The sequence below is a fragment of the Liolophura sinensis genome, chromosome 1, assembly GCF_032854445.1.
Source record: "Liolophura sinensis isolate JHLJ2023 chromosome 1, CUHK_Ljap_v2, whole genome shotgun sequence".
Classification (NCBI taxonomy): domain Eukaryota; kingdom Metazoa; phylum Mollusca; class Polyplacophora; order Chitonida; family Chitonidae; genus Liolophura; species Liolophura sinensis.
In genome coordinates this window covers 73,684,822-73,745,769 of record NC_088295.1, presented here as the reverse complement: position 1 = coordinate 73,745,769, position 60,948 = coordinate 73,684,822, and the positions used below count along the sequence as shown (strand labels likewise).

The window sequence follows — 60,948 nt, the reverse complement described above, 5'->3', positions numbered from 1 at the left end:
ACTAAATCTTTTGTATTGTACATAAATGGAGGATGAATCCTTTCTCTCGACGGATACTGATCTTCTCTGGCTCTGTGGATGGAAATCCAATCATGGAATACTAGTATGCTAATATGCACGGGATAAGAAGCCAAGTCCTGCTTACAGCCAATATATATATATATATATATATATATATATATATATATATATATATATATATGAATAATGGTTGGGCGTGTAAGTTGTATATAATCATATATACATCTTTGAAGATTCGTAATAATTGCTTATTACGTGCTGTTAGGATGAGAAGTGGCTTATAAAAACTTCTAAATGTAAAATTACTAATAAAAAGTTTTCGGCTTTAAAAAACATATATGAAGAGGATGCTAAAAAATATAGTTTTATTGTTTATTTTTTTTTTTATTGTTTGCTTATTCTAAAGTTGTTGATGTGATGTGTAACTTGTCTAGTATGTATAGTACTTCAATCAAGTTTTGAAAAGATATGTATTTGTCCTGGCTACTTTGATATCGTCATTATTAAAGTCTGGCCTGCATTCGACTGTTGACACATTTCAGTTCCTATCCGCCCTCGCCACGCCCCGTCTCGCACGGCATAAAGTACAAAGGACGTTACAACACTTTTATAACTTTCAGATAAATTGCTAGAAAATTAGCCGAATGCGTTCCATGTCGTACAATGAGGCTGATAGGTGACATTCACATGACAAGTGTTTGTTCGCCTTTTTTATGTTGCACAAACAAACAGTTAGGTAAGTGGTGACCACTTATACAGTCCCCATTACTTACCCAAGGTGTCCGTAGCAACACCGCCTGTGTTTGCACAAAGGCACTTTATGGTCATATTGTGGCCATTTCGGCAAGAGACACATAATGACCGTAGGTCGAGACAAAACACGGTAGGATTTGGTCGTGGTGGTAGGTTCACAAAAGACGGTCAAAACCTTAAACACGCCGCTCCGAATGAAATGTGCCGTGAAAACAATTAGTCAGTTGTAAATATACCATTAAACGGCAGTCCGTCCCGAAACGCTTGGGGTAACTCAAAACTTGCACATACGAGGTCTTTCTTTGGAACCCCCGTCTTATTGCATTGTGTTTTACCGACGCGCATCTACAAGACAATTGCAGAAAACGTCGGCCGTTGATAAAAACATTCCTTGTTGAGCGGTTTTATGATTTTAATTTGTGAAAGAACGTTGACCAAGAGCTCATGGGTTAGAGGGTGGACAGGACGGGGGTCGCTCGGCTGTCGGGCCGGCCTTACTCCCGCACCTCACGTCGCTCGTTTCATGGTAGATTTTATGGTTTTTCGAGAGATGACGAATCATTAACTGGACAATACTTAAGCTATGAAATTCGGGCACGTGGGGAAACTTAATTGTCGGTTTTCAGATGCGTCCATTCAGATTTACTATAGAAAGCTAGGTTCTCTGCAATATCGTTAAAAGGAACAATAAGTTAGAAGCAACCGGCAAAGTAAAGCAAGTAGCTTGTCGTTCAAAGCGAACCAAAGTCACAGTGGTCGTAAACTCGGGCTTAAAAGGCGCTTTTGGAAACATCTAAAGCAGGCCGACCAAGTTTTATACCACTTTTATTTCTTCATTCCGCAAAATCTGTCGTCAGTAGGGAATAGCGTGTATCAGAACTGATACCACTCTAAGCTCAGGCCGGATATGTTTGGACTAACAAACGAGTAAAAGCTAAGTGCAACGTTTTGAGTCACCGTCGTCTGTTTGGAGAATTCATTTTGCAAGTGCATGTGTGAAATAAAGACAGAACTGCCTTACTCCCGATTTTATATTCGTTTCCCATGTGATTTAATTTGTCCTATTTACTCTTAAGAGATGGAGCGCTCAAGGTATAGTATTAAAATGTGTCATGTGCGATTAGCGTGTGTTGACGTCATCATTATTTCAGGTGAGACATACACGGTTATTTCTTTCATCTTCAAACGACGACTTATATGAGAAGATATGGCAATGTTCAAGTAAATATCCCGAATACACCCAGCTCGTTTATCCTGCCCTGACAAAATACAAATAGAAAATGGACTTGTATTGAAGGCAATCTAGATCGTGTGTTTGGACCTCTGCTAAAACTACACCACGCGCATCACAACTGTTTCATTAAATAGTTAATGCACACAGAGTAAATGACACGAAGTGGAAAATAATAAAATATAATTATCTAATATTACCGTAAAGTAATGTTTTGCAGTTGCTTTTGTGGTATGTACTTTTAATTCACCTTGAAGTCGGGTCTGTTCCATTGAACAGGCGTATTATGTGCCCCAATCTGTCGCCACATGGCTTTGTTTCTTTTCCAATAAGTATTTATGACAGTAACACAACGAATTAGACTTGACAACACAGAAGGTGTGTTCTGTACGATGGTACCAAATTTTAGTTCCTTTTTATATGACTCATATCTGTATCTATTTATGGAATGTGAAAGAGCAGTCCACCACAATGCTCTACTCTTGAGTACGGCGTAAAACACCAATCAAATAAAAAAACATAAATCGAATGGATATGCATCTATGAACTTATTTTGAAAGTGTGAAGATTTTAGGTTTAGGTGAAAAAATTAGGAATACTGAACACCTTTAAATGGTGGCGGGTCCTACTCTAGGCTGGACACAGTTGTCAGGTATACACACCGAAGGTGTAGGTATAGGCACTAAATATATATCAGCGAAAGGTGTCTAAAAGAGAGACAAATTTTATTTTCCATTACATACTAGGCCGATGCCACAAAGCTTTTATTGACCAAATTCAAACTTAAAACCTTAACATTATTCACACTTTTTAGCCCCAAAACTCCATTTTCCGACGGGACTGTCTTTACACTTTTCAAGTATACTTAATTTTCAACGACCCAAAACGTTGAGATTCCAAAACGTTGAATTTCATTTATTTCGAATTGTTTATACATAAATGAACATATAAGACTATGCTGAAATAGTTCATGATCCACTGACAATATAGTAATTGATCGCTCATACATATCTGAATACAACACGCACAAATTAAACGCGAATAATTTCTTTTCTGGGCAGGAGGAGGGGATAGGGTCTCGCCAAGTGGTAATGTTGACTTCTATACACTGAAAATTGAGATAATATACAACACAGAAATATATTCTTCCTACATCAAGTGAGTGCATCCCAATGTCATTGTTTTAGGAAGACATAAAATGACATATGGTACATGCTGCTTTTTCTTTAATGTGATGAAAATTATCCTTAATTGCGAGTTATACGTTTCTGGCCAAATAAAGCAAGAAAGCTAATAATAAAGTGGCTTTGCTGTTTTGTGAAGATGTCCCGCTACACATTATGGGGCGAATGTCAGCGACCTCATGGGGCGAAATCGCTAAAAGTGGACAGTAAAACGTCTTCCGTTATATCTGGTTTATGACACACACACGGAGTCTTTATAGATCATTTATGCGAGTTAACTCTGCTTAACTCTGGTCATAATTGTAAAAGTCACATCATGCCATTGTTAAGCCGCCATCTTCTGTCTGCGGTCCATTGTATGAGGTAGTGAATATGGTTGAGTTAGAGGAAAACTTCTATGTGTGGAGAGTAAAATAAATGTGATGTTAAAACTGTGTTAACTTAAATGACAATTAGAATTTTACTCCCGTCATAGTGCTAAACGCCTCCTCTTAAAGGTTGCACTTGTCATACAAACGAAATGAAAGATGAAAACGCTGTCTTCAGAGGGAGTTATAATGAGAGCCGAAGGCCTGCCGTATAATGCGGAAGAAACGTATTGAATGCAACAGGATGGTCTTCGTAATGTTGCGTGTACTGATGTTCCAATATGAGCCCTTTAAATATGGAAATATTCGTCACAGCCACACACAACGCATCCAAAAACCGCCCAAACTTTGACTTTTACAAGTTAGTTGAGTTATCTTTCCGGCAATGCTATTCTAACAAATATATCTCTCAACAAAGTTGTTTAATGGCTTGGTTCATTTGACCAGATGAGATTCCAAAGCGGGGTAATTTGAGTGGCCGGCTGGCATGTGGTGACAAGCTCCGAACCTTGAGAACACTTAGATCAAAGGTGTGTCAACCGGAACACGGTCATATCCCCACACTGTTTTCTTGATAGACGGGAAAAACATAAATTTGCCGGGTAGCTCGTAAATACGCCTTCAGGAAGGCAAATAAAAGACGCTCGTCGAGGGCTTGATTAGGGGAAGTCGTAGAAATAGTGAGATTCCTGCTGCCCATTGTGCGATTTCATGTGCAGTTTCATTTGACACCAAGGGTCAGAAAAAAACGCTTCCAAGCATTTTGTCGCAGATTAAATTTCTCCCCTTAATTTAAAGGACCGTTAATAAGGATGAGCGGTTTGGTTAGATGGCCAGGCGAGGGAAGTATGAAGTCATGTAACTCAGGGGCAGAGGGCGCCTACGGTCCACTAGTCGCAATTTGACTCGTACACTGCCAGACTTTGACCTGACTTCCCCTAGTGGTGCAATTCCTGTTATAGATAGTTGTTATCAAAACCCAGCATTACGTTTTGCCAAAACGTGACATATGGATCTATACTATTAAATCATTTCATTTATGTCTTAAGAATTGTATAATGGTAATTTTTACTTGCTGCTTATTTGAAAAAGTGACTGTTATCCTTTTGTTCAGAAACGATGTACGTATCTTATCTTGGCCAGTATCGTCGTTCATTGCTTCTCCCGATAATCTCTTCTGTAAAGTCTGATACACTTTATTGAATCGATTTTCATTTAATCCATAGGTTGAAGGAAATGCATCGTTAGTAAGTACCACATATAAAATTGATGCACCAAAATAAATAAGCCAATTACAAATGTACCCATACAATGGATTTGTGTATTTTATCAAATTCTCGCTTCCAATTGTTTCCAAAATTAACATTGCGAGGCACAAAGCATTACTTTAAATTAACATTGTGAGGTGCACACGCAATCAGATTGTACACTCTGCAAACCACCAGGTAAAATAGTTATCTGTTTACCCTTTGCCAAAAAGGGAAGATGCAATATCGCTCACAATATTACGCCGACAGCATTTTTCTCAGGTTTTCAGATAAACATATAAGCAAGCATTATTTACTATGACCCCACAGTAAGCATCTGTTCCCGACATAAAGTGATTTTTCAAAGAACTGAAGCATATTTCACGTATATATATGGCGTCGATCAGTTTGTAGATCCTCTTGTCAAGCGCATGTAAACCAGCGAGCACTGGGGTTACCGGTTTGAAATAACCGAACGAAATTTACGCCGCTTGACCAGCCTGACTTTTGTTCTAGTGTTATCTCTACTTACCTTCCTCCTCTGTCGCCCGCACCTACGTTCAGATGACCATTTGCTGTCAGTTGAGACACCTATTTCACAAGTACGGACCGCCCATTTCACACCACTTTGATCGTGGTCAGTGAATGCATTCAGGTATTTTATTGACCCGTTCAGTTTAGTCAAACAAAGACTTTTCAACGTAAATAAACGCCTCAGAGTTATTTTAAGCGAATTTGTTTCACACTGCTCCTTTCTTTATACCTCACCCTGCACGCTTTCCGGATTCACTTGTGAATTTTGTCACGACAGCATCTACCCAGTTACATAATACGTTTATATTGCGACCAAACATAATGCGTGTACCGCAAATAAATCATTTTGTTTCAAACGTTGCGTGACAATTCATACAAATTTACTGGCCTTCAATTTTCAGTAGCGCATTTCACGCATTAACAAGCAGGTATAGAAGAAATACTTCATAATTTCGAGTTGATGCTGTAATACAGATAAGTACGTGTGTCCTACCAAGACATTTTCAATGGTCTCACAAAACAGTAAAAATGTCAATTTTGATGTATTTCAAGATAGGCCTACATCTTTCTATATGGTTTCTGCGAGTAGACCGCCAACAGCGCCAATTTGCATACAGCGTGTTTAGAGTTAAGAAGTCAATGGATTTTACGCGTGTGTTTGTATATAAACATTTTCGTGGGAAGCGGAATACCGCTGAACGTACGATCTGTAGTTTCGCACCGAATGACCCCATTTTTCACGGCTATAACGCGATGCGGAGATATGACCTACGTTTGAGTTTCGTTTGAAGTGAAGCTATAAGCGTGAAATATAACCTGAGGCCATAGAGAGCAGAAGGCTGGGTTCTGTACTTGGTTTAGCCACATAGGTTATTTATGCCAGGTTGTCCATTAACAGGCGTTACCAACTGGACGTCGGAACTTCAAACAGATCTTCTACGATTCTGCCTCTCGCCACTCGAATAAGTACTACTTTAGCTCACACGCTTAGTGGCGTTCTTGTCCTAGCATTGTACAGGATGGGATGCTACCAATTGATAATATAGCTAGCAAATGTACGCGGAAGTCAAAATTTTATAAATGTTGTATATATGTTTAACTGAAACATCCGTCTTTATCATGGACATTTATCCGTTCAATATGTTGATTATGGAATCTTACATTATTTGATTAGATTTGAATTATATACATTATTTTCTCTATTTTGTCTTCATATTACATTCCTTACAGCGTCAATTACAACAGTTATTGACATGCATTTTGAGGGAACCATTTGGCAATGAGAAATGCAATATTGTTGGAAAAGTCTCCTAACTTTGTACGGATGACTACTTTCTCTCGGTGATGTCTCTTATCCCAGCCGATAGCACCTGATATCTCAAAAAATCATGATAATCTTAATTTTCTCTTGATAATGTTTACTTACAACCACTCTTTCCTTGTAAATGTCTAGTGTCCTCCACCACTGCATAATACCATTGAATGGTACGTTCCAAGCAGTACGTGGTTTCTTTTGAATGTTGTATGGTGTCCACCTGTTACTGACTAGTTACCGCCGCAATTGTTTTTCCCAGATGGTACCCTCGTAACCCTCGTTAATGTACTACGAGGCTTCATTCAAATTATGTATAGTTTCCTCTTGATAATGTCTACTTACATCCAACATTGTAACCCGCGGGCAGAGCGCTCCAGGTAGGTTTTGGTAAAACTTATTTTCAGCACGCAAGTAACAAAGAAAAACAGAACTTTAGTCGTTGAACGATATGTAGGAATAAATGCGTATCTTTCCAATCATCCATAATGTTAGCTAAAGTATTCTACAACTAGCGAAACTTCGTTTTTGCCCTGATTCGCAGCAGTGACAATTCCATTTGGTTTTAATAAAGATTCAATCAGGTGGAAAATGTCAAAAATATTAAATCTCCCACCACGGATATTTTGGAACATTCTGGATTCAGATCTACCAGTTAGACTGTCAAAACCATTTAGTAAAACGCTGATAATAAATGAAACCCAATCGTGAAATAAGTGTTTTCTGTGTTCAAGCCATTGGCTTTCAGCCATGGAGAATCTGTGTTTTGATGATAAAGTATGGTCAATGCTTTTTATGAGACAGTCCATAGGAAGAGGTCAATGACTCCAACACAGAGTCATGCAGCTCCTTTTGGTGATGGTATTGTGACAAATTTAACATTTAACATACATGCACCTGTTGATACAGAGAGAGAAGGAACATCAAGACAGTAAGACTTAAATTATACTCGTTATTTCAGGAACATTTTTATTGACAGTAAACAGAACACTGAACTTTCACCGATATATTTAAATATCTCGGTGATTGATAAAATCACTGGATTTGACTTTTGGTCAATATTGGACTCGTTATAGCAGAGTTTAACTCAGGAGACAGGTATATTTCATTCATTCTAGTTGCCTATTGCCCACCCCTTTTGTGTATAGATGGGTGTAGCCCCATGGTAGATTGATTCATAATGTCAGTATATTATTTGACATTTAATAGTTGTTACTACATTTACAAGAGATCTGGTGTCTTTTAAATACTATCTTTCGCTATGAATGTATATTATTACAGTCACTTGCTATGTAAAAGATAATAACTGGTGACGTTTTAAACAGTAATATTAGCAGAGTTTTTATTAGGTCGCTCCTCTAGAACTAGATTTTGTTGCTAGTTCCCATTCGGCCTTTCTTGACGTTTAGGACTGTAAGTAACCAAAGTTTTATCCTTGGGATCATTTTGAGACGGCTAGAAAGTAGTGAGTGGTGATTCTCGCATAGTAACAAACATGGAAATCAGTTTAGAGTAGGATTTGTGTGGTTATAACAACGACATTGGTAGAAGATTTTATCATTACGTTGTAGATATTTTGCGGTTGTAAACTTTGTTTTTGGCAAAGCTTTCCTTAAAATTTAAGCGTTACATTTGATGAAATATGGTTGAGTGTTTGAGAGTTTGATAACAGTATTTACTCATGATGGCATCGTTTTAATGTTCATTTTTCGTGAAGTCTACTCTTGAAAATTAGGTCCTACCCTTTTCTTGAGGGGGACATTTTGCGCGTAAGCATATCATCCATATGGTCATTTTTGTGCATACATCGACTCTTGCAGATAAACTTTTTAATTAACGTCATAGATAAATGGAATTTTTACGTCTTTTGGTGATTTTAATTGTTCATTTTAAGTCTGACTTTACTTGAAAAGTTTTAAACGTTTGTAGAGAAAAACTTATTTTCCACGTCCATGATAGTGATAGGATTTAAGCAGGTTTGTGATTGACGTGCACCTATTTTGTTGGTTAGCCAATCACACAGCTGGATTCCGTACTTAAGTTCCGCCTACTTCGTTGAAATTCTATAAAAGGAGCGTCAGAATGAATATTGATGAGATGTCAATAAACATCGTACATATCGGTGTTAAAAAATATAATAAAAATCAAAATATCATAAATAATCTCATAACTCAGTAAATGCCTACCATAAACTGTTGAACAACATTAGCTGTAGTCCTTGACCGATGCTGAGCAGAACGGTTCTGTCGTCTGTGACAGCTACAGTTCCCGAGGTCAGATGCACTAGGATTCACAGATGACACGTTGATGGAATCAGCCGGTGTAGAATCTCTAGTGAGCTGTGGTCAACGTTATTGTTAATAGAGCCTCTGTAGATATTAGATGAATGATCAGAGTGCAGAAGCACTAGGATCCACGGAGTTCCAGCACTCTTTTATCTAGTGCTGCTTCACTGAGACGACTTACCGAAGGCAAGTAAGGCGCCCCACACGAGCCAATATATTGAGATGGGTCAACCAGTCGTTGCACTATCCCCTTAAAGTCTTAAGTGTGACCCGACCCAGGACTGACCCTGCATCTACCGCCCCCACGAAGCGGACTACCAACTGTTCTATCGGGACCGGCGTACAAAAAAGACACATTCTTCTGGACTATTTTGTACTTAAGCTAAGTAATTATGTTGGCAGGTAGAGCCTCGAGCTCTCATCACTTGTGTTTAATTTAGCTGAAAAACGTAACAGTCTTAAATGCGACATAGGAGATGTAGTAGTAGGTTATCCAGTCAACTTGTCAAGTCATCCCGACAATCATCCAAATTATCAAAATCCATATAACAGGAAACTACAGATCGAGTATTTGTGCTAGATGTATAAGTCTATTCGCCTGTAACTTTATTCTCATGTATTTGGTTATAATTCTCACTACGTAAGATTGTATAATACAGAGTTCCCATGCTCTGGCTGCTTGTGAAGATTTCCTGACAATAGGCGGCCAACAACACTAAACTGACCGTTTGCGCACTTTCGACGTTTGTTGGAGACCACTTGTCTTCCATCAGTATGGTGCGAACATCAATACGTCGCATGTGAGAAAGTTGGTCGGTGGTTTGGCACAGGTCGATGTTCTCCAGATTGCATAAATCTGAATGGCATTATATAAGTGAAAAATTCCTGAGCAAAGCGTTAAACAAAAATCATGAATAAATAAATAAAATAGATCTTTTAGAAAGATTTTTATTTTTTTTCGTGGATATATTGTTGTAAATTTCAAATCGCAATGAACGTCAAAATTGCACATAGCGCTTTTTTAGACTTGGATTAACACCATGAATGGTGGAATTATTTCAAGGTGACAGGTCACGAAGAGTTATCCCTCTATGCTGCGCCTCACCGTCAAAACCAGAAAAACTCCAAAAATAAAACAACTGACGAAGCAGTGCTTCTTCTAGATTCGGATACAAAATATATTTTGGAGAGAAATGGTACTACCACAGGAAAGCTTGCTGAGGCCACCACAACATCGACTCACTGTTCAGAGGTAAAGCCGCTTCACCAGTCAGGTTGTGCAGCATGGTCTGCATTCCTGTAAACAGCGGGTGTAGGAACTTTATTAGGTATACTGTGAAAAGCAATCGGTTCAACTGGCTAATAAGAATAGATTATGTTACTGCCGAACTATAATGTTATGTATTAAATACTTGTTCTGTTATTACAATAGAATACTTTTATTGGTGTAACAGGGGTTATATTTTGTTTGTAACGTAATATTTTGATGAGTAATGGCAGAATGCATTATGTTACTTCTAAACTGCATTATGTTAAAAATGACAGGCTTGTTCTTTTATTCAAACAGAATACCTTTTTTGGTGTAAGGAAGGTTTGTCAGTAATATTATGTGGAAGTGAGATGTTCTTGTCTACATCATTCAGAAAACAATTATTGTCTTAAATTTAGAGTGTATACCTCTAGCGAAGTGCGCTTGTTGAGCCTCTTCATACATGGTGTCAGTAATGTTCTAGAGTACGAAGTAAAATGTCAATCGAAGAAAATAAATTCTTCCATGAGGAAACCGTCTACCTGAAAGGGAGCCTTTTTAATCAGTGCCCAGACATGCGCTTCGTATTAAACAGTCTTTCCCAGACATACAAATAATTGCGTAGATTTTTTTCAGTGCGAGTAGAAAATATATGTATGTATGTATGTATGTATGTGTGTATGTATGTATGTATGTATGCTTGGGGTTTATTCGTCGTACTTAACAATTTTTAGCCATATGACGACGAGGAGTCATGATGTCTTTGTACATACATTGTGGCAGAGCGAGTCAATGCCGCCAAAATTTTGCCGCCACTGAAACATCATGCTAAAGACATCAGACATGACCCTCACCCAATAACATTGTACTGACAGCAGGGCAACCAGTCCTGTTTTCTTGCTTTAACTTCTCAGGGCTGAGCGCCAAGCAAGAATGCAGCAAGTACCATTTTTGAAGTCTTTGGTATGACCCGACTCGGGTTTGATCCCGAGTTCTGAAGAAAATGTAGAAATATTTCATGTCACATGCCTCGGAAATAGCAATCTCAAGATTCCAATATGAACTTCTATTCTTCTTTTTTTAACAACTCACAAAATCTTTAAAAATATGTATTTTATTAAATGTGTTCTTCATTGTCTAGTTGACTGGTTAGTTGATTGTTGAATGTCATAATTAAGAATTTTTCACTTTTACTATTGTGATCAGTTCTATGAGTGGAAACGGAGGGTTCCGGCCTAAACCACTCACCTTTGGCAAGTTACTGACAACATTCCCCACGTTACACACACGTGCTTAGATATGGCTTAGATGATTTTTTGACTAGATACCGTAGCTATAATTCGATGGCAACATCAGGTTTTACTCTGCCTAGCTTCATTGTTTTTGTCGAAGGATGTTGATGACCTTATGTACTATCAGACCATTCAATATGCCCACTATGGTCACTCATGCATGTACGTGGACAACAAATGCAGAACTGAGGTCTTCATAATACATTCTTCGGCATAAGTCTATACCTGTTCAAAGGTCGTGTTCACACACGACTCCCCTTGTCATGAATAGCCAGCCGATGAATACAGTCATATCTATGAATACACAGCCACCTTGCAATCTGGAGATATGCAGTCACGTCGGTATTTATAAACTCCTTCCTTGTGCATATTTCAGATTAAAATAGTTTTAGTTAATCATTCATTGATACGCATATATGAAGTGTATATAATGAATAGGAAAACTGACAATAATATACTGATATGTCACAAATTCATTTATTCTTGGACTGCCACTTTTTACAAGACATCTATGGACGTGCATACATTATGCAACATTAGTACAATAATGAGCTGTCTCTTTGAGAAATATTGAAATAATCGTATCGAACTAGATTTGGTCGACATTACACATGTACAGCTTTAAGTTTTCGCGACAGTATATTTGTACCAAAGGTTGAGTCAGCACTAAGTTTGTACACATGTACATTGGTAAGGACAGATTAATTCAACAACAACCACTACAGTATTTATTATCACTTTGTCGTTTCAACCCCTCCCTCATGCTACAATTACGTGGAATCAAATCGAGTTACAGAAAATCGAAGAAATTCTTTTCCCTGGCAGTTATCAGGAAGCTTCAGAAATCATCTGAAACTTGCTGAAAGATTGTTTTTCTTTTTTTTGTCTTACACGTGTCGTTGTGCAAGCTATCAGAGATCAGTAACATGTATGATGTCTATTCATTGTAACAAGTAAGCACTGCTGATTTAGCGTATGTGTATAAGTAGGGCGGGCCAAGAGCTACCTTATGACGTTGGCGGTCATTTTGTGTTAACAGCTAATGAAACTTCCCATACAATGAAACTTCCTATACAATGAAACTTTAAACTTTTGATCTGTAGCTTTGATTTGTAGTATTCTTGTAGGATATTGGAGTTAACAAATGTCACTCTTAGTGATAAGATCAAACGTCAGGACACGGTTAATATGCACTGGGCAAAAATAAAAACAAATAAAAACAAATAAGAACGAGACAGCAACATTTCATGTGCCATTGTAAATTGTTGATACTGCCATTTTGTCTTGAACCTGTTGCTCTAGCATGCACGGAGGTAGAAAATTAACTATCTGTCACACAAATACAAACATCACATCACAAATACAGTTTGTCGGGAAATGATGTCATTGGCTTTGGACAAAAATAATCAACAGTCCACGACAAGCACGGTTTTTGTCGAGACTATAAAATATACACCGAATACGAACAAGTAGAAAATAACAACCACCGTTGTAATACAATCGGATAACCACTTACATGGAGACAAACCGTTCAACAAACATTGTGGTTTGGCCAAATTATAATGAGGCAAAGAATCGTCCGTATAAGCAGAGATATGTCCCCACAGTCTGTAAGTTTTCTCCCAGCGTTCGGTATTACTGTATCGGATCGTCTTTACAGGTAATGCCGATAGCTGCCTGATACGTAATCAAGGAACGTATTTAGCTGTCCTCTCTACTGTTGCCACAGCACTCAGATCACTAGCACACATACTTCCGGTCATTCCCCACGCATGCGCACCGACTAACCACGTCGTAGGTCCATGTACAATATATAAGCACTGTTAGAACAAACACAAATACAACATAGCCCATCTCGGCTCTGTGACATCACAAGAGTCTCCGCTGCGGGTGGTCAGCGCGTGCTCGTTCACTAGGTATCCACAGCTTTCGGGAGCTCAGCGCACACTCCATATTTCATAATATACCATCTACAGTCAGTTTCTGTCAATCAAGAACCATTGTTTAGTGAAGAGGGCTCTTTGTTCTCCTCCTCCTTAATCCGCGCCTTTGCTCTTTCGTTTAATTTCTTCCTCTTCATCCGCCGATTTTGAAACCACACTTTCACTTGTCTTTCAGTCAACTGAAGTTTGCAAGAAATTTCCCAGCGTTTTTGACGGGTGATGTAGGAGTTATTTAGAAATTCATTTTCCAACACCATAGTCTGATACCTTGTGTATGGTTTCCGCTTCTTTCTTCCCTTTGGTTCTGAAAAAATATAACCGATCCAATGTAAGATAACAGAAAGACAATTTCAGTAAACAATTCCAAGACAACTTTCAAGAATTATATCAATTTTTTTTACAAATTTCCCAGGTAAGCTAATCCTTGCCACATGGGACGCATATCTAGCCAAATGCAAAAGCAACAGATAGCAGTTACAGGAAAATTGCTATACCAAATCTCGAAGGAGAAAACAGCAATAAATGAGAAAGTCAAAGCTTTTATCTGATTTGTCAGATTCAATTTTGAAAAGGCAACGCTGTAAACTGCCTGATGTAATATTTTAAGGACTGCGGATAATTATCGCCTGGATATTATGGACTTTATTGCTGCATCACCCTGATTGAAACATTTGTTTATAATTACAAATGCTTACTAATAAACTATCTTCTTTATTATAATGTATTATATACATTTGTATTCTAACTGTTGGTGAATAAACATTGAAAACATTGTAACATGCAAACAGTTTCTGGACTGAATGCGCTGCTGGTTGCACCAGTAATGCACGTGATATGCTATTAGCCCTTCCCATCCCACACTTTCCTCCCTCAACCCTCCGTTCTCAACCCGGTCTGTAGCTCATTAGTTGAGTCAATAGGTCAGTCCGTCTGATATCCAAGACCTTCAATACCAAGGACAGTGCAACACTAAAGTACAAACGCTTATGAAATATTAATAAGTATCTGACAAGGATGTTGCGGACAACACGTGATGCTTGTGGAAGTTTGCTGGATTACCCTAAGTCCAAAGGGAATGGAGAAGTACTTCTTCCAAAAACAAACATGAAAATGGAAGTTAATTAAGGATTTTTAATAGCAATATCCATAAAGACGTTATCGGTGCAGTATCAGTAGCTGAAGTGAAGTCGGTCCAGACGCTAATTATCCACAGTTATATCAGTCTCTATATGTTCGGTATATCATCTTCTTTAATACACTGTCATTAGTTTTAGGATAGTGGGCGCCTCATAAAATGATGGCCTTTTCATTTTGTTTCGTTTTTTCACAAAAGCTTCTAAGAAAATGGTGGCCAAAAATTATTCAAGAAAGCGGCAATCAATTTTAATATGATTTTCCGTCGAGATTCTATCCAAGCACAATTGGCGTCGAAGAAGATTATTGCATGCCAAAAACTATGGCCATTGATTGTATTGCACTGTGTGTGTGCCAGTGTTGGTCAACGGCATCCCACCGATCACGGCAAAGTACGAGGACGTCAGAATGAACGGTTCCGACGAGTGATTCATGCAAATGTGAAAAATGAGAAATTTCATTGCTGATCCTCGGGCTATCAGCGGTTAATTCTCCTAGTCTTTGATGCCAAACTTCTGAATATGATTTCACTTGAAGCAACCGTGCTTTAGCCGACGCTGCACAGCTCTTATATAGTTTTCATTGTCTAAGGTTAATTCACACTCTATGGGTGTTCTCGGCTATATATCCACTCCTGTGCAAGCTACAGAGATAATACTAGGATATACGATCATAAAATACAACAGTGTCAACGGTTACGCCCCATTGTATTTCAAACCATCGCCAAAACAGCACTTCATATACTCGTAAAGAGCAAAGAGGGTGTTATGTACAACTGGTTGCAGCGCTTTACACTTCTGGGTGTTTTACTATAACTGGCACTTTATCCTGTTGGTCACGTCTTATCTCACGTAGCCATGACAATGTTTCAGCAAGTGATATTAATATAGTTCTGACCAAACCTTTTGCGTTTTGCCTCGGGGTATTTATGAGTGAACCGTAAATTAGCAAGAAAACTCGGAGATCAGTATTCTCCCTGGTCTCAGGAGGAGGGAAGATGCGCAGCTTTAAACGGGTGTGCGGTGGAGAACACCAAAGAGATCGATGTGGAATGAAATTACGGGTTCTGATGAAAAGTGGTAGAAAATATGTCCTAGATTATGATGTGGTTAGCAGACTACCGTTTCTAAGGACTGCTCCAAGTGTGCGTCAGCCATGTCCAAATCACTTTCTGGTATAGTTTCAAAGTCAAACGATATTTCTGGTGTTGCTCATAAACAACTCCTTGGTAGCCACTATCATTTGCGCAGTCAAGTGCCACTGAGAGTCCGGTGCCATAATATATCAAGCAGATATGCAAAAAAACTATACTCTCTTCAATATATTTCCCAGCAGACATCGATTCAAATTGCATTCGAAATAATCCAGCTGGGGGAATTTTACGAAAACATCAAACAACCATTGTGGATAAAATGTTCTCAGTTTATCAGAATGGGTTAATAAAAAGGCACATGGAAAACCATTCATACATTAAATTACAGCAGTGTCAAATACAGTTTCGTTTTGTTGTACAGGCAATGTATGTAAAGTGAGGTTTATGTAATAAGAAGGGGGAGATAAGTATAATTATAATGAGAAAGTTTTAAGTCACCTTTCCGAGACACATGTTCACACGGAGTCGGCTTAACACCCAGCACTGATAACAAAATTAAACAGAAGGGGGAATGTTAGCATGAAATTAACCTTCAAGAGTTTTAACGTGAAATAAGCTACTTGCTTCTTCTCAAAATCCAATCAACTGAACATAACGTTACTTTCTTCATCTTTAATATACAAATGTAGTTGTGTTTTCTTAAATTAGGTCATTAATGTCCGGAAAAACTTGCGAAGATAATCATGAGCAGAATTAATATATGTTTATTAGGAAATATAAATGAATGCGAAATCACTCCGACACTGACAGATGCTTGTATGTAAGATATATTCCTGGAGTTCGAAAATAGTTACAGCGTGTTTGCTAATTAAATCAGCAGAGATGATCTTTGCTAATATGAAACACATGTATACATATGTACATGATATGCTGAAGTGCATGTTAAGCTGAAGTACATGATATGAAGTGCAAGAATTGTCTCTGGGTATACTCCAAGACAAGTCTGACCTTTCGGATACATGTCATAGAGAGTTCCACAGAATTAAAACCCGGATCATCAGTGAATTACGTTCATAAAATTATAATTTACTTGGCCAAATGATATTTTATTATTTTAAATGAATAAAGATGTGTTACATTGTGTTCAAGATGACATCCAGCTGTTTTTACACCATAAAATACATGCTGCGGTGGGATGCGGAATTAGTGAACCAAGCCCCGGGCTATGTAACATATATTTAAGCGCATTTTTCAGAATATCACATTACCATCTAAATAATTTAAAAAAAAACATGACGTGAGTGAGTGAGTGCTTGGGATTTAACGTCGTACTAAACAATTTTTCAGTCATATGACGACGAAGAAATCCTTACACTGCATGTAATGTGCCTCCTTGTTACAGGATGGATTTCCACCAAAAAAACCACAAAAACACTGTAAGCGTAAAAACGTTGCATACTTAACGTAAACATGAATTCAAACAACATACAATAGATGTAAAGGTGTTATGTCTTTTAATTATGCACGTTAAAAACACATACGAGGTGCAGAAATAGTGAGCAAATTGACCATCAGGTTATACTGAAAATGCTGAAAATCAACCTTTAATTGTTTCAGACTGCGAGCTGCGACATATATATGTCATTTGCTGCGAGCTGCGACATCTTAAGGCGACATCTCAAGCCTCATTAACAATGCGTAGATTTATCAGTTGGGAAAGAATAATTAAATTGAGTTTGTGAAACCGTCGTGTTGTATAACACTGCTGAAAATCAGTTGAACGCAAAATACATGCATGTACAGCGTACATGTACATCAGACATTTGCACTCTGCAATATGAATAGCAGTATACAAGTTTCTTATTGGGATGGTGTTAGGACAGTGAAATGTCTTCACATTTGTTTGAAAACTGGTTCCAGATTCCCCACCTAAAATACTCTACCATAATTATGTGTGACAGGATTCCTAGATTTGAACAGTAGGACACGCCCACTTCACAAATTCATATCCGTGATAACACCCGTATGAGTATTTAAAGGCGGTTCCTTTGATGACAACCTATCAATAAATCGCATCAATGTTGTTTCGATTTGATTGATTGTTGAGTGTTGTTTAACAACATACTCAATAATTCTCCATCCATACGTCGGTTGTCTCTTTCACGCGTGGAGGAAACCAGCAAGTTTCAAGAGTAAACATCGACTTCCATATTTTACTGATCACGTTTTCTTGGGAATACATGGATAGCCTATTAGTTTAGAATATGCTTGTCCCCAATGCATGGCTGAGATGAACAATGCCCTATACACATAAATTCAAGATTAGAAATCGAGCTTTTTTACATAGCAAATATCCAAATGTAACGAATTAAACATTGAAAAAAATACGTTTATAAATGAATGCCCATTACAAGAAGAGCAAAGAAAAGAGCTTGGATTTTATGAATTTGAGGAGGCAGGAAATTAAGCGTTCAGACAGCGATACAAACTCAGCCCTCGGGGCATTTGATCATTCAACATTGCAATTACATTGGCTTTCAAATGTAATTCCGTACCCTCAGCTAGAGTAAAACATCAGCGTTATAAGACTTATCTCAATGCCAACCATTTTTTTTTCTATATACCACGACATCATATAATTCAGACGTGCAGCACAGGGGGAACAAATGCGCATAAATCTGGACACCAATGCATGCAATGCAAGCCATGTCCCGAATGTCAGAAGGTCTAATAATACTTTCTTTAAACTTGAAACTTCAAAAAGAGAATTGCCTATCGAGGTTGTAACCATCAAATAACAGCTTCCTTATTTCATATATATGGACAAAATATAACGACAAAGGTTATACGTTTCTACCTTTCTATTCTTCATTAATTTAGCAGCAGCGTGTAGCGTGTTTAATGTCTTCACTGCTATAGTGTGAGCTAAACAACCAACTGTTTTGTGAATGTAAGTCAGAACACTGACTTAATCTTTTCAGGCTCATCCGAAGTTATTCCTAGTTTTAACAATCATTATTGTTGAGTGTTGTTTAACAACATAGTAATTTTCCACCCATATCTCGGTTGTCTCACGCGTGGAGGAAACCAGCAAGTTTCAAGAGTAAACATCGACTTCCATATTTTACTGATCACGTTTTCTTGGGAATACATGGATAGCTTATTAGTTTAGAATATGCTTGTCCCCAATGCATGGCTGAGATGAACAATGCCCTATATACATAAATTCAAGATTGGAAATCGAGCTTTTTTTACATAGCAAATATCCAAATGTAACGAATTAAACATTGAAAAAAAAAGTCTGCATAAATCTTGCAAAAACAATTTCCTGTCAGAGTGTCAAACAATACATTGTCTCAGTTTGAAACTTTAGAAGATAAATTTCATATTAAGGTTATAACTGTTAACAATCAATCTTATAACTATAAATAATCTCTCTGAATTCATATGGATAATACTACTACAAATGTTATGCGTTTTTATTTGTAGTTTATTTTTTCCTCAAAATACCAGTGACATATTACAGCATTGAATGTAATAGCTGTGATGTTTCCTTGAAAGCTAAAGTCGTACTCGGTTGTTTCGTTAAACTTTCCGGAATGTTTAGCAGTTGCAATTGGATTGCATCGGTGTAACAGCTGTGTGTAGGCTAATACTCTGGTTGTAACTTGGCGTGTTCACCTTTACAGATTGATGGGCTTTCCGAGGGCGTCCAGTACACGAGTCCCCAGATCGTGAATAAGTTAACAATATATGTACCTTATATAGTAACATTGAACCTATAGGGCAGGTGTGAAAACTGCATACCAATTATAACACTAACAAAAAATTGACCCAAAGATATGAAACATCACAACTATATTTACTTGTCTCCAATATGTCGTATGGGTTTTTTTTTTTTTTTTTTGCTTTTTTTTTTGTAACTAGAGAACATTTCTGTAAACATAAACATTTTTAGAAAAATGGACCTAGAGCACAAGACTTGAAAAATCCCAAGTAAATTATCTTCACTCGAATATGTTTTACTTTTTCATAATATAGTAGAACATGTCTGTAAAGATTAACACATGATGTGGAAAAATTTACCAATACAAAAGTGAAAAATCACAAGTAACTTATCTTACCTTCAGTATATATTTGACATTTTCATTAGCTGTTAGAGAATGTCTGTCAGCTCTTCATAATAAACATATTCATTATTTAACTTATATAATATTAACTACATACAGGTATAGGAAATTTTTATTCTTCTCATTTAGGAAATTAGGAAGCGAGGGAAACAAATATGAAAGCAACATGCAGTTTCTTTTCATTTCAGCCTATTGGCTGTTGAATAAAATGAAACAAAATAAAATGCTGGGTGTACCACTGCAGTCTACTACTTAATTTTCAAGTATTGTTATAAATATTATGCGGATAATAAATATTCATTATTCATGTAATATCTTTATAATTGCAAGCTGTAACATATACTGCTGAGGAGAAAATTTATCCCTTTACTCTGTCCCAAATGTAACAGTAGAAAGAGGTATACACCGGACTGGCACCTGCCATGTAAGACAAGCATTTCGCCACTGCAGACTCTCAACAATGTAACTGTGTTTTTTTCTCGGTAAAAATTATAATATTGTCTTTTCATTTATAAACCGACGAGATTTACACCTTCTTGACACTAAATTACCTGAGCTTGCACAGATGAAAGTCACAATATTTTAAAGCGTTTAGCACAAAATATAAGTTAGACACGAAATATTCAATCCTATTGTTTTTGCTCTTTTCAAAATAATTCTTATCGAAAAACTAACACTTTTAGACTAATATATCACCAGTAATTTCGAAGGCTTAAATAAAATGTAATTAAGATATTAGGAGCATACCGCAAAGTCTTAAAAAGAATATCATATCGTGCCTTCAGCAGACCAAGGAATTTTACTACAAAGTCAAGAATAGACCTTAATGAATATCGTGCATCAGTTAAAAAATTCTGATAGCAGATTAGTGTGTAAATAATAATTTCTTAACAAAGTTTACGTTTCGCATTTTAAATATAAAACTATCTGTATTTTAGCATTGTAGCTTCATTTTCAGGTTACGAAGGATACAAGATAAACTATTTCATTGTTTTGAAAAAAATCAAATATTAACGTTATTGGTTTTTTTAATCTGATACGATATAGTAATAGTTTTAAAAGTGAAATAAGATTTCACAATTTCACATATTTCAACTGTATATTAACTGACATATTGCTCAGGTGCCAATATGAGCAAAAGCATTTGCCTAAAATACAGTCCCCACTTCTGACTCCGTCCCAGACGTGTTGGAACACCCATTTGACATGCAACGCCACGACCGTCACAAAACCGGTATCGCGATGGAACGTAATATAGAACAATGGTACCCTAGTCAATTTGAAGTTTAATACTTTGCCCTATTATCGACACGTAAGTTCAAAGCATGGCTATGAGACGCTCAACATCATTACCTAAGACAGGCGTTTGTTGTCGAAATGAAATATGAGCCGCACCGTGGGACCTTTTCTACAGGTGGCTCCCTCTAGCGGTTAACTCATAAACTTGTAAAATTGTGAACGCCCGCATAAATCGAGCTAGTTTTAGACACACAATGGGCGGCTTATCAAACATATCTTATATAATAATGTATCTTCGGCACCGCGGTCATGCTGAGATGAGGAGAAAATTTCCACAGATGTGTCATTTTCGAGAAAACAGCCGGCAAATCAGTGGAATAAGCTGACTGTGCGTCTGTCACTAACGCCATCAATCTTAGCAGAATGAGGGACGGCCATTTTAACACGAAGGGCAGCCGCTAGTTAATCACAGCAGCCTTAAGCCAGGCTAGAGAGCTATAGATATATTTAGAGCCTGTCTAAACAATTGATTAAATAACAGTAGGTACAGGGTAGAATAGTAGGGACGGTAGTAGCAGCAGTAAAGTAGCACATGTGATTCTAAATTATTAAGCAGAAGTGAACACGTTGACTGTCGTGAGAGGCATTTTGAGGATTTTTAGTAGAAATAAAAGGGATTAGCTGAATACAGATATTCCTTTTACTCATTAGAAATATTTAATAAATACTGCCGAAAGTTTATATAATTATGGCCAATATAACATACCGCATGTTATTATACGCCACCTTTTACTGAGATATTTTGTTTAATTATGATAAATTCATCAGCTATTAAGAATCAGTCACAACATAGTTTGTAAAGCCAATAAATGGCGGTATTTTTCCTTGTATTACCATGTTGCCCAGATAGTAAGTAAGTGAGTAAGTAAAAATAAACGAAAAGTGCTGTACCTTGCACACTTCCTTCGACTTGTCCGTTCCTGCAGTCCATATCCCGAGAAGCCATAGGAGGGAGATGGCCGCCTGTCATATCGGGGTAAAAACTGCCGTTAGAATACGTGGCCCCATGTCCCGGTTGATAAACATCTCCATAGAGTGGGTGATAGCGGGGTACAGTATTTAGGGAACTAAACTGGTTTATTTGCATTTGTCTGCAATTTGCTATATAGTCTGATCCCGATCCGAAGGAATTGTATGGAGATTTGTTGTTCATGGTAGCAAGGGTGGCCCCCAGCTGTAGGTTGGAGTAGGAAGACATAGCGCACGAGTTGTGGTGAGGGACGATGGCCGGGGATTCCGTGGCGTAGTTCCCCCAGTGATGAGCCGCCGTTTGGCCGGATATGCTGGAGCGGGCACTCACACTGTCCTGGGAAGGAGACGACTGCAATATGCCTGTGACTGACGAAGTGACGACCGGATAAAAATGTGGTAAACCAGAATGAGCGGCTAGGATATTATTGGCAGCTTCCATGGCTGTGGTTCATGCCAGCTGAAAAATACAAAAAGAGAAAAAAATTATAATTGTTAATTAAAACGAAAATGCAATGCTTTTAAAAATGGCCCTGGAAGTAAATGAATATAAGGCTCAATACGTACAAAAACATGCTGTAACTCACCCCTCAGTTAGAATATACGTTCAAGTGAGGCTGTTCACAAACAAGAGTTTCAACTTTACAGTGACCGCTCCAAGCTGAGAACAAATAAATGTAATATCTTCTGCATCCAAGATAGTGTCACATGGTTACCATGGAAATGTAGGGATGATCCGGGTATTGTGACGAGTCCTGTCAGAGTTTGAGAACCGTTCATTGGACAACTGATCAAGCGCAAGCGAGTGGAACACATTGTCTGTGGATCGATTCACAAGTAACAACATAGATCTTTTCTTCTGTCTATTCCCTCGTCGAACATTTTCCCCCAGTCATGTAAACATTGCAGTTTTATCCGTTATGAAATTTTGCAATTTTACGATGAATCTGGCAAACTGAAAACAGTTTTCTCGCATGAAAACAGATAGTCCTTGAATGGAGGCTGGTTTGGGTATGGTATGATGTTAAATCTTCCCGTGTAAAATGTACACCGAGAAGTCAGAAGTAAGACATGCATTAGTCTTTGTTGTCAACACAGCTCAATCCCTTCGTCAAATCAAATATGGCCGCTCTCTACAAATTCCGTGGTAAAAAACATGTATGGCCTACAGCCCAGGGCCATACATCTATAGCCTGTTTCTGCTTGGTCGTTACAGCTTTGGGTCAGCTGTAGGCATATTTATGTTCATGTGAGCTGGCTAAAGCCTGATTTACAAACGTAGACAAAAGTACCATTCGCAATTGTCACTGTTGAAGGATCTTCAAACACGGGTTAGAGACCGACAAGTCTCCAGAAAAAGTACAAGACAGCTCACGTCGTCCATGGAAAAGCCAATTACTAGAGAAGGTGTAATTTGGGGCTAATGGTAGAATGCCATTGCAAATGCTGTCACGGTCGGGGAATCAAAGGGCCCCGAGAAAATCTGTTATGGAGATAGGTGTCACTGATTTAATGGCTATGCATCCAAACAACAACCAGCAATGCAGTTCGGTAGGCAACGAAAATAAAAGTCAAACGATCGTCTTTATGGGCGTAGGGTAAAAGCCGCGAACGAAAGATATCGGTGCTGGCCGGCATCATCGTTCCGCTGGCAATGCCCTAGCACGTAGGTGATAATTGCCTATTTACTACAGCACAGAATAAGATGGGTAAAAAAAAACCTTGTTCCGAAAGTCAGTGACACTAGGGGTCATTCGCAGCTTGGTGCAGTGCAGGCCTATCAGTGGCTATTAAAAATACCTACCATTCCAAAGTTAACACGCCATGAAACAGATTAGACCCGTATCGTCCGAGGAAGATCCCATAAGCAAACTTTACTGTCCACTCTTATCACATCCATCCTACAACTGACCACACCGCGGTCCAACCTTCTGACCCCAATTCACACACCGCGATGCAAGTTCTGCTTGAAAGGGGCGGGGCGAAGCCCGTAAACTGTCACTCAACTGGGATTGGCCACGGCTGGGAATGGTGATTGGTCGGCGTTAATTTTAACGAAATATGTTATTTGAGTATAGAAACGCAAACCCATTTGACTAAAGAATGAAAAGGGTAAGTTTTGTAAATTATATATGGAGAAATTAAAAACTGATAAATGTTTTATTCTCTAAGCAAAATAATTTTTATAGCTGGTAGCCGGACTACTTTTATGCATATTCATGAAAGTGTTGGCGCGGGGCCTATTGACGCTTGGGGAAAGGCTTAGAAGTGTGATGACCACGTATACGGCTGACATTGACAAACTAGCTGTTCCTGATGGGAAAACTCAACAACGAAATCCGTTTCTAACGAGATTCGCCCATTCTTCGAAAGTGTCTGTAATAGAGATGGGTCATACCGTGTAAAGGTAACTAAGCACCTATAACAAACATGTTCGCCGAATTGCCAGTCAGTCAGCCAGCCATTCCGCGCTACACTGGTTCGACAGGGCCGCCGGCAAGTGATACAGTTCGGCAAATAGCTACATTATTATAACATCCTTGTTATTAAGCCTGCAGTAAATGGCCCTTTTCACGGGAGATACAAAGAATCTTACAAACCATCCTGGGCAAGATTATCGTATTACTCGGCAATCCCTCCTGAATACAACAAATAAACTGCATGATATCTCACAAACATCTAGGTATTCGACTTATAGATGCGAGAGGGTATCTGCCCAACCATTGAAGGGCAAACAAAAACAAAACTAATTTGGGACAATAACAAACGACTATACGATATAAGATGTATGAAACACTTTAAATGTAATATTGTAAACATTTTATACAATCACAGTGCAAAGCAGTAAGTTTTCTTTTGTGTCTTATCACATAGGGATCAATTTTGTCAGCTTATTTTTGCACGCAAGTCGGTTGTAAATGTTACAGGTAATCCAGAGACTATCTAAACGGCACAAATTCCCGCCCCACAATTTGAAATGAATGTTGTATCGAAGCACGTTGTTATGACAAGTGACGTGTTAAATCCTCCAAATGCAAAACATCAAATGATGAAATATGTTGACAATTTTTCTCCACGATACACCACAAATATATTGAAGTTAAATGTACAACTTTAACTAGGACAAGATAAATTGATTTTTCTCAGGATGTAAACAATTGGATTCGAAAGGCCTATGGTAAGAAATATTACTGGGGAAAAATGAAAGCCTATTTATGTTTAGACTCTATATCTGGTCGCCGCTTTAGGCATCGGTAGATTAACACAGTGAAACGACAATATTATTTTATTCATCACCGGCAAATTGGCGACATGGTCTTTACCCGGGGGCCCATACACGACTATGGCTAGAGCGTAGACACCGCAACGACACCGTTATAAAATACACATATATCATACAAAAGACTAAACCTCCGTTCGTTTCTTGAACAAGTTCAATATTTAACGTTTACCCAACGACATTTGCACGGATACCCGTAACACGCAACTGATTCTTTAAGACATTTCACGAAAACTCATCAAGAAATTTTCGTGAGTATTTTCAACGGATAAAATTTTTAAAAATTTTTAAAAAATTTTATCTACATTTAATCAAGACATGACTTGAAGTCCCGTTATTTGTGTTTAATGTTGGACACTGAAGGCTTTTGGGGAAAAGTCCTTTGCAAGATCAAACAATTTGTCGGTTCAATTTTATTACGTACTAATGCACAGTAAACTTGGTATAAAATAAAACAAAACACAAACAGTACAGAGGAAAAATCAAAACGAAGACACTATATGCCCTCATCCTGATATTAAAACATGAATTTAAAAGTATTAATTTATCCAGTAAAGAACACGTTCGATTTACATATGCTACTAGTTAATAAAAATTTTTGCTGTAAAATATAGTCATCTGTTGAAGGAAATTTTTAGGCAAACGAACGGTTATCAAGCCAGCCTTTCATCCAGCAACTCTTGGCCGTCAGCTGGGGGTAAACTGTGGTAAAATACGGCACTCATCAAATGTCCATAGATTAGCGGATTGTATCCCTCAGAGCAACATCAGTTACATTTAGCACAATTAACACTTACTGTTCCGTTGTCGATTTCGATTTGTTCATTGTGTATTAGTTATTATCGTTACATAAATCGCATTTATGCATGACAGAGTCATCGGTGCGGGTATCGGTATATACAACATTGATTTAATAATGCGTCCTTTTGCGCATTTCGCATCTTTCCCCACTGTTCACTTTGCTCAGCCGCTGTTGCCAATTATCATTTATTCATCTGCTTCGAGTTCAAATGATTGAATCTAGATTGCACAATATTATTATTCATAGCTTCATATACAAGCAACAGCTTTTACACAAAATCCTGCCCATGCCTAAGAGGAACAAGTTTCTCAGCCATTTAACACATTAACGCCTCAATGTAAATAAAAATATATTATACTGATAAAATTACAAATTTCAATCTGAATAATATTCAATGTTTAGTCTGGCTATATGTGGTACACTGTAACAGGGAATGTAATGTATGCCCCAACAAACACGGTCTACGTGTGTTTCATTTGCAAACTGAGGTAAAAATTATTTTCCAAAAATGCACATAAATGTATTAAAGCGGGCAGTAATAATAACATAAAAACATCAGGCAAATGTATGTGCGTTTTATTTTGTTGTTTAGGGTAGTGTTTATAAAATATCTCATGTATTGACGTATCCTTGATATTATTTTAATAAAGCAGTTCTTTGTTGTGTTCAAAACATTAACTTAGCAATCGCAATCCCTATACCAGAGCCTACTTCATATACACACAGAATATACAAAGTGAACTGTAGCTTCTTTAAGTTACTGAAACATCCATGGCTTAGCAAATAAAGATGTCTAATAGAATCTAAAATATTTAGCTCTCAATAAAAGCCTACAATTTCTAGATTCGTCTTTTTCCTTATAAACAACACCAATTTAACATGGTTGAAAACATTATATATTTTGCATAATTTTTCGATTGAGTTTTCCCAATATTCAAAGAAATCGGTCACACGCGATGCAAAACAAAGAGGGACATACCTTAATGTAGCGTACCATGGCTGACCAACTCCCTTGACGACCATCAGTCTATTTAATTCGCTCTGTGGAAATCACGGCTAGATTAGTCTTTGGTTTGTTGGCAGCAACTCTTTGCACGGGGTTTAACTGCGGTTTCGGTTTCGGATCTCCGATACAAGCAAGGAAGAGAAAGCCGGAGGACGGCCGTGGAATCAATGAAAGCCGAAAGCAGCGTTCATCACCAAGGGATCACGGGGTTGTAGGGTAGGGGAACACAAAGACCCACGGGACAGCTTAGCTGTGCACCCTATGACATATTGTTCGGCGACATTCAATATGGCTAGTTATCAATCAATCAGTATGCACAGTGTAACGCACCAGATGAGCAAAGGATTCTGGATTCTTGAAGTAAAATAGCCGCTACATACATTACCGTAAACAAGGGGGTCTTAGTTACGTTAGGCTCTCACACCCCTCCCCCTTAGGAGAGGAGCGGATTATACGGAGACGGTGAATGGGATGCTCTGACTCCCGGTATTGTCCCCCTGTTCAACGGCTAAACACTTAACAAAGTTTGAGTTTTGGCTGTAATATCTGTTAATGCGCTCAGTCCGCCAGTAAACTAGGCCACTCTTATGTAGTAATATACCCACTCGGCTATGGTCGTTCTCGCATCTGTGAATTCATCAAGGATCGAGTGGCTTACGTCACTGGATAAGGCTTTTTGGGGGCAGAGCCTCCTGGTGTACGCTGGAGTTGGGGAGCTACAGAGTAAGCCCTAGAGTGAGCCGACCACAGATGCTGTCCGCCCTAACGCTGGCAGTATCCAGTACGCCCTAACTGGTACAAGGTTGACTCAACGTTATCTGATGACTCCTTAGTATAAAGCCACCCGTTCCCGCTGACACGGGTCCCAATGACAACTGCTATGTAGATCAAAATACAACGTCACCGAGGAACCTTTTTCCCCCCTTAAACAATAAAGCTAGAAGCGCAGTGTTTCTTGTCGGTGTGTTTGCTAACTACAATGCTCCTAGTTGAAGCCTCACATACTCAGATCTTTGCGTCCTATTTCACTACTCACCTCAAAACGAGAAAATGGACAAGCAGGTTTTGGTGCCACTATTATAGGTGTATTTGACCCCTGCGACTTCGTAACGGGACAAATTCCGCGTACATCACGCAGATCGGAAGTTGAAAAACCGACATACATATTTGCATAATTCATATCTCCAATAAAGCTGGGGAAAAGTCCTCAAACGCTTTTATATGGATGCCTTCGACGTTTAGATTGTAATTCTTATGTATGCTCAGTTATTTCATTTGGTATTTTATTGAATTTTTTGAAAAGGAAAATGACTACAGATTTATACATCTGATATATGGCTGTTAAATCACTAGAAAATATTAATTACAGGCGCGATGAACACCTACATGTATATCCGATACACATACATCTACCTATAAACTTGTATTGTTCGCTTGATGCCATATTTCAATTAGAAATGATCTACATACCTGCCTTTATTTAATGCCTGCTTTCATGAAGAGTAGGTTTTAATCTACACACCATTTCCTGGACTACACATTCTCTGTGTTATCCATATACATCACAAACCATGTAATAATGAAAACGGACAATACAAAATTTAGTGGAAAGGCTGGACAACGGCTATGACCAGTGAGGTTGATCAGTTCATAAGTGTACAGATATATGTATGAAATCTATGAAAAAATATTTGTGTAATAATACAGCGGTGTGAAATAAGTCGAAAGTGTATGGAATGAATAGCCTTTCAGGAGAGACCGTACAGAAGAAATAAAGCCAGTGGTGAGGTAGAAGGGATGAATCTCCGGAAAACCTTAGATGTCTGGATGGTCAGTTATCCATTTCGATGACAAAAGTTTCCACCACGTATCACCTTTATTTCATCCTTAATTGCATTCAATTCCCACACTTGTTTCATGCGCGAGAGGCATATTTTTCTAGGCCGGTTGTTTTGCGACAGAGATTGCTGTAACACAAATAGCATAAATTCCTATGTATTATACGCACCTGAACCCATACACTACCTTAGCATTGCGCAAAGGCGTGTGGTACAATACAGTACAAGAGTCCAGTAACGAGACTCTTTACTCGTGATTGCTGAAAAGGCCCGTCATTCTACTCAGTGCATGGAAGAAACTTGTGTTTCAAAGTCTGATTTGTGGACAGAACAGCAATTGTAAACATATAGTGACCTAAAGCTGATGCTCATTCCATGTACCAAAACAAAATATTTCATAATCGCAAGTCCATGCACGCTGTGCGTTCCGTTGTAAGGTGTTAAACAATAATATTTATGGATTTCAGAAGTTGATTTATCACGAGAATAAGTAATAATTTACACCACAGTGTGATAATTTACGCGCGATATTTGTCGCCACCTAACAGGAAACCATAGTCTTAAGTTATATCTACTCTCCAATAGAGAAAGATCTTAAAACTCTCTGGTGAACAATCTACCCTTTTAAGGTATAAAATATTACTAGAGGTAGCATAAATCAACGTGGAGTGTAAAATAGTGTTGCAATATTGTAATAAAACGGCAATGAATTCGCGGTTTATTGTCTATAATAAGTGTTAAAATATTAAGACAGAACAAGTTGGCCAGCAGTGAGTTTTAATGCCGGCATAAATCTAAATGTAATAGAGGACAAAGTTTTCCCTGGTCACCGCTATAACTACACCATTTAAAGCCAGTAAAATAATCATAAAATAAAAGGGGTGGGAAATACTTAACGATGTCTGAAACACAATAAAATGTGTCAGAATGCGAAAAAAAAGAGACACAAACTAGTATTATCATACAATGCCCGGAAAATCATATGAAGGTCGCAGGAAGTTAAATATTCCAAAAAGTTCCAAAAGAGTCCTGAAATATTTAAATCAGATTCAATTTATTCCCTAATGCGCGTTTAAGTTCCACTAATCAATAAATTAATTTAACAATTATATACATTTATCTAAAGTGCAAGTTTTATAATGAGTTTGAATACTGTCAGCTTGTCAGTATTAAACGTTTTAAAATTCGACTAGCAGAAGAAAAGTAGGCCAATATTTCACTTATCAATGCCGCACCTGACATGAGCCGGGACATCCTTATACAACGACATCCCTAGAGTTTCTATAGCCGATCTGTGCGGATTAGAGATCACATACACCCCATCAAAGACGATTACATGTTTTATAATCACTAATATTAATAATGTTTCGCACGATTAAAATTATATTACAACGGTGAGGGCAGGTATGGATGTGAAGTCAGTGGGGCATGTCCGAGTTACTGTCCATAGTGAATTGGTTATAGGTTGTATATGGAGAAGAAAATCTGCACGTGTGCTCCGAATTCTTCGTCTCCCTATTCAAACCTCAGTATTTCGCTTCTACAGCGCATGACCTACTCCTGACCATGGATGATTTAGCGCCATTGCTCTCCACGGGAAGCAAAATAAACTCTACAAGATTGCCCTCACAGATGTGCAGTCGTTTGTCTGTAAATTGACGTTATTTACCAGCCGACTGCGTGCATCCACTAGGTTTTAAAGCTTCCATCCAAACCACTTCAAAATTCAAAGACCCGCAGAAAATGGAATAAATCTTGATGCTATTGTAGCAGTGCGGATAAATAAAAGTTGCTAAGGATATTCTACTGTTTATGATATACAGGTGTTTCACAATGGTTAAAGATAAAAGGTATTTTTAGTAATTATTTTCGATCCCGAAGAAAGCTTACACTTGACAAGCTATTTGCAAGTTTGCATCCGAAACGCCACTTAAGTCCAGCGAGTAACTTTTATTTCGGAGTCTTTCAAACGACAACAATTATTTAATATTAAAAGCACACTCATTCATCACATGCCCGTAAAGACTTATTTCAGGTGATCAGCTGGAAACATCAAGGATCTCCCTATTAAAGCGTGTGAGTTGATATTCTGAATTCATTCATTTATGAATCTATCTGTAATATACACAACGCTTTTTACAACATAGAAGAGAGAGAGAGAGAGAGAGAGAGAGAGAGAGAGAGAGAGAGAGAGAGAGAGAGAGAGAGAGAGAGAGAGAGAGAGAGAGAGAGAGAGAGAGAGAGAGCACAAATAATTTACTCTGCGCTTATGAATGGATACATGGATTCTAATTAATTGGATCGCTCATTATATTTTCAGATAATTTTTGTATTTTTAGACAGTTAAAATCTCACAATGATGTATTTATGTCCCATATCTCGATCATCAGAACTTTTAATACCACGATTTCAATCAAATATATATTAACATAGGTTAGTTGTCTTGGCTCATGATATTTATCCTTCACTAGAGCTGTTAATTCACTATAATACTCGCTTTTATTTATCCAGCCGTAGGGTATAGCTATTCAGTTAACAACGCGAATATAGCCTTCTTGTTCTTTTTAACTTTCCGTTTTTTTGTGGCAATTCGACTATATAGTACTAGGTGGGCTGTAAAGCCGGGTGCAGATTTTATCAATGGGTTTATAACCCTGAGACCCTAGCCAGACCCTTTGGTCAGTAGCAATGAATGTCCAGTCATAATACCTTCTGTTATCAAGTCGTTATTGATATGAAAGCTAACTCCGTTACATTGCCTATCAAGTTGCCCTCGGTATTTACATAGCTCTGCAATATGTTCATCGTAAAAGTCTCCCAAAGCGGTTTGGCCAGCGCTTGAGTGACCATAGTCTTTCCTAGAGCCACATGGGCACGACCATAATTCGGTAGTTAAACTGGACATCAAAGCTAAACACCATATTATAATATCATAAAAACTCTAAAGCCTTGACTCGTCAAACAGAATTCCTCAGACAAGAAAATACTAAAATTCTTCAAACACAGAGCCCAGTCTCGTTTTAATTCTTCGGCACCTAAGGCATTTTATTCAACTATATATATATATATATATATATATATATATATATATATATATATATATATATATATACACAATTATATTTAGCCCAGTTCCAATGTATTCTTATTCTGTTATATTGTAATAATTCCTGACTTTTACCACATGGTTTTTGATTTATTACGATATGCCTTATTTGTGAACTTGCGCAAGTTTAACCATATCCGTTAAGTATTAGTTGTCTTTTCAGAATCATTTCATATATTATTCATTGTGTCCGGAAACATACTCTCTTAAATTTACCAAAAACTTTTTTACAGAAGAAACAACGTAATCATTACCGGCATCTCTTAAAACATATTGGGAACTTGTAACTTGGGGATAATCCAGTTGTATCCGAAAAATGTGGCCATGCAGATTCAAACGGACATTGGGTACGTTTGGCATGTACGTAGTGGTAATTACTTCTAGTTACAGAGCAATACTCTTTAACATATCTCAGAGCAAAGTTTTATGTCGTAAGCTCACGTCTGAGCAACACCTGAATGAATATGTAATGAGGTTCACTTGCTTTTAACCTATTTGACGTCCTCCTACAAAGTAAGACAATGGGTTTGTTGTTGTTATTCTTAGGCATGAACTTTCATTAGGCGTGTGGTTTCAACCCGTTACATTAACAAACTGTTAGGGTGAACGACAGGCCTGTCTATATGTGTCTCAGAACGGGCACTTCTCTGAGACAAGGTAGAGAAATGCAAATGCTAACGTCGTGTAGAGTGCTGTGTTTGGCAACTCAAACAATTCACAGAAGATGAGGCATTTACTGAAGATGCCGCCCTCCACCTTGTGAAGTTCATCATTGGATATGGAAATAACTAATGTACTTTGAGATCGAATCCTCAACAGAGCACAAACACACCACTTGCCAGATCAGTAAAGCACAAAGAGTGCTTGACATTTCGTGGACCCATTTATATTCTGTCAAATTTTCTTTGTGGTATCTACTTTGGTGACGAATGTTTGAATGAACTAAAAATGTGGCGCCTTTATCTATTTGCCCAATCATAACAACACGCCACCTAAACTGCCATGGTCAATATATATTTTTGTTTTCATAGAAAGACATTGGGCGTTTGTACTACTGATAATACCAATATATTAAAAGATTTGGAAAGTGGAGTTTACACTGAACGAAAGCTTTTGTGCCAGATTCAAACAAAGGGATGATAAAGTATCTTGGGGGCCTAGTCGGAAATCCTTCATTATTCCATCTGCCTGTTAGTAGACTCTTGAGGCACACGTTTCATCCACACGTAGTCTTTATCCCACTCCCAGCTAAAACCGGGTCTAATTAATTCTCCCTCACACAGATTTAGAACTGTATGCTGGGCATGTACACGGAGACTTTGCAAATCGCCATAGTTATGATATAAATCAGATCTGACAGTGTACAAGACACTCGTATGTATATATGTATATATCTTTTCTCGTTCTTTTTTATTTCTGGCTATCTCTAAAAGAGGCAAATACATCGTATGCATGCTTTTATTTGTTTAAAATTCTGTCCTTATGGCAGGCCGTTTTACTTACTAACCATTTTTTTCTCTTTAAAATGAGACATAATGAAAACATAGTGGATTGATTGAATCCCAAATAAAATTACCTGTATCATTAAGCAAATTGTCTGTAAAAGTGCACACAAGATACTCAGTCAACAGCGTCGCTTGTTTCCAAGAATGGTGACTTACAAATTGCACGCGAATGGTCATTGTCATTTTTTCATTGTTCATCTTCTGGAGAAATATATTCTTACTTCTTGAGTGAAAACAAGTCTGAGCAAATCACCACTTCCGTTCATTTTCTAAAAAATATCATAAACAAAAAGGTGCACTACATTAAAATAATGCAATGGTTTTAGAACAATCGTCGTGTGGAAAGTCTTCACATGACAAAACCAATCCCGGTACACATTCATGCACTGGAAATAATAATTGTTTGCTGATAATAAACAGTATTACTTAGAAACCGAGCTTAGTAATGCTCCCTTTTAATGTAGTATATTTAAATATTCCTTTAAGTGGATATGCCGGTATTTGTCTTACATGCATATACACTGTGCCTGTCTTACCCTTCTTCATCAGTGTCCATCCAACATCGCAATTCAACTGCACGACCAGATTGTCACAAAATACAGTGTATAAAAAACTAAATGACTTAAGATCCTTACAATTAATACACACACACAAAAAATCAGAAAATCTTAAAATCACTGCAGCTTGAATAAAATCGAGTTTTCTAGAAAAAAAGTTCAGTCAACATATAGTATAAGGTAGACATACATGCATATATATGTAATAGGCCTACATAAAGCAATCTGTCCTTAGCGTTGTATTATTTTAATAGTACAGAGCGCACATATTCACATTACAGAAAACCTATCTAAATCGCCTGTATTTCTTAAACATATCACCGTTTTGTCATGATTGATGATAATCTGAACAGAAAATAACACTTGGAAAAATATCACAATTGAACTAATGCGACTAATCTCTGCATTCTAGTTATCAAATGTGCATCAAGAATACTGCCTGAAAAATACCCTACGTCATATTCATGAGCAAATTCCCATTGTATATACTCTAGCAGCCCACACAGAGATAATATAACCTTATCATGAAGCGATATACTTTTTGAAATTCACGAATTTTGTGTACACGTGAAGATATGGATTTCTTGGAAGCTTAACAAAATGGTCAAAATATGTCGAAGTTTTTACGAGGGGGGTTATCTGTATAAACTGCACAAGAGTGTAAAAAGGGGTTTAATGTTTTGAATTTTATGACCGTTTTTCTCCAGGAGTATATCGCAGTGGACTCAAAAGAATCGGTAAATCGCTCATACCATCAGATTAATCCGCACTAATATATCTAGAAAGCAAACGGCCCGAATTCTTCATAAATCATCAACAGCTTGTTCCTGCTAATTTCGTCCGGACATTTATGAAAGGAAAGCACACGGGCAATTGGAACCACTTAGCGACGGTATCCAGTCAAACTCTAACTGTCAGCTGATAATCTCATACAGCCATTTTGTTATCTTCTGGAAACTGCACATGGGTGGCACGTTTTTCCGCCATAAAACTGAGCGGCCTCTCTCCGCTTAACTCCTATGTGTGTCTTCATCAGATTTGCATACGCTGCCAGTTAATGCCCCCCAACACAATGACAGGAACGTTAACCTTTTTGCGACATTCTCCGATAAATCCATCTCACGTGGGTTTAACATTAAGGAAACAATTGTTATATTTAAAACGATGGCTATCGACTGACCTATACGCTGTAGATGCGCAGTGATTTCTCGCTCGACGCACTTGCCGTTTTCATCACATTTTGTTAAAACTGTGACTTCCTGTAACCTTTTATCATTAAGCTGCCTTTAGCTATAAGTCAACCCATATCAGACGATTTAACTGTGCGAAATTCATGCTTAGCCCACTAGAAAAGTACAAATCCTAGATAGGTTGTGTTTCAAGGTAAACCCGGCAGTTATTCGGTAGTCTATCATTCCATAAAATAGCAACACATTCAGATGACGTGAAATCTTGTCATTCTGTCTATGTATGTATGTTACAAGAATTCACCGAGTTCATTCTCTAAGCAATGCACTAGTGAGCCATCCAGTAATGCTGTAACCAACAATGATTTTCAAAAGAAGTTATATAATCCATTATGTGCAGGTGTTTTTATATGTGTCAGAACATTTGCACATAATTGGGATATAAATACTTGGTATTAAAACATTTTTTCTTCACCTTCTTTTTTCATAAGGTGTACCCAGTACACTCAGATGAACGATGCACAAGATCTTGGTTCTGGAACCTGTACAACAGTACTATATTCAGTTTAATATGTGTCACTATGGTTAGATATGACGAAACAACAAGGGCGTTGTAGCTAATTAATAAAACACTACTATTTTTCTTTTCAAAAATAAAGAAAGATGATTTCTGTCTCAGTCATCCAGTTGACAGCAGTCTACATTTTCACGTTTCAAAAAAACCTTTACGATGATCCGTCGCTAAAAAACAAAGGAAGAGACGGTTTTACCAAAGGTAACTTGGCGACGTCATTTGTGGAAAGACGCCACTTGCAATTTTACAAATGATTTTAACAAAGAACGCTATCTATTTTGAGCTGGAAGCCATTTTCCCTGACACAATTACTTTCGCCGTGCGATACATATAGCAGCGGGAACGCCGTTTCTTTCAAAGAGCGGTTAAGCTCAATGGTGCATTGTTTCTGAAGGTCTCTATAGTTATGACATCAGTGTGGGAGGAGAATTCACTGTTCAGTGTGAAGTGTAGGTGGTGCAATTTAAGTGGACCGCAGCAAAGGGAAATCTCGTAGCTGTCACATGACTGTCACTAAATGGCAAACGGCGGTGGCTTGGAGAAGCGTTACAATTGACAAGTGACTCCAGGTAAAATGACCCGGCTAGTTTCAATGGTTACAATGGCGTGGATAAAACGACAAGGTTCTCTTGCCTGGAGTGGCAGGCTCACATATTGTATAGGTGTGAAATCTCCTGAAAATTGAAGGGCTGGATGAACAGAGAACACTTTGTGCGCTAAATGCTGAAGAGCCGCTTGTGTTCTTATCTATGCCGATCGAAACATAAAAACCGTTTGAGACGGTGCAGCCCTTTCATTGTGATGCCCCTCTAGCTGCATTTAAAGAGGTGTGATGTGGGCAGAAATCCCTTTGAAGTTCTCTCCCATGCCTTCAACACTCACCATTATATGGTCTCAATTTCCGAAAATTTTCGACAACAGTTTTTATTTCCTGAAATGGCTTAGTATTTAGGGAATTTTCAAACAGGGGATTATTGATGACATCAATTAAATCTTTCACATAACTTTTAAAACAGGTGTGTCAATTTCATGCCACAGAGATATGTGTAGTTAGAGTTGATTTGGTTAATGTTTAGTCTTAGGTCAGCTTGTAATGCTATCATGTGTGAGTCAATGCATAAATATTCAAACGGAGATATTAAAAATGTTAATAAATCACAAACCTTGTTTCATGTCTCATTGTGTATCATCAAGGGCTGTTCACTTGCTTAATTACTGTCGTCTATTTGAAATTTGTGAAGTCACATTAGTCGTTAACATTGCAATGAGGGGAGAGGGAAGATGTTTTGTTCTGTAGGAGATACTGTAAAGATACGAAAAATATTCTTAAAAAGTTTAATATCAATTTTCTTCAAATACTAATTACAAATTGTAACAAACTAAAAACCCAAATATATGTTCAGTGTTGTAAATAAATTAACTCCCGCCCGCACATCAAATCTATGACACATGCGTTTTCGAAAATTCTATTCACCGCACGTCAGTTACTCTGTTACTGTCAAGCACCAACAGAATGCACGTAGCGCCATTTAGATTTCATTATCAACTGAATGTTCTTCAGGCTGTCCTCTGCAGCGACTTTAGAAGCATAATGTCGCGATTATATTCATATTTATTCTTTGAAGGGTATAATGTTTTAAAATTTCTATCTAGCATGACGTCACTACCGCAGACTTGCTGGATGTCGACGTACCTGTTGCTTATGTACAGGTAATGTTGATTTGATGTGCGTGTCTCCAGTCAAACGACGTAAATCTTTCCATAAAAGGTATTTCATGGGAGATTAACATCACATTAATTAGATAGAAGCATTAAAATGTTCTGTGATGACTTTGTATTAAGCATGTTTTACACAAGTTTAGATCTATAAAACGGCAGTATATCGCCGGTGTGACTAACGTTGGCATAAACGTTCCTCATTCGGCACAAGTCTTATAGGGGACAGTCTTAAGCGTCGAGGTTGCTTATAGAAAAAGAGAGAGCTACATAAAACCTATGTGGCGAAGAAAATAATTCTAAAAACACTTGACTTGAGCTTTCCTGCCGCTTCACTCAGCAAACCGCATAGGAAATCATTAGCTCTTGATCTAAGCAAATTTGAATATGACCTGAGGTTGGGTAATAAATATTAAAAGAAAAAAAATAATTCGAACCACAAGATTTACTGGCCTTTCTGTCGCCACAGGGGACTAAATGGATATAACTAGCTCTTATAGTTCATTCTACGCAAAGGATTTCTGCTAACGTAGATTTGGCTTTTTTCTTTATCTTCAGTTTGTTTTATGGCGAAGTTAATGCTTAGGACTCAGGGGAAAGGTTCATCGGAGAAATGACAAAATCTTATTTTTTTTTCTGAATGTAGAAATATATTTCCTGTTAAAAGGATAAATCTTGATAGTTGACAGTGACGATGGGAAGCGTGTGAGTTGCAAGCTGTTAATGGTCGTACTGTCTGTTTATTTATTTACAGTTTGGGCGGGGTATAGGATTTATGACGCCAAGAAAATCTTATTTATTTGGAGCACAAGTACCTAAATCGTATTCAAGAAAGGTAACCAAGGAATTCCTGCCCATTGGTTGAAATCTGGGGTCAAAACAAGAGACGATCGTAAATACTACCATAAAAAGTAGGTGCCACTATGCAATGCAGGGGGGTATAGGTGTGCGGAAGACAATTATATCAACATAAAACGGACACATAAACTATCATGCAGACCATATAACCCCTCTGCCAGCAGCTAACACGTAATACGCAAAGATTCAATTTCGTGTCAGCATTAAGTCATGTATGCCTCATGTGAACGCCAAACTGGTACGCTGCTAATGATTGAAGTTTTCACCTTCACCGATATGGAGATATAAAAGCAACGTCAATGAATTGTGGCAGAAAACTTTTTGGCTGAGGACGATTTATTTGGACGTCAAAAGCCTGGTGACATGCAATGTATTTTGTTCAAGATAGCAGGTGTCAAAACAGAAAGTTCGCTCCGCTATTATTACTCTTTATCTCATTACTTTAAGTATTTCTTACGTGTTTATTTTCCTGATACCCAGACCAATTATGAAATGTTGGATAAACCAAAACTTTAAGTTTGACCTCCTAACGGCTTACTCGCCATATCAACGGAACAAGCAAAACGACACTGGAAATTGGTATCTAGTGCCAGAATCTGTGAGACAACCCAAGGGTGTTCATATAACGCCAAATCGGTTTGATAGGGTTTCAACATAGAGTCGCAGAAAGGGTCGTGCAGGAAATGTGCGCCCACTAACCTTTGAAACTAATCCAACTCTATCTTGAGCCAGACGGGCGAGTAAGAAGGGAGTCCGCGAACTCGAGTTGATAAGAGTTGACGTATGACCTGTTGCGGTTAGTTTCATTGGCTGACGCCCGACGTCTAGTAACATTAGGAGAAGGCACAATAGTGGACTATAGGTAATACCATTCGCTTCTCGATGGGAAGCAAAACGCTAAGTATTAGTTCATTGATAACTAGAGACTTTTTAATGTGTGGCTGGAGACAAACTACAGCCCAGGGACCTTCGGGGCACCTGTTCAGTATTGTTTTGACGGCTCCTTTTAACCATACCTTACGCGCGTCTCCACTTTTATCACCCAAGATTACAGGGCTCAGTATTCATCGTAACATTTGTCGCGGAGTTTTAACGTAAGCCCAGAGATTTATTTACATTTTTTTTCAAAATTGTGTTGCGAAAAACACCTTCAATCTGTGTTCGGATCGAATTCTTAAAAGAGAAGATAGTTTGTTTGGCAGTTTGTAACTTAAATAAAGCAAGGTAATAAAATCACAGTTTCTGCACATTTCGCCACAAAATGGAAATTTAAATACACCTGTGACATGTCAGGTCAACTCTTGCTTTGCAAATCGTGTGAAAGCCGTCACAAAAAGAGTCGCCGTTCAACAAGAAAAAAGGCATTCCTGGGCAACAAATATACTTCACGTTAGAGGGTAGGCAACCAGTTGGAGATTTACGTAACTACACGCTCAGTAATCTATCAACTTAAAATATTCACATAAAACTTGTGACAAAGTCGTTGCTAGTTGGGGGGGGGGGGGGGGGGGCGGATAAGCTGATTACCCTTTGTTCATATATTATAAGAACAAAGATGGGATAATCTCATAATAAAGTAACACAAAAAATCTTGCATTTTAATTACACCTTAATGTAACCAAAAAGAAATCTTTGGCTTGTCAAGCAGGTGACCAGGTTGTTAAGTCACCCCTCGAGCAGGTGACGATTGAGACGATGTGACATAACTATTTAAGAAAAAGGATGGAATGCTTACTTCAGAACTCATCTCCCAATCAGCGTCAGATGAATTTTTTGCGTCTTTAATCAGGAGATGTTCCGAGTGGGCAGCATCGAAGAGTATTTAAAGTTTCAGAAACCGCATAAAAAAGACTTTTCTTTTATTATCCTCTTTTAAGGAAAGATATATGAAGGCTGACTGCTGAATAAAACTTTCATCTTTCTTAACTTTTTTTACTGATCACTGAAAAATATAATAAAAGCTTTAAGTTATACTAGAAAGCGAATTTAGAGTCAAGAGTTAAAGGATTATTTAAGTAGTGTCACTCAGTTGTATAGTAATCTTCATGTATTGTAATTAAATGTTGGGTGTAGGGTGTACCTATTTACTAAAGGTGATATTTTCTATAGAATAGAAGGCATTTCACAAAAGAGTTTAACAAACTGAATTTTATCATGAAGTTTTCTTATTATTTATTTATTATGATTTTTGGTTTCCACAGCAGACTCTTCCCAGACCACGCAAACATAGAAAGTGTCATTCTGAGTTGAACATGCAGATTACCCTGACAAGATATATTCCATTGCAACGTTTGACTCATCCCTGTCATTTTTGTTGGAAATCAAGTAATTCAGCGTATCACTCCATTCCATTTGCTCCTAATTATTATACAGAATATTTTATACACCTTCTCTCATCAACAAGTGTTCGATACAATATTAAGGTGAAAATTTCAAGGGGAATAAACCTATCCAAGGGACTCTACGTGCTTCTTGGCTGCCTTAAGACACGTTTCAACCATAGGTTTATTTCTTTCCACTCGTAAGAATGTTCAACATACCTAAACACCATGTATAAGAAAACCTTGACATTTCAAAGAATTCGTCATTTTCGCTGGCTCATGCTCTAAAGGCGTCATCTCCGGCAAGTCGAACGATTCCAGATTGATTCAACCCTCGTACATCAACGGTTCTAAGTCAGGGTGCTTGTTATTTAGGGTGGCGGAATTCTGAAGGCTTTGGTTTCCCAACTCATTAAGCTGACCACTGTAGTGTAAGTGTAATTTATTTTTAATTACAGTGTTAAACATCCAGGAAATACATAAACCATGAACATTATTTCAACTCAGTCCAACTTCTTAATTTTCAAGTACCTATTAGATTTGGATTCATATTTCAATAGTTTTATTCGAAGAAATGCGTTTTCTTTGAAAGAAGTACGAGGCAATTTTTTGTCTTAAATATTCTAAATTTTGTGAGTACCTGGAAGAAAATGTCAGAAGCAATATATGCATATTTAATTAATATTTGACGATACACTCAACTACTTGCCACTTACAAACAGATGGTGGTCACTTTTATGGATGAACACCCCAGTGCACGGAAAACAACATCGAACTTGATCGATTTACTGGCTAAGTGTCCAACATGCGACGTATGTAATATTGTTAGACGGCATATAGCCTGAAGAAAACTTCACGCAAGAGGGCATCGGTGTTAACCACTTATTGCTATCAAGAACAATTGAAGCAGGGGAATGCAGAAAACTACAATTCCGAGAGAGGGATTGAACCCAGGACTCGTGTGATCCAGCGACTGGAAGGAAGGTAGCCTGATAATAATGGGGCACAAACCGCACAATATATTTGTCGCATGCAATCATAGATGTTGTATACAATGAACAGTTTCGTGCGAAATGGCCCAGTGCTTTGATTCATTTCGTGTTTCACTTCACCGTTCAACAGGAAACGGCACTGACAGGGGATAAATGTAATGCGGGATAAATGTAATGCGAAATCTCCCTGGTCAACATTTTATTTTATTTTAAATGTCCGGTATAACACACAAACACGAGTCTATTGGATAAGATGCAAATCTCGCATTATGCTTTCCAGTATAGCACATTGTAGGTGTCTAAATGTTTGAGGACGCGACCTTTTCAGAAATACAATTCGTAATCAGGGTAGAAGTTGCTTTTACTTTTGACAAGTTTTTTTAGACTTGTATATCACGTGACTCCAGCTGAATTATGTGATTCAAACATGTTCACGTTGTTATCCGTGTTCAGCCATGCTACCGCTGGTTATCCGTAACTAAAGTATTAGGTATACACCTATTATATGTAACACCTTTATATCATATCACTTAAGACATTGAATGAATGCTTTACGTTTATACAGATTGGAATTTTGCTGTAATGTTCTAAAAAAATTACATTTTTTTACATCAAAAATCCGTGTACCCATGTATCAGTAAGAATTTTAAGTGCTTTAAACTGCCGGATAAATTTACCTTACCGACTTTAATAGAAGATAGCTGGTTACTTACCGGTGTTTTAACTTAAAGTGTAATTTATTGCCGACTTCAAAGGAAAAGGGTCACAATCAAAATATTTCAATGATCGGTTTTAAACAAACGGAAATAAACCAGAAGATCGTAGGCAAAGGTCATATCACAAGATGAAAACTGTGAAAGATAACCTTTAAAAATGTAAATCGTATAATATGGCTTATTTTACATGACTACGCTATAGTCATGTCAAGGTCATATCATGACCTTGAACAAGCTTTCTCCCTGTATGCTACGTCATAGTACATCCTTGCAAACTCTTGGAGATGTGATGGAATAATATATATGCTTATAATTTTAACATCCGAATTGTTTATTCATGAAGACATGCAATGCAATAACGCCAATGCATGACGGCTGTTCTGCTGGAATTTTATAAATATTTTGTCGTATTTTTTCGTAAAATGTCAAACCATTTATGTTTATTGATTTCTGATCATGGCTTAGCATTTGTGACTTCACAGACAAGCCAAATAGCATTAAAAGGCAAAATATTTGTTACTATTTATAGAGAGTGATATCAACCGTTTAAATGCAAATGCATACAAATTGCTCCATTCAAGGTTCTTTGACGCTAAATTTATCGGAACGCACATAGAGATATCATTTAATATTGAAAAGGTGTAAAAAAGTGAATTGGAAAACATGGAAGTAAGTTAGTACGCCATTGCCAGTCTAGCATTTCAATATTACATGCACAAAGTTCACCATAAAAAGAGGCTATGTTGTTGTTGTCGTCATGAATGTGGTAAATGTCACATCCAAAGGGGCTCTCTCGATGGGTCTCAGAAGCGCACAGCAATGGCGACCTTGAATACCCTTCGACAAAATGCCACCCAAGTTTCCATTCTTGAGCTTGTAAAGGCCATAAAGGCTGTAATTAAAAAAACCGAACGAAAGTTAAGAACAATAAAGTTTACAAGTTATCTTTTTCCAAGGGATTTCTGTCGCTAAATCTCCCTTTTTTGGACTTTTCTGCTCTTGGATGTGGTGTTCTTTTTCTCCATCGCCACTGATAGAATCCAGTCCAGGGACAGGATACTCAAAGAATAAATGCCAAAGTGTGCCATAAAGCGAATTTATACCGATGATCTGCCGTTGGCCACCGGAAAAGAACGCTTTAATTGGATGTGGACGGTACTGATCTCCTAAACATAGAACAAAAGGTTATTTCCCATCTTTATCTAATTGATAAATAATTCCATTACAATATTGTAGCTAATGTATCAGTCAGGTTAAGTAATTATATCACCGTTGTAAAAATAAGTTGTAGGCAAAATGGCGAGCGACAGACGAAGGTGTGGAAAATGGCCAATGTGCCGGCCTGGCGCAGTGTTTCCTGGGGATTAGGAACACGTCATAAAAGCCTCATAAAAGCTCTCTTCACAAATTTACCTCGACCTCGCACGGCAAGCCAGTAAAATCTCTCCGTCAGCCTGTCCCAACCGATGGTAGCACATTCCAAATGCAACCTACTTTCATTCCATCCTCATCCTTCAAATAACCAGAGGGATACGACAGATTGGCCGACGGCAGGTCAACAAAAGTCGTCACTGTGAGTATGTAGCCCACACTGTGCTATAGTGTGAAAGTTTTCAACGCATATATAAATGCCACAAGCTGAATATACATGTTACAGAAGTATTCCTTGAAAACATTTCATCAATAAATCAATGCCAAAAGAAGTACCTCATATTTGATTTAAAGGGCCTGAAAGTCAAAGCACTTATGTTCGCAATACAGGTTCAGTTGTTTAGAATATATACTTGTGATTGTTCATGTTTCAACAAACATTAAACAAACATTTCATGTGTGTACCTATCATTCTTGAATTCAAAACAACGAGTAAAGCCTATGACAAGATATTGCTTTTATTTGGCTTTTCTTCTCAACGATATTTTGGACTCATTGGAAACATGTATCGTTAAGTTGAAATTCATCAAACGTGCATGTCCTGTACAAAAAATATTATCAAAATTTAATAACGTTGCAATCGGAGAAACCACTTTTTCAGAAAGTATATGTTTACCTTATCATATTGAGTATGATTATCTTTTCTTACCACGATTTCAACTTCATGTAAATGATTCCAAAATGGATATTATTTAAATAGACATATTATAGAAGGACAGACTGGTGAATTGAACTGTCATTGCAAAATATAACAGAAGCATCTACAAAGAGAATAGTTGTATATAATGAATTCTTGCTACGCCTCAAAACCTACTCAACCTGATTTGAAGAACAAAACATGGAGTTTTTTTTCTTTACTTCAACGACCACACATGACATGTTAAAAGGTGATGGTATGAACTGACCTCAAATATATGTAACAAGAGATTTAACGAGCCGTCAGATATCAAGCATGGTAACCCTTCAGTCTAAAATCATTATACATTTGAAAATTAGTGTATGTTTTGATATACCCTGGGAACAATATGCACCTCCAACTTAGGACTGGCAGAGTCCAAAAACCGTTATGGCTGACAGATAGCTGTAAGAGTATCGGATGCAATATCGGTAACCACGTATAGATTACGTAGAGTTGCAGGCTAAGTCATGCAAAGTATATACTGTGACTTTTAGCAAAAATGCTGGGCGACAAGTCTGCCGTTGATTGGTCGAGCAGAGAGAACTTTGTAGTGTAAAATATATAGTGACAGCACCTAACGACCGCTCAGGCTTACTACAGTAAAAAACTGGGAGGAGTCAGTACATGGACTAATCGCACAATCACACAACAGTCAAGACTTGTGCATAACATTAAGTAACATATGCCCGACTACTTCAATTACAAGGAATCGTGTCTTACCTCAGTAGAAATGACGACTTGATAATGCGAGTCTGTCGGTCAGGACTGCATCATGCGTGGAGCTTACAAACGCGGGCTCAAGAAATACTGGCAATTGATATCTCTAATCTGCTCAAAGCCATACGGGGCGGTGCGTTCGGAGAAAAATAATGGGAAAACAAATAGATGGAGGCAAGGTTGAAATGGAAGGCTGGTTTCTGTGTTTAGACAGAGCTTCGTTAACCAGTTACTTGTCCGGCGGAGGAATCCGCGTGTCCCTAAGGTGAAGCCTGACACACGGAGATTTATGAGGCCCCAGTGAATAATAAACAGGCCAACTTCGCGTGACGTTTCTCCGATGTTGTGCGACACCCAGATCTCGTAATCTCAAAGAAAATTACACCTCTGTCGCAATAGGTGCAAGCATGCCCAACTTACAAAACGCACGCTGAAAGGAAAAAGGATGAAAAATCTGTGTTTGTGAAAAAAATGTTTGTTCAATAGTAGGGTGGCAAGTGGCATTTCAAGATACATGGAGACGAAAAATTATGAGTGAAACTGATACCCCTAGTTATAATCCCTTCTAAACAGCAACACTAAATCTGATTCACTTATTTATGTATTGTGTTTAGGTTAAGGATGATTATCTAGCATGGCTTACAATTTAACACTAGAAAGAAAATCCATATTAACGTCCAAAAGTTTTAATGATTAAATTTTGATGAACCGCACTTTAAAATCATTTGCTTTTTCTTTCAAAACTAATGCGAATTTTAGATTTTAGGTTTCCTTGTAAGGGTCTGATAATACTGAGTCAGGACCCTAGGTTCGTGCCAGCCTCAATGCCGCACCGGCCCCTTAAGAGCACTAATCACGGAGGAGGGGCTGTAATCCGCTGAACAGGCCCGGCAATTTATCACTGGAGACTTAGAGAAATGTTGCTAGAGTTACGTAGAGTTGTCGCCCCTCAGGTGTTCATTTTATCACTGTGGAAGTCAGCCATTTCAAATATATTGATCGGGCAAAGACAATTGCTTATCACATCTGTTCGGTTAATACTCAGTACTCTCCATTAGTCTTGGAGATCGGAACTCTATTCAGGGCAGTAAAAAGTACATAGCTAGCGAAACAAATATTCCAGGGAATGGGGTATGACTTTATGAGAGAGACTGATATATCTCTGCTATTCTATAAGCAGGTGTAAAGATTAATTATATAGAGTCATTGTGGGAAATGTTTGTGTCTGTTTTGTACTAAGCGATAGTTTTCATTATGTTAACTGTCATGACAGCAATTTCATTAAGGAACTCTTTGATCACTATGAACAGACTCTACATCCGGGAGCTTCTGGTCTCTTCCCCTATAATCGATGGCTCCCATGTAAACCTCTGTCCATGTAAATCCTGAATAACGACTAACACGGGTGCGGTTTGAGGAGAATTTTATTGGACAAAAATGGCCTTAGATTGACATGTTTATACCAGTTTCATATACTCGGAAAAGTCGTAAATCAAAACGGTGGAATTACAGTGTTAATATCGATGGGTAAAAGATCATCAGGAAGCTGGGGATCTGGTCTCACTACCACACACTAATGGAAACTTTCCATACGTAATCATCATAACATGAACCATGTTTGAAAAATATTTATCGTTGATTTTATTCTCAGTATTAAAGGCTGCTACCCACCCAATGAGACCAACATATATATACTGGTACAAAGTCAGAAACAAATGAGTGTTTTTCGTCTTTCTACATCATTGTATTCCAACATCTGTTTTGAACGTGTTGTATATATATATATATATATATATATATATATATATATATATATATATATATATATATATATACATTTGGCCCAAAATTACCACCACCCCCCCCCCCCAAAAAAAAATCACAAATCAATGGCCAAAAATAAAAAGGTTCTCTTTCGCAGTCATACCCGGTTACAGCCAAAAGAGATATGACACTTTTTATAACAATGAAACGGTGTTTCTTTTTTTGATTTATGTTCTGTGTTCTCCTGACTATGTTTTGAGACTGGAGATATTGTTGCTGTTTGGACCATAACGATGTGTACAGATAAGATGCGAACTATGCACAGCGTCCATCACAATTCACTTGGTGTTTTCCACGACAATTTGTCCATAAACATATTATTCTGAACAACCTTCGAGGTTTGCAATATGACACCGCTTACTTGATGAGATTTTAATTATGTTTCTCACAAGCAATTATGTGGAACTGAAAACCAGGTAGTTCCGGTTATAAAACAAACTGACACAGCGCTCTGAGAGTCAGATATAGTTCTGCATTAGACATCTTCATTTGATCTGCTATGGTTTTCTCTTCATATACGACGACACAGTCCAGGGAATATTGTAGATCAACGACTCAATGTAAAAAGCCGGACGGAGATTAATGTCCCGAAAGGCTACAACATTGCCCCAGCCTGATTTATTATTTGTTGAAACGAAGCTAAAATTTAAACTAAGTGTAGGAGTTAAATCTATGCATGCAAGCATATTTTCTGTGAGGTGAATAGATGACAGGCGTGTTCATTTTGCCAAGTGTTGATGGGAAAAGCTAAGCGTTAAAAGCGACGTATTTCGATCAATGGGTTATTATATTGACATTGTTTTATTTAATAAACGATTTTTAACTTTAAAAGCCCTGAACAATTATGTGTGTTCTACACGTGCCAAGCACACCTCCCGCTATACTCTACTGCTGACTACACGCTCAAGTCAAATATAGAATACTTCTATTTTTCTGCTTATCGAAATAATCAGCATCTCTTTCAGAAGACATTATTTTGTATTGATAAAAGGCCTTTCGACGTGAAATACAAAAGTTGGGGTTTTGTTAGATTTACAAATCAGAGCGCCAGATCTCTTCCCAGGCGCCAGAATATCACGCCTAGTGCGTTTTTTGTCGGCCCGCCTCTAGGTCTACTCTGATGTTAAGCCCCTTCTCATTGGCTAGGTAAGGTACACAAGTACTATTAAGCGCACTAAATAACATCACCCGTGGAATGTGAGCCTGTTTACATGCTTTGTGTTGTATGCTTCCGCAAATTTGAAAAAAACAATCAAACGTGCGCAACATAGTACGACCTTACAGTACTCCATCTCGTTTCAGTCAGTGATCTCGGGAAAAGATTTTGGTTTATAACAAGAAAATTAGCTAGATTTGGAAAAAAAACAATTTGGCCACAGAAAAATGGTGATACTATTTGGAGACATGACCCATATTTTTTAATCAACGTGATTAAATCACGTCCAGATTGGCTAGGTCATGTGTTCAGGGGCTCTGTTGGGGGTTCAAAAGAGCTTTACAATTATAAGTGATTATGTATGTACTTGGTGTGTGATACCTAGTACAGAAAATCAACACAGAAACATTTGATAGTAAGCATCAGACAAACAGGGCTTAACATTTAGCAGAAATTCAATAATTTTAAAATGTTGTTTTCTTGTTTAACGGTATCAATGTGTTTATAGACAGCGTGGAAACGACAGAAATATAGTGTAATAAAACATCGGCGCATGATGACTAATTTGACTATAGCAGAAAATTATAGTTTGCAAACATACGCATGAGACATTCTTTAATAGGTGGATAAATATACAAGTGGTTAATAGCCTATATATAAGAACGTAGTATGTATATATGCTTGACAGTGCTGTATTGTTTCAAATTTGTGGCTTGGAATGTACAGGCAACGTTGTGCCACACAAACGCATATTTGTCCGCAGAAGCGTGATGGACAGCATGGATATCAATGAAGTCCAATAAAACAGGCCCTGGCGACTGGTCAGTGGATAGAAAATACGACTGACCACTGAGCTTCTTTAAAAAGACCTTCGGCCACCAAGACATCATATCATTGATCAATTTTTGCAATCAAATCATTTGCCCGTAGGTGACAACTGAGATATATGACTATCAGCTACCCGAAATAAGACCACTTCAATGGTACAGCACACTTTATGAGATTTTCATGATTTTGCTCATTTTCACTTCTTTTCTTTGGCCCACAAGTTGGAGGTTTCTGTCTAGACACTGCATTATATTATGCCAAAGACTGAAAAGGTGTGTATGTTACACTATTACTTCAAATACATCATGGATCATTTTACTTGACAAATAAGGCTATTGGCGCCGCTATTTTAATACATAGCGACAAATATAATTACTATCTTCCAATTAGCCTTGTTGAAATTCATATCTAAATAACATATATTGGATTACTACGTGTACAATATCTATGACGTCAAATTGGTTTCTATTATTCTGATAGTAAAAATTACCCACCGTGCCAACAGTTCAGGAAAAAAACTGTGATACATATAGTGTCATGTAATGAAATGTCTGACATGCTTAGTGTCTATGTATATAAAAGCTGAAAAACGGACGAAGCTGGAAATAAACAAAGCATAACCGCTATGACCCGAAGGTGAATATTCAGAGAACCATTCCACATGGTGACTTGGTTTGGTCGTCCAAAGAGAATTTTCTCCTCCAGCCCCACCCCCGTCCCACCCCTCTGTCAGGTGCAGGGCCAGACACCTCGCTTCAAAGGCTTTCACTAGTTTATCCTACATGCCAGCCAGACGTCTAGCCTTTGATATAAAACGTGGCTAACGAATTTTATATGTTGTTTTTATTACTCGACGAGGTCAGCTCGAGGTGTTGACGTATGGAAAATGATTCTGATGCCAGATAAAACTGAGATTTATTCTGTATGCAAAACATAAGGTGAATTTCCATACAATCAACGCTCAAAGGTAACTTACAAAAACATAGCAAAGGCAGAACAACTAAATCTTTGAAGTTAAATCAAGATGACTTCAAACAAACACAAATCAGACACTACAGAAGAGTTGAATTTAGGCAATTCTTTTGGTGGCGTAACCTTCTTCCATCTTCTAAAATTTATATCTCCACATACATTTTCAAACAATAAATTTCATTTCAATTTAAACAGTGAATTCGTAATTTTATAGCTTATTTCATCAATCGTTTCCAGTAGCTGAGATAGAAATCTGTGCTATGGATATGTTTTGTTTAAAAATGTATAGTTATAAATATGTAGCCCAAATTGTTCGACATTTGATGAGTCGATATTTTAACAATAAATGTGTGGCTTAAATAGTTTCTGATGAATTTATCGGAAGTGTTAGTTAAACTTATAACAAATATTGAAGTACATTAAATATCCTGTCCGTAATGTTTTCATAATAATTGCTCATATAGGTCTATAAATATGTATGGGCTGTCGATGCATGCAATACACTAACACAAGTTAAACTGTTTACTAAATCCGATTTTGTCAGGACTTGAACACAACAAGATATTTTATCAAAATATCCAATCCTGTTAGCTGGTAAACATGCTATCAGAATCATAATATCTTGATCATCTTAGCTTGTTATAGCTTAGTTTTCAAATCATCAGCTCCTTCGTGGTATCGCGTTAAAGTCAAGTCTGATGAGTGTTGGCGCTAATCGAGAGAACTGCCCTAGAAGTATACAAGGAAAACGGTAAATAAACGTAACTACGTTGTTGTTGAGAGCTGTGTGTATAATTTTGGCAAAAGCTCACTCGCCTTTTTGCTATGGGTGAATGTGAGAGTAGGTCTACCTTGTCAGGTGAGATACGTGTATCGAGCGGTGGCACGCTGTGCACAGGCACAAAGCTCGTTGATTAAAGCGAATAGCTGCGTAACGTGCCGGTAAAACTACCATCACGACCTGTATAATTTAGCAGGACATTGGAACATCAAGTCAGTCGTTAAACGCACTTCTTGACGTGCTACAGCTTAAAGATGGCAAAGGTGCAAACGTTTCGAATCTAACAATGACAAGTTTTGTTGCATGACTACTGACTCACAGTTAGCCGATATGCTGTGCTAAATGCAAAATGGCACACATTTCATGCAGAAAAAGATATTTACGCAAGATTCCCACAACTCTGCACTTTCAAAATGGTAATATATAACAAATAGTTTAATACGAATGGAAACAATTTTTTGAGATGATTTTATTATGTGAATCGCTTCAAGTGCAAATGTGTGCATTTATTTACAACACGCATGCATTAAAGGCCTGAAATGGTACCAGCTGAAATGAAGCTTAAAAATTTCAGTGAAGACAGAGAAGTGAATGCATTTGATCCGTTAACTACTGAAATCTGTATATACCAACAAACATGATACACAGGAAAAAATTACTCACTTCTGCATTATGCAAAGATGTGACCTCTTTTTAGTTTTAATAAATCTTTAACATTTCACCAGTGAAAACACGGAAGTCAGTGCATTTGTCTCTGAGATTTGCCCATAGAGACAAAACTGATGCAGACACATCACTACTTTGCTTTAACATCGATCTGTATAACAAACAGATTTACTGAGTACACGGTGAACGATAAATTGACTTCGGTTTAAGACAACATAATCTGAAGTTTGCGTGGTAGGAATCTAGGTGGTATGTCGAGCGAATCTCAGCGGACTGATGATCAGAGGCTGACCATACCGTGTATGTAACTTGTGATTTCTCTGGGATAGTCACAGGACTTGCTGATGTTCTGGCCAAGAGGCTAGGCGGACGCAAATCGGCTGTCTCACAGACAATGAACGAAGTCACAGTAGGAATAAAATCAGGGCTAATTGTGATAAAAGCCCAGGGTTAAACACAGCATTTTATCGCCATAACGAACAGATGACTCAAGCCAGCAACACGTTCAGTCTGGTCCAACAAGAAAGTAAAGTGCTCTTTTATGGCATTTTTAGAACTTCTCTGAGACGCAAGGCAGCTTAAGTTGATCAAGTTTTGGCCTGAATGTATGTCCAGTCGACGACAGGACCCCTGGAGAAGTATAAACAGATGGAAGTGTCTTCGTTGTGCAAAAATTAGAAGAGAAAAAATTGAAGCAAATGGCTGAAAATTGACGCCAAAAGAGGGAAAGGGCAGGAGGGAGTACAATTCCTGGGCTGACAGGCGGTTTGACGAAAGTGGTGCGGAAGTGAGAAATTTGTCACATTTTAATGACAAAGACATGGCATTAAAGGAAATCATTCTGTCGCTAAGAGCCGAGCAGACTTCGTTATGGGATGGAAAGTTCGAAAATTTCCACACTTCTGAATATAGAGCGCATAGCAGGAATGATATTTATAGTGTCATAATAATGGCCCAAGAGAACATGCGAACTGTGAACGTTTAGATTTAAACAGTTATTATATAGAAGAGACAAGTGTATTGTCAAAGAAGTAATCCTCCGACGTACATATCATGTTTAATCTTGTCCCGATAAGTGCTCAGACGAGACTCCACGCAATCCAGTCTTCACGAACACATTAAAGTATAGATACCCATGTGCTAACCATGTACATTGCAACAGAGGTTTGTGCATTCGACTCGTTCCATTTTAATGTATTGACAAGTATTAGTCTCAAAGCAATTCTCTCTTCCAATGGGCAAGTACACAGTTTCAACGTTTTAAAAGTTTTTATTCCTTATGTAGATGAAAGAGAAGAGATAAAATTAAACATAAAAAATCCATATGAGAAATAAGATAACTGACTGAACGTTTGTGATATTGGTGTTCCTTTTACAACTATGTAAACTCAGACTTATATGCTTACATTCCACACAATAATGTTCTGTTCCTTTTGAATATTTACGGATGTCTTCACTATTAAAATATGATATATAAACTTGGTGCAGACAGGAAGTAACATTTTGATGTCACAATGTTTTAATTCCAAACATAATATGGAAGATTCGCGATTTTGTCAATCTATCTTATGTTCCAATTCGCTTTCAGCCGTCTATCTCATATTTCAATTCACTTTTAGCCATCTATCTCATGTCCCAGTACGCTTTTATCCATCTATCTCATGTTTTAAATCACTTTTAGCTATCTGTCTCATGTTCCAATTCGCCTTTAGCCATATACTCCATGCCTCATTATGTGTCTCATACATACATCTTCACAGGAACCTACATTCTTGCCAGATTGTAGTTCTTGGTCACCCATGCATGATGCACATGCATATAGTTTTTGGTCACACATGCATGATGCACAGCCATATAGTTTTTGGTCACACATGCATGATGCACAGGCATATAGTTCTTGGTCACAAATACATGATGCACATGCATATAGTTCTTGGTCACACCTGCATGATGCACATGGTATATAGTTCTGGTAACAAATGCATGATGCACATGCATATAGTTCTTGGTCACACCTGCATGATGCACAGGCATATAGTTCTTGGTCACAAATGCATGATGCACATACATATAGCTCTTAGTCACACCTGCATGATGCACATGTATATAGTTCTTAGTCACACCTGCATGATGCACATACATATAGTTCTCGGTCACACCTGCATGATGCACATACATATAGTTCTCGGTCCACACCTGCATGATGCACATACATATAGTTCTCGGTCATCCATGCATGATGCATGTGCATATAGTTCTACCATTTTCTGCACGGCGAGCAACAGAAAATAAAACAGCTGGTCCGCTGATTTTGAATTGACAGGTGAAAAGGTACGCCAGCTGTGAACATTTCCTGGAGTTCTAAATGGAACATCCTGAATCTGATTCATTGAGCAGACTGACATCAGTGGGGATAAGTTTACCCTAGTTACAGGGAGACACCATACAAGATAAAAACAGTTTTTACATGGCTTTTTCGCTTGGGCAGTTTTTTTTTCCACCCAAACATCATTTGCGTATGAAGACAAGCAAAATCCTTTACACATAAAACTTTAAACCTTGAGATATGCTGATTTATCTATCTTATATAGTACTGTAAATCATGTGGTGAAAACCTGGAGATCGTGGGAATTCTTGGCGTACAAGCACAAGTCTACTATAGCTAGAAGGCATTAATTATTAAGGAAAAAGAGGCAATAAAGTTGTACGTCTGTGAAGGAACGCTGCAGGTGCGTGGTGGAAAATGGAATGTGAAGCGTTGTACTACCATTCGCCCTCAAACAGCTTGTTAAGTCTTGACACAAATCTTCAGTCAGGCTTACCAGATAGAGTACACTTCTCCGCTGCAGACCAATACTACAACGTGTGCACCTATGTTAACATTATTTCTTGATGCTTACACCATGCATTCTCAAGAATAAGATGCTTGTATTAAAACAATCAACAATAATGCTATTAAGAATATGAAATTTTTATCACCTACTAAATACGACATTGCTCTGTCTTTCCACGTCTTTTTTCACAGGCTGAATTTACGGTACATGAGCTATTGTCGCCCCATTATACACTAAGATGATAAGTTGTTTTCTGCATGTTACTCTTTGAGTAACACACAACTCATATTTTCCACCAGTTTATTGAAAAAATCACTTGTTCAAGATTATTGAAGATAAAGTCTTTTGAACGAGGCTTTTTCTTAGCTTCGATCACTTGGAGGTTGTCAAAGATCACTTAATTGCCTAGAGGGACTTATACCATCAATATGTAAACACTCTGCTCTCAGTCTTGGAGGGAAAAATGATGCTGGGAAAGTTTGTCAATGATTTACCAAAAGACCAGTGGTTTACTTCGACCACTGATTCTGGATTTTTGGACCTCCTGATCCACTTTAGACAAAATTATCGGAGTTCTTGTTCACAGATCAAGTTCCATAAGTATAGGTCCCTAACGTGTGGGCAAAATTATGGCTGTTTTTGTCCAGTTTTGAACTTAAGCAGTTTTCCACACCTGTTTTCAAAACGGTTGATATAGTTCTGAACTGAAACCTTGTACATGGAACAAGCTACACTCAGTGTTTGAGTTTTGCATTTGCATGTTCCTTATATTATGTGAAAGTGTATATTTATTCCTGTCAATGCCCTGTATCTTCCCCCGTCAACGTACTCCTATGATTTATTGATTTATTTATTTGATTGGCGTTTTACGCCGCCAAATTATATCAGCCGGAAAATATAACTATATCTATATTCCAAGTAATAACTCATATGTACTATTACAGAAGTAGTTTTCTCTAAATTTCTCTCGCATGTTTAACAAGTACAGTACTTTCTTAAAAACACCAGTCATTTAACATATTTCACTTGATTTAAGAAGATGGTCAACGGAATATCTGTTTTAATGTAAAAAAATATATAACAGAAGTCTGAAGGGATCGGATGGGGGGGTAGGCTAATTCGGCAAGCTGTATTTAGTTTCTCTAGTGTCGTAAGTCTCAAACCAGAAAGGGACAAGTATTGCGGACGCAATGCTCCTAGACTGCTTGTTTCCTTTCTTCACACCCCTTTCAGACGACGTACACCTTCGGAAGCATCCCCTGAAAATATTTTATCTGATTCAAGCGCTTAATTATTTTATTAGACCCCCCCCCCCCCACTGCATCTTTGCACATGTCTATTTTAATGCCCTTTTATTATCTGAAGCAGTTTTTGATTTACTGAGCTGCACGCCATGTTGGTCGAAACCAAATGGTCTTCAATGAACTAAAAGACTCATCTACAATCATTCCTACGAACCTTGTCGACTGCTTATTGTCAAGTTGGCCTCATGAACAATTAACAGGATTGGGAGAATTTAGTTCATTCTTGTGCATCAGCCATACCCTCTACGTCCTCGGTGATTCTTCCAATTTCTTTTCAATCAAGAAAATACCATTATACAACAATGGAAAATATCAAGACCACTTGTTATTCAAGAAATTTATTTTAGCAAGTGGCATTTTTTCAGCACGTTGCGCTTTTTCAGCACGTGGCACTTTTTCAGCAAGTGGCACCTTCTCAGCAAGTGGCGCCTTTTCTGACACAAGTGAAACTTTGTGGTGCAAAAGTACAAAAAATATTTCGGTTAAATACAATAAGCTTCTGTTGGTATATTAATATCTATATAACCACATTTGCCAATTTTTATGTAATGGGAATTAGCATTTTATTATAACATTCAAAACGCCGGTTTATTAGCTCGGTCAAAAAAAGTGTTCTGTTTATAAACACCTTTCTATTAGAGTCTGAAGGCGTATTATCTTTGGAAAACTATGTTTAGTAACTACAAAGAAGTATTTTACACTAAACATGTGAAATGTTTAAATAATAACGTGGTCCACCTTTTCATGTAACGTAGGTAGTAGGGTTACTGTGGAACTGTACCAAAAAGCTGTTTATAAACGGAACACTATTTTTTGAAATCAAGAAAAGGAAACTGTTTAGTCGGTTTGTATTATCTTGCTATTATTAGACGCTCTTTAGAGAAAGTCAAGTTACAAACTATCAACTTGAATTAAAGTGATATCTGACGATTTTCAAGCAAGAAACTAGATAACAGTCATGTTGTGGTGTATGAATATGCATCTTACATAGAATATGGATTGTTACAATTTTGCTATAGGTATCGCCTCTACGTCATGTACTAATACACAAGCCACCCAATGTCCCAGTGTCATGTACTAATACAAAAGCCACCCAATGTCCCAGTGTCATGTACTAATACACAAACCACCCATTGTCCCAGTGTCATGTACGAATACACAAGCCACCCATTGTCCCAGTGTCATGTACGAATACACAAGCCACCCAATGTCCCAGTGTCATGTACTAATACACAAACCACCCAATGTCCCGGTGCCATGTACTAATACTCAAGCCACCCAATGTCCCAGTGTCATGTACTAATACACAAGCCACCCAATGTCCCAGTGTCATGTACTAATACACAAGCCACCCAATGTCCCAGTGTCATGTACTAATACACAAGTCACCCAATGTCCCAGTGTTGATTTACTAGACTGCGAATTATTTTTGAGTCGTAAAGAATCTGCTGAAAGCTAAAAATTACATTTCTTTCCAAGTTTTTTTTCAAAAGACTTGAGAAATGTATAATTTGTTTATTAGATGGACAAACAATGAGAGTAAAGAGAAACTGTAAATTCTTGTTACATTTACATGTGTATTGGCTAAAACGTAGACTTTCGAAAATATTGAAAAATTATGACAGTCAAAGACGAACTAACATAAGTAATCTGTAAGCCGATGTTATCACAATAAGCCTCAGAGAATATACCTACCTAAATAAGTATTTCGTTTAAATTGTCTTAATACAGATAAATTCATCTGCAAACATGGATAACATTAGGAGCGATTTTGGCTCCACCACGATGCCGTCGTTCTTTGTTTTTGTCTTATATTTGTTCAGACGATCCCAACATATGTTTCGCGCATTCTACAAGCAGTTCGCCCTGGTGATTTAAACATAATTCCGTCAAAATGTTGCTCAATTTTTGTCAGAACAATATCGCCGAGTTCATTTTCTTCCACCTAATTATGCCTAACTTACGAGGTTTGCCCTTTTGCAATTAATAGCCGTATCGAGCCTGTTCAATTAGACAGTGGCAGGTCGTCCATTATCGTGAAAAATTTAAACATGTTATCAAATATTTATTGAGAGCGCCACCTCTGCGTACATCCCTTCATCAAATGGAGGGGTTATGGTGCGGCGGTCTGAGCCCTTCTTACGCGCGTTCCCCGCCGCAGATGTGTCGAGTGACGCCGAGGCCAAATGAACAACCAACAGCCATGCAGCAAACCACTCTTTCATATTGAAATGAAATTCAAAGATTGTAGTTTTGCGTGTGAAGCTGTGTACAACACTCACCAATAAAACTTGTACATGCATTTATCTAAATTTACCCGGAATTGTGTAAACCTACAGTCATTAACGCGTCCTGTGATCAAGACCCGAGCGTCGTTTATATCCAAGACACTCTCAAGCTGTCTCACACCACAGCTTTTTTAATTGAAATTAAAACATCTTGTAGAAAGACGTTTGTGTTTTCCACAATAACTAAGAGATCTTAGTTGATTAAGATGCATTAAATATTCATTGCGATCACATATGGGGAAAACGTAATCCAATGTTCGAGTAAACTTTTATCCCTGTGCCGACCTCAATCTTGCCAAGCTGTTGTCTATTTATTCCTCTTTTTATTACAATAACTTTCAGAGAAATATACTTTAAAGATTTGACAGCGCTGAAAAGATGTTTTTAACTTATAAATATTAATACAATCTTTCCTGTTGATATTTGCGGGACTTTTTTCCTTATAATTACCTCGTGTAACAATTATAAACACGGAATTGAAATAGCCTAACTTAAAAGAGCAATAACAGTGTCGTAAGGCGGATTTCAACACACAAAACGATATTAAACCTGAGGTTTTATTGATCATATAAACATTACACCGAAATATCGCTAAAAGTTCCATCGATGCATTTCTCGATAACTCTGTCGTGTTTGACAAGGACAGACCTTAACCTTGAAAAGAACTGCAAGGAGCAGACGACGCAGTTACGCCCATGTGATGCAGCCAGTTAGATAGCAACAGAGGAAATCAAGGAGAGCTTAGCGATTACCCACAGCTAACAAACACGAGTAAGAACAAAGGCTATGATGTTCACAAATTTCATGGCCCAGCTGACTGATTCATAGAGGGTAATCACAGGGGACTGAGGCTTTAAACAACAGCAATTATGCAGAAAACTATAATTTGTCTGCATGTTCTTCTGATTTATTGAGCTTTTGTCCTATATGGTTGTATATTATAGATCAGTGTAGTTCCCAGACGCAGCATGACACTTAAAAAACCTGTGCTAATCAAAAACAAGATCACTGAGTGTATTAAGCCTTGCAAGTATATATATGACTCGGGAAGTTTTACAGAATGTTCAAGATACATAATTAAAGACAGTTGACATTTAAAAACTGTTAACCAGTGTCTTCGTTTAGAGGTAGTTGGGCAAATGCATCCATAAAATAGCACCTGTTCTAGAAAACCAATTATGCTGATGCCAGTGTCATATATTATGTTTGTTTCAATATTTTACATAAACCATATTGATTTCTGTCAGCATGTTTACAAATGTTTGTATTCGAATATTTGTTCACTTGATCGGATTTTAGTCGATCCGATTACTCCGAATATAGATAATAACTATTAAAAGTCATATTTTATACCCACAATTGAATGATTAATCAACGGAAACTGTACCTCCTGAACTAAATTCATTGAGTCGTCAGACGCAAAGAGAAGTTTGATTAATACATTGCTTGAAATAGTAGACATCGAGTGAGTACAAGTTAAGGAATCTAAGTAAAAATTCATTTGCGCCTCAGAAACGTTTGATTCAGTCGGCAACGTGTGAAGAGTTAATAACGACCTCGGAAAGAAAGAAAACCGGTGCAGTAATGATGTCAATATCCCTAATGTCTTAAAAGACAAATGAGCATCTTGGGCGATCTTGAATTTTACACGGTTTCTGCATTTGCCTCTCTGATTAATCAACACTGTCAATGGCACTGCAAACAAAATAGATGCTGGTATAATCGTCTTAAGCAATTACCGACAAGAATTAAAAGAAAACCGTCAAAATGCATTTAAGTCAACTTTGTCAAAATTAACCGGTAATCTTGACGTAATCTGCAATTACTGTAGATAGAGAAAACATAGAGAGGGTAATCCTTCGGCAGAGCGACTCAACGGTACCAGAGATATGCCTGCTGGACGATACATCCTCTATCCGATGTCCTACAATATCACTTTTAATTAAACTTCAACCAAACATTGCCAAGGAAAAGGTTGCTGGCAAAGCAGTCTGCATGGTAGTCTAGCTCTTTGTCTACAAATGTCCACAGCAACTCGTTTACAAGGTTGTGAAAGATGCATGAAGGTTACGTGCTTTATTGAGCGTTGTAGATTTTTTCTTCAAACACCAAGGAACAATATCAGTTGTGTATGTGTTGGTGTAATTCAATCTTCAGGGTCATTCTTGATTGGAGACTTTTACGGCTCTTTCCCCATCTATTTGATACGTCATCTATGGTAGTAATGAAAGCCAGAAACATGTACGGCTTCAGTCTCAAATTTTATTGTCGCTTTTATTTGACGAGATAACAAATCTAGGCAGATTTTGTTTGACCCTCGCTCCTTGCAAGGGATTACTTTATTCTGAAAAGCTCACTCCATATAGCTGGTTCTTAAGCCAAAACTTGCGTGGATGAAAAAGGTCGTCTGCAAATTTTCAAGACCACTGGTTTACAACGGGGGCTCTGGTTTCCTCAAACCATAAAACTGACCGTCATCATATCAGTTAAAAATCCTTTAGTGTGACGTTAAACAGCAATTCAATCAATACTTTTCTGCACAGCAGAACTTTATTCTTCTTTGTGTTTTTCCACAAAGATTAGGTAGGTGACCTGGAAATTGTTCGCTTCAGCGTCAGAACTTCTTGTATCCGACACGATTTCTGCCAACTTTGGCCTAATATACAGCGGGAATTTCCGAGACGTATTACCCGAGACTGCTGCAGGTGACAAGGCGATGCCTGGCCGATATTACCGACCCAGGCAACCTGTACCCAGAGACCTTCCTTCTTTCGTTACCCTTTTGTTCCAAACCTGTTAGCTCTGGATTTATTAAGAAAGGGGCCAAATGTTCATCAGATATGAAAGTTCAAATCACCACAGAGGCGAAAAGAGATGTGATACACTGTGTAATTATTCAACCAAAGGAAATTGTTTTTTCGCAGCCTTAGTTGCCTCACAGCTATAAATTCGATCACAAACAATGC

The 60,948-nt window shown here is 37.7% G+C and overlaps 1 protein-coding gene across 2 annotated transcripts; it reads right to left on the bottom strand.

Annotated features, from left to right (window-relative positions):
* Nucleotides 1–12,693: 12,693 nt before the first annotated feature.
* LOC135482012 (homeobox protein php-3) lies at nucleotides 12,694–27,243 on the bottom strand. Of its 2 annotated transcripts, none has more exons than XM_064761826.1 (3): nucleotides 27,106–27,243; nucleotides 21,967–22,504; nucleotides 12,694–13,723 (listed from the first exon to the last, which is right to left on the bottom strand). In XM_064761826.1, the coding sequence occupies exons 2-3, from the start codon at nucleotides 22,484–22,486 to the stop codon at nucleotides 13,467–13,469; spliced, it is 777 nt and encodes a 258-aa protein (XP_064617896.1). In that variant the 5' UTR covers nucleotides 22,487–22,504; nucleotides 27,106–27,243; the 3' UTR covers nucleotides 12,694–13,466. The 2 variants fall into 2 exon arrangements, with proteins under 2 accessions (XP_064617896.1, XP_064617897.1); XM_064761827.1 differs by lacking the exon at nucleotides 27,106–27,243 and adding an exon at nucleotides 22,632–22,653.
* Nucleotides 27,244–60,948: the final 33,705 nt, after the last annotated feature.

What these genes read in the sequence shown, in the direction of transcription:
- LOC135482012 (XM_064761826.1), bottom strand. Translation starts at nt 22,486, where the DNA reads ATGGAAGCTGCCAATAATATCCTAGCCGCTCATTCTGGTTTACCACAT. An exon ending in AGTCGAAGGAAGTGTGCAAG is followed by an intron (nt 13,724 to 21,966) that starts GTACAGCACTTT and finishes ATATTTTTTCAG; the next exon opens with AACCAAAGGGAAGAAAGAAG.